General features: G+C 44.4%; 4 protein-coding genes across 8 annotated transcripts; 1 reads left to right on the top strand and 3 right to left on the bottom strand.

Moving 5' to 3' along the window:
* Nucleotides 1–1946: 1946 nt before the first annotated feature.
* RAD21L1 (RAD21 cohesin complex component like 1) lies at nt 1947–28605 on the bottom strand. Of its 2 annotated transcripts, XM_032353742.1 has the most exons (14): nt 28488–28605; nt 26375–26550; nt 25124–25253; nt 23606–23699; nt 21322–21428; nt 17411–17581; nt 16410–16505; nt 15869–15976; nt 14058–14284; nt 13722–13821; nt 12513–12637; nt 10023–10115; nt 7451–7528; nt 1947–2772 (listed from the first exon to the last, which is right to left on the bottom strand). In XM_032353742.1, exons 2-14 carry the CDS (start codon nt 26516–26518, stop codon nt 2584–2586), a joined length of 1662 nt encoding a protein of 553 aa, XP_032209633.1. In that variant the 5' UTR covers nt 26519–26550; nt 28488–28605; the 3' UTR covers nt 1947–2583. The 2 variants fall into 2 exon arrangements, with proteins under 2 accessions (XP_032209633.1, XP_032209635.1); XM_032353744.1 differs by lacking the exons at nt 7451–7528; nt 10023–10115.
* Nucleotides 28606–40740: 12135 nt separating this feature from the next.
* Nucleotides 40741–46333, bottom strand: C7H20orf202 (chromosome 7 C20orf202 homolog). Its single transcript, XM_032353666.1, has 3 exons — nt 46284–46333; nt 45974–46148; nt 40741–42594 (listed from the first exon to the last, which is right to left on the bottom strand). The coding sequence occupies exons 1-3, from the start codon at nt 46331–46333 to the stop codon at nt 42361–42363; spliced, it is 459 nt and encodes a 152-aa protein (XP_032209557.1). The 3' UTR covers nt 40741–42360.
* An 11434-nt stretch (nt 46334–57767) lies between these two features.
* On the top strand, nt 57768–68768 carry TMEM74B (transmembrane protein 74B). Of its 4 annotated transcripts, none has more exons than XM_032351141.1 (2): nt 57768–58279; nt 63176–68768. In XM_032351141.1, exons 1-2 carry the CDS (start codon nt 57768–57770, stop codon nt 63921–63923), a joined length of 1260 nt encoding a protein of 419 aa, XP_032207032.1. In that variant the 3' UTR covers nt 63924–68768. The 4 variants fall into 4 exon arrangements, with proteins under 4 accessions (XP_032207032.1, XP_032207035.1, XP_032207034.1 ...); XM_032351144.1 differs by lacking the exon at nt 57768–58279 and adding an exon at nt 58791–58860; XM_032351143.1 differs by lacking the exon at nt 57768–58279 and adding an exon at nt 58869–59305.
* Nucleotides 58171–60713, bottom strand: LOC116595135 (serine/arginine repetitive matrix protein 3-like). Its single transcript, XM_032351145.1, has 2 exons — nt 59566–60713; nt 58171–58424 (listed from the first exon to the last, which is right to left on the bottom strand). The coding sequence occupies exons 1-2, from the start codon at nt 60639–60641 to the stop codon at nt 58418–58420; spliced, it is 1083 nt and encodes a 360-aa protein (XP_032207036.1). The 5' UTR covers nt 60642–60713; the 3' UTR covers nt 58171–58417.
* Nucleotides 68769–70454: the final 1686 nt, after the last annotated feature.

The following is a 70454-nucleotide window of genomic DNA, read 5'->3' as shown; positions in this document are numbered from 1 at the left end:
ATAAATTAGCAAACTGAATCTGGAGATCAAGTAGAGTTTATCCTGGAAATGCATCTTAGCCAAGTAGAGTTTATCCTGGATATGCTAACCTGATTAAAAAATTCAAAAATCAATTGGTGAAATCCACCATATTCAGTGTAAAGAAAAAACTCATGAAACAATCAATTCAGGAAGTGTTTGGCAAAATTAACATCCATTCACACACACACATACACACACACACACACATACCCAACTCTCAGCAAACTAAAAATAAAAGGAATATCCTCAACCTGACAAAAATTATCCCTCCCCCCAAACCATTATAGCTAATATCATACAGAATGGTGAAGGTGAATGATTTCCTTCTCACACTGGGAACAGACTGACAAGGAAGAAATAAAACTGTCCTTCTTTGTAGACAACATGATTACCTATGTAGAAAATCCCAAGGAATCTACCAAACAAAAACAAAAACAAAAACGAAAAAACACAGAAACCAAAAAAACCCTCCTGGAACTAATTTTTAAGTTTAGCAAGGTCACAGAATACAAATTAATCTGCAAAAGTCAATTGCATGAATGACAAAATTGTAGAGATGGAAAACAGATTAGTGGTTGTCAGGAACTAGGGAGAACGGTACAGAGGGAAGCAGTTCTGGCTTCAAAAAGGTATGACAAAGGATATGACAAATGGAGCTCTTCAGTTTTTTGACTGTGGTGGTGGTCACATGAGCTACATATGTAGTAAAATTGCATAGAACTAAACACATACAAATGAGTGCATATAAAACTGGTGAAATATGAAACTGGTGAATAGACCGTATCAAGGTCAATTTCCCATGATATTGTACTATAATTATGCAAAATGTCACCACTGGGGGAACCGGGTAAAGGGTATACAGAATCTTTCTGTGTTATTTTTTACAATGCCATGGAATCCTATAATTATCTCAAAATAAAAAGTAACAAAAGGTCAGTTGTAACTCTCATACTTCTAATGTGAGTGCAAAAAGGTACTTCTACTCTGGAAAATGAACCGATAATTTCTTTATAGAGTTAAACATGCACTTACCATTTAAGCCAGTAATCCCACTCCTAGATATTTGCCCCAGAGAAAGTGTGCACGAGTGTATTTAGCAGCTCCATTTATAATTGTCTAAAACTGGGTACAGCTTCAGTGTCCTCCAGAGGGTAAATGAATAAATAAACTGTGGTATATCCAGACAACAGAATACTATTCAGCAATTAATAGTATCAAACCACTGGTAAGTGCAGCCAAGTGGACAAATCTCAAAGGCATACTGAGTGAAAGAAGCCAGTCTCAAAAAGGTTACATATTATTTGATTCCACATATATGACATTCTTAAAAAGACAAAACTATAGTCATGTAGAAGAGTAGTTGCCAGGACTTAGGATGGGGAAGGGAATGATTACAAAATGATAACACAAGGGAGTTTCTGGGTGATATTAACTGTTGGTATCCCAAATGTAGTGGTGGTCACAGGAATCTAGACATGTGTTAAAATTCACAGAACTGTGTGCCAAAATGAAAAAGTCAGTTTTCCTGTATGTTAATTTAAAAAATAAAAGACTTTTTTGGGGTGACTGTAAATCATGTATCTTTCAAAAAATAAAAGACATTTTAAAAAAGACAATTTTGACATTTCAATCTTATATAATTAATATGTTCAAAGAGGACATTTAGAATTCCATTTGCAGCATAATTCCAGATTTACAAGGGGATTGAAGAGAGTACTATTGGTTTTACTTTGTAGTATACTATGGGGTTCACAGAGCATTATATGAAAATTTCCTAACTAAAACTTCAACTAAGAAAAAAAGAAAAACAATGGTTTTAAAGTAAAAAATGCTCAGTAAACACCAAGTAAAAGAACATTTATTTTAATGACCTTTACTTGAATTGTAGTTTTAGACAACATGCTGAATTAGTGTCCGCTAATTTTTTAACGTAAGAAGAAGACTTAGTTTTGTTGATACATGAATGGTAGTTATAATAATCATTAAATAATAAATAAAAATGCTAAATGACTTATAAATAGACTAAAATACACTCAGATAATTTAAAACAAAGATGAATTTTAGAACCTTTAAATTAAGACATTAGATTAAAAACCACAGTGTTAGGTCAAATCAAGGATGGTCTGCATTAGAATCAAATAAATTATTGTCTGCAGGGAAGTAAGGGAGTATTAATTATTAATTCCTCCTATACAATTTATGTAAATGATCCAATGTAAAATGGCTTTAAAAAAATATCCTATCCTTAAATGTTTCTTGAAGGCACATAGTATTTTAAAAATGTATTCTAAATGCAACATTCAAGTCAGGGAAATGGTAAATACTATACATTCAAGTTAGCTTAGTTAAAAATATTACTCAGCTACAATTAAATATTTCTGTAAGCACAGAGTTTTCCAATTCTGGCTATGATGATTCTGAATTTACAAAGGGGAAATAGGAGTCAGCCTGTATATGAAATGGATCAGACTTTAAGCTACTTCCAGACAGCTTCTGCATTAAACTGAATGGTCTACACAGAAATTCCAATGATTACATAAATCTGCATGTTCTGGATTTCCTTCACATTTTATGGAACATTGGTCCCACTGTAGCTATAATATCTGCATAGGGAGTACTCTGGCTCAGCTCAATAGCCTGCTGTTTTTTTAGGACAAGAAAGCTATAAAATTTGGCAGCAGCTTGTTTTCGGTCACTATTTCTGCAGAGTTTCATCAGACTAAAGTACTGCATTCCCATCTTGTTGGATTCCTGGGAAAATAATTAGAAAAGAAGAAAGAAAAGACAAGCAACATCATTAAAAGTACAGCAGGCTGTGGATGCATAATGAATAAAATATTAATATTTTTGATAAGTAAGTGTAAAGTCCTAAAATGGAAAAATGCAAAAGACTCACTAGTAAACTTAGAAAACATTATTGGTCATTGAGTATAAGCTTGGTTCATTGAGAAAATGTATGCAAAAGAACTCTTAAAGTGTTATACAAATTTCTGATGTGTTATACAAATGTTAGGTCTTTTAAAAATTTGATGTTAACATAAGTGGCTTTGTGGAAAGTGAAGTTAGTTTAGACTCGCAGGCAGAAAACAAGCCACAGGACTTTGGGAGGCTTCAAATACAATGAAAATTATCAGCCCTATCAGGCTTCTTCTCTTTAAAGGTACTGGGAGGTGGGGGTCACTATAAACAACTATGGTGATAAATGTAAAATTATATTTATATCTTAGTGGCAGAGGAATATAACTATATAAATATCTCCCAGTTTCCTGGCACAGATTAAAAAGATGTTGGATTCACCACAGGGCACCTATGAACCTACTAGAAAAAACTGAGATACAGTAAAGTAATTATGGATAAAGACAACACCTTTTATGAAGACTAGTACCTGGAGTCAGAGTTCTAGAATGGAACAGTATAGTACAGGACTGTCTATAGTACAGTATAGTTTTTTTGGTGAGAAATACTGTGATGAATACTAGCCAGTATGGCTTGAGCTTCATATGCCTTTGATAGCTGTGAAGTATTTTTAGAAATACAATATACAGGTTTTTTTGCTAGTCCACAACACTTAGCAAACTAATAAATTAAATACTTTATCATACTTTATCTAAACAAAAGGACAAGAAAAGGACAGTATCAGCAGCCTTTCAGAGGTGGCATATGCCAAACCTTCACTTATTCCCTCTTGAGGAGACAAGATGTGGATTGACTGGCTTTTTCCCCTGGAAGAGAAGAAGGATACCCTTTTCAATTTCAAGAATCTTTTTGAAAAACACCCCAATATGCAAGACTGAGCACTCATGCTTATTTTTCTGTTCCCTCCAGAAAGCCCTCTAAAATGAAGGTTAAAGAAGACAAGGTGACAAAGGAAGGGGATAAAGACAAAGTGAAAGACTGATTGACTTAGTAGAATAGAGAAAGTTAAAATCTAAGTACCAGCAGGAAGGAAAACCAGCAGAAAGCTAGTTAGTGTGAGCTATAGAACCTTGGAAAAGCTCAGGAATTGCAGGCAACAGTATGTTGGAAGATAGAGATAAGAATTCCTCAGAAGTCTTCTTGGGAGCAGTCAGACCCTCAGGTGCACTCTACCAGTTCACTGAACCAGGAGATCACAACTCCAATACCCTGCCAGGAGGCAGGAAGTTGCCTTTCCAGAGATTCTAACGACTGAGGCTCCAGAGTTGGGACACCAAGCAATGTGGATAGTGGAGAATTGTCATACCACAAGCTGGGAGTTAAGTGAAATTCTACAAGCTAAACAATGAGACAGTCAAGGTTTCCCCTTCCCCATCTTGGGTCCTGAATCACTGGCATCATGCTTTTCATCCCCTATGCAGTAGATTTGAAGATTTAGCTGGGAAAACTGACCATGGGTGCCAGGGGATTAGGGGAACGAAAGATAATGGCACCTGTATGTATGCAAGTGTGTGTGTGGCGGGGGGAGGCACAGCCCAATTATCTCACTGTTAAGACCACAAGTCTACAAGTGTCACCCTTGCTTATATAACTTCCAATCTGATATCTGCTGTCTGCTCTTTTTAAAAAAATATTTATTTATTTATTTTAGAGAGAAAGCACAAGCAGGGAAGGCAGAGAGAGAGAGGGAGAGAGAATCTCAAGCAAACTTCTCACTGAGCACAAAGCAGAGGTAGGGATTGATCTCACAACACTGAGGTCATGACCTCAGCCCAAACTGAAAGTTGGGTGCTCAACCAACTTTGCCACCTAGACACCCCTTTGCTGTCTCACCTTCAAATAAGAACAGATAATCAAAGGTCTACCAGACATTTGAGCTTAATTTCTAACATTCAAGAGCATTACTAACATTTAAGAGAATCACAAAGCAAACAGAGACAATGTAGGGATCAGAAGAAAACTATAACCAATGAAAGAGAAGACTCTGTATCCATAAAACATGATGAGAAGGAGGGAGGGGGACCAGTGGGAGAGACGGGACAAAGGATTATCAAGAAACACAAGGAAATTTTGGGAGGTTGTAGATACATATGTTCGCTCTTTTGATTGTAGTGATGGTTTCACAGGTGTATACATGATATTGAAACTTATCTACTGTATAATTTAAATAGGAGTGGTTTATTGTTTGTTAAGAATACGTCAATAAAGCTATTAAAAATAAATAAATAAATGAGAAGATCAGGATGCTAAAAACTAAAAGAATAATTAATAACTAAGAAAAAACTTTGGAAAACAAAAGAGGTGAAAGTAGAAATATAATTCAATAAAAACTGGAAGATAAAGTTGAAGACATTTTCTAGAGAGTAGAAAAAAAAAGACAAAGGGAATTAATATAAGAAATAAAAAATTTTTTAAAAAATTAAGGGAGAATTCAGGGGATCCAACATCTGACCTGTAGGCAATCCAGAAAGATAGAATAGATGGACAGCAAGGAGGAAATCTAAGAAATACTATAAAATTTCCTAAAATTCAAGGACATGAGCTTCCAGAATAAAGAACCCATTACCTGCTCAGCACAATAAATGAAAAAAGACCCATATCAAAACACATCATCATGAAATTTCACACCAGTAGGTGCAAAGAAAAGACTTAGAAGTTTCCAGACAGAAAATAAACGTCACCTACAAAGGATTGCCAACCAAGCAGCATCTAAATTTTCAGGAACAACACAAGAAACCTAGATATGTTACAAAGCCTTCAACATCTGAAAGATATTATTTTCAAACTCTGTTCAGAGACACCTAATCAAGTTAAAGGTAAAATAAATAAATTTTCAGACTTGTACATAAGGTGTCTCTCTCCTATGTACTCTTTATCTCAGAAAATTATGAAAAGATGTTAACTACCAAAAAATTCAGTAAAGGAAGATCAAAGCATTGAGAAATAGAGAAACTAATATGGGAAAAAGACAAAGGAATTTCCATGTTATGATAAAGGAATGTCCCAAGACAAAAACAATGGAAAAGACCTAGAGAGCAGCTAGTCCAATGAGAATAAGAAGATGATGAATTCTGGGAGGAATATTTTCAATAAAACATGCTGGAACTGGTCAATCAATTGACATATTTGAGCATACTAAAAGAGGTTTCATTATATTGTCAGAGAGTTTGGGAAAAGAATTAAGGATGAGTATATAGACACTAAGCAAATGGGAAAAATGAGGCAATGATTAACTCCAAAAAAACCCACTATGAAGTTCAGAAGAAATGTAATTACACTAATTTTTACACAGTCTTTGTAGCAGTGACTACTGATTGTCCCTTAATATTCATTCTTGTCTTCTTTCATAGCAATAGAAAAATTAGCTGGGCCCAAGATTGCCAGATAAGGATTACATTTCCCAGCTAGATGTGGCAAGGTGACTAAGTTCTGGGCAATTAAATGTGAAAAGTGACACACACAATTTCTGGTTGTACCCTTAAAGGAAATTTTGCTGCTGACCAGAATGCAGATGTGGTGGGTACTTAGCCATTTTTTAATTCTGAGAATAAAGAAAATGAGATAAAGGTAACCTGGGTCTCTGACAACCTTTTGAGAGTAGGGACTATACCAGATTATACTTTACCTTTTGAAACCATTGATACTTTGGCTCTTTGTCAAAGTCAAACCTACATCATAACTATTACAATTGTAACACTGTAGACACTGAATACTGTGCTAAAAACAGACTGGTGAGAAAGCTATAACTAAACTAAATTTTCTTTCTACATTGAAAGAAGTCAACAGATAAAATAGTAAGAACATGAAATTAGAAGTATAGATATAAATACTAAAAGAAACAGCTTAATATAGTTGCCTTTGGTGAGAAGGACTTAGGAATAAGGAAGATAAGACAAAAAATTCCTGTGTTTCCTTCTTAGCCTTATAGCATAGAACTACTGAACTTCAAAAATTATATACATGTATTATATTGATAAAAATATGTAAATTATTTTTGAGAGTGAGAGCAGGGAAGGAGGTGGGAGGGGCAGATGGAGAGAGAGAATTTCAAGCAGGCTCCATGCCCAACACAGAACCTGACTCAGGGCTCCATCTCATGCCCCTAAGATCATGACCTGAGCCAAAATCAAGTCAGATACTTAACTGACTGAGCCACCAAGATGTCCCAAAATATAAGTTAAATTTCAAAATAATCTGCTTTATTCTTAAACTGTTATAAACTTAGTTCCATATAGAGAATTAGTTGATAGCCTACTAAACACAAGAATGGGACATACACTGGATTTCTAGGAGCATGAGTATAGGTAAGAAGTTGATTAGAATATGCAGGCACTGAAAGCAAACTCCCACAGTGAGCCCTGGGTATACTGCTCAAACTAATTTCATTCTGGTGGAATTTGGTCTCAACAAAAAAATAACGGAGACTATTTCATTTTTATTAACATCTAGAAGATTGATGTCAGCATTTTATTTTTAAAAACAAAAGTAGGATTGACAAACCCTACCATCTTACCCTCAAACTATTTAAGATCTGAAGAATTCTTCGACTCCATCTCTCTGTCTCAGTATTATGTTCATTCTCTGATGACTCCTGTTTGAATGATTGATAAAATATTTCATTTAAACAAATCTTACTAAATGCTTACTATTTGCCAAGCATAGTGTTAGCTGCTACAAGAACCCCAACTATAACACTGGGTCCTGCTAAAAAAAGAACTTACAGTCTGATAATAAAGAGACTAGGAAACAAAAAAACATATATCAATCCTTTGCAGGATTATATCAATGTTACCTAGGCAATGAGGGTCTCCAGAAGAGGAGATTCTGCAGTCTTTATTAGAAATGCATCCAAAAGCATTATGTCTTTACTCTCAAAAGTAAAATAAGCAGTGACTTTTGGTTAGGACTATCCCAGCTATAGTCAATTTGAACTGAGTTGACAGGAATAAACATAAATCTATAGAAAAACTGCCTTGTAAAGACCTTTATCTGAACTTAGCTGGTGATACAGAAGCTCTAATTAATACGTGATGTTTAGCCATCTGTGTACAATTGGATTAGAACCTTTTTGATTTCAAGGGTAACTTATCCAAAAAAGATCAACACACTTCCTGTCATATTCTCTGAATAGGTTCATTCTTTTCAGTCTTTAAAATTTAGCCATCTTCAGAGACTCTCAATATTTAAACATCATCAAGCTGAAATCCCTTCACAGGAACTCATTCTAAGTTCTTATCAACTAACACTTTATGAGCTAAGAACAGAACTGGGCATAGGAAAGGTGCTGATGAATCTGACAAAAGAGCAAGTCTACAAAGTGCAGGGGGTGGGAGGTTGTGTGGGGGGGAGGAAGGTGGCACAGAACTGACCTAGTTTATAATTTTTCTGAGGCTAGCTCTGACCCTGCCATCATCCTTATCACAGGTACACTGTCAAGTGTCACTTCACGTGTACCTTTGGAGCCCAGACGCTTCCTGTCTGTTTTCAATTTCACAGACTCCAAAATGATTTCAGAGAGTTCCAGCATATTCTTGAAGCTAAGGGGACTGACTGCGGAGTCCTCATTCCTACCAGTTATACTGGCTTCCTGGTCCTGCCTGTATAGCATTCGTTTTAACATTCCAAAGGAAATGACCGGAAAATATGGTCACTTTTTTCTGAAGAGTTTTCCAAATCCCCTCAGCTACAATTTACTCTTATTTCTTTCTGGTCTGCCCTGGGATAAATGAGTTCACCCAATTACTGGTACTTATTATATTGTTAAGTATACAAATGCTGTTTTTCAAATATAAAAAAGCAATGGCCCAAGTCTTTGTTCAAGATCCATAAGACCACAGCTTCAACTATAACTGCACAACTAAACTAACCAGGAAAATGCTCAGAAAAAATAGTCTATGCGCTTTGTTGAAGCCTGTCTACTTGATCTATTCGGACACCCTACTGCTGAATCCATTGCGTGGAAAGCCCAGTGGATTATTAAAGCAGCTGAACTTGTACTGAGTTGTGGTTTGCTTGGCCATGTAGGAAAACAACCTGTGTCTACTGGAGCAAAGAGAAAGGCGAAAATGAATCACCCCACTTCTGGCTCTAAGGTGTTCAGGTATCTGTTCTGTCTTAGATTATCTACAGAATCCAGTCTATTTTTCACATTTGAAAAAGCAATCTAGTAGTCTTGGAACTCAGTATAAAGATTATTTATTTAAGAACAAACTTACCATCTGGCATTAATAGCTATTTTGATATTATTCGATAAGAAACTTTAGCTAAAATTCATTACAATCCTAAAAATGCCTTCAGCACTGTGGTACAAAGACTGGAGAAATAAGAACATGATATGTATGGAGGCAGGTGAGTCAGATATTACTTCTGGCTTTGCTATTAAATTGTGGCCCTTCAGCAGGACCACTTTCTTTTTAGTGGTCTGATATAGGCCTTGAGCCACATAATGTTTTGGGGGAAAAATGCTGTGTTTTGTTTTTGTTTCTTGGTTTTTTTTTAAATTTATAAATAAAGTAAAATTTCAAACACCCTAGGATGTACCTCTATTATAGCTCTGCTTCTTTAAAGATGTTATACATTAAAACAGTGATTCACAATATTTTTAACCTATGACTACCTTTGATAACATAAAAATTTCACAATTTTCTTTAAAATTATTTGAAATTTCAAAATAAGTTAAAGAAAGAAAAAAGGTCAAAGCAATTCTGAGTATGTCTTATCAAACTACTTATATACCTTTTTGTTGAGATCACTAATTTAATAATTCTAGAAAGTAACATGACAGCTCTAAAACCAATTTTTAGGTAAGTAAGGTGGTAACTATTTAGGAACAAAGTTTTTTGTTTTTGTTTTTTCAGATTTTATTTATTCATTAGACAGAGAGTGTGTGCACAAGCAAAGGGAGCAGCAGGCAGAAGAAGAGGGAGAAGCAGGTTTCCTGCTAAGCAGGGAGCCCACTGCAGGGCTCCATCCAGGACCCTGGGATTATGACCTTAGCCGAAAGCAGACACTTAACTGTCTGAGCCACCCAAGCACCCCAGGAACAAAGTTTGTAAGAACATTCTCAAGACTATGCATATATTTACCAACGCCAGTGTACAAGTCTCATTTTCTTGTGCTAAGATGGCATTCATTAAAGAGGATTCCTCAGCAGCTAAAGATACCATTTCAACAATATCCTGCTAAAGCAAATTAGGGAAAAATAGGTAAGTCATCACAGTAGTAGTAATCGCAGGAACAATTTTATTTTGTTAAATGCTTTAATCACATGAAGGCTCATTTCTAAAACTGATTTAAAATACTACCTGCACTCACAAAATATTATTTCTGAAATATCCCAGATAGGCTGCCCTGTTTTCCGTATGCCTCCACAAATGAAGAATTGGCACATCCTTGCCCTCTTTGCTGCCCATCCTTTCCACTCCTACTTCCTTCACCACTGCTGACCTCATATCAAACACCTTCATAGCTGTGTGGCTGAGACCATTTTCCTTTGAAGCAATTTGTCTAGCTCCAGCTCCTACCTCTATCCTCATGCCAATACCAGGTGGTGGAGGAAGAACTATAAACAGAGGGCTGAAAATGGAGGGAGGGATATTAATATCCCTACCTAGGGCCATGGCAAGATTGTTGTCACCACAGCTGGAGCTGTCACTGGCAAAAGGGAAGAAAAACAGTGTCTTCTGGAAGGGGAGCAAAGGCATAAAGGAAGAAGGAAAAAAAGAAAGCCAGAAATCCTCCATTCCTTATCATATCCTTTTTTCATTGTTATAGAAGTCATGGGCCCCCTTTTCATCTTTAACAGTCTTCAAGTTAGGAACCTACTACAACAAAGGGTACTTGATTTTTCACTTTATCTCTTAAAATTTTTAGTGAATGTAAGGAGTTGCATTTTATTCTTTAATCTACATGTTTGTGGAGACTTATTTTTTCTCTTCTAATTTCTATGAATATTCTATATTTTAGGTACTCTCCATTTTGTAGTTATTTTACATAAAAATGGTTTAGGAAGAATTGAAAGCGATGAATCAGAATCAATATTTTTCTGTCTTGTCAATATTTCCCATTCCTGATTATATTTCATATCTGTTCACCATTTTTGGAAGCACCATAAGAATGGAATTGAAAATTAAAGCATTTAAGTATAGAGTAAAGGAGTTAAGAGGGTCAAGAGAACTCATATATCAATCTCTTTACTTCAAGCACTTGGGAAAATCTATTTTGTTAACGTATTAAAAAATTGTGAACTAAACAAGCTTGCCTGATCATAAGTTTCAGTAGAAGCATTCTAAGAAATGCTTGAGCCCAAAATAAGGAAGACAGTAGTACTGGCAACCCAATATCTCAATATCTAGTATACTATCAAATATTCAGTAAAATACATTGTTTTAATGCATTATGAAATTGTTTTTCCTTCCAAGGCCATTCAGTTCCAGTGTGGATTGACTTTGAATTCCCTGAGTGGCTATCAAAATACAGTGATGAAGGAACAAACCAGAAGAGCACTAGTTTATTTTTATATGGTTTAGTTATAATACTTACATTTGTATAACTACTAAGGTGACAATGGGGAATATATTTTAAAGCACACTGTTTCCAATGATGCCTTTTTTTTTTTTTAAGGATTTATTTATTTATTTATTTGACAGACAGAGATCACAAGTAGGCAGAGAGACAGGCAGAGAGAGAGGGGGAAGCAGGTTCCCTCCTGATCAGAGAACCTGATGCAGGGCTCAATCCCAGGATCCCGGGATCATGACCTGAACCAAAGGCAGAGGCTTTAACCCACTGAGCCACCCAGGCGCCCCATCCAATGATGCTTTTAAAGGACTATGTTTTGGGCACCTGGGTGGCTCAGTGAGTTAAGCCGCTGCCTTCGGCTCAGGTCATGATCTCAGGGTCCTGGGATCGAGTCCCATATCGGGCTCTCTGCTCAGCAGGGGGCCTGCTTCCCTTCCTCTCTATCTGCCTGCCTCTGTCTACTTGTGTTCTCTGTCTGTCAAATAAATAAATAAATAAAAATCTTTAAAAAAAATAAAAAAAATAAAGGACTATGTTTCCTAGGGTTTTCTATTTCTAGAAATTATTTCTTCAAAAAATTTTTTTTAAAAATTTTGTTTGGTCATGGATTTTTAGATAGTCTTTTGGATTCAAGACCAAGATAAATATAGGTCTAAGACTATGTCTTAGACATGAGAAGAGTGAATTTATGATCAGGAAAAAAACACAGGTGTACTTTCCAGAGTCCTAAAAAATTCCATGATATATTGAATGTGGGGCCCAGTAGGATTCTTGGGATATAACTGGATTCAAGTACACTCACTTATTTGATGTATCATGCAAAATGTTTCAGTATGAAACTACTTATCTTGTAATTTACTATCCGAAACTTCTAGAAAATACTGTTCTGTAGATGAAAATCATGCTTTACATAGTACTGCCACTTACTAAACAAATTACAGAATAAGATAATACGGAATATAAACTATAATGCAAGAAGACTTATCAGAGTTTCAAGGTTCCTTCACTCTGTGTCAGAAAAATAATATTTTTATAATTTTCTTTGATTAACTTACCTCTGAACTAGTATTTTTATTGATATCCTCATGAGAGCTACAGTTAGATCCATCAATCACATCCTTCCACATTTTGGATTGATTTAAGTCTTGGTGGGAATTTAGTTCTTTCATCACAGAGGTCTCTGAATTATTAAGGAAGTAAAGAAGATTTCACCAAAATATCTTTCAAACTTAAATTGGAGTATGGTTGTTACAAAAGAAATCTTCTGACAGAAAACTTGGAATCTGAGAATTTAAGCAAAGGATGTACAAACTTTCTTATAGTTTCCCAAGTATCACGTATTTATCTTCTCTTCCCCCTTGTCTGGTTCTCATCACCTCCACTCCCCATCCTCCACCAACTGTCTCCTCCACACTCACTTCAACACATGCATTCACAAGAGTTCATGTCCATCTTGGTGTATGGTTCAGTAGATTTTTTAAAAAAGATTTTATGTATTTATTTGACAGACAGAGATCACAAGTAGGCACAGAGGCAGGCAGAGAAAGAGGGGGAAGCAGGCTCCCTGCTGAGCAGAGAGCCTGATGCGGGGGTTCGATTCCTGGACCCTGAGATCATGACCTGAGCTGAAGGCAGAGGCTTAACCCACTGAGCCACCCAGGTGCCTGGTTCAGTAGATTTTAATGTCTTCAGGACAAGTGATCAGGAAGCAGAGACTCGCTCACTGCCAAAGCTGGTTTTATTATTCCTTTACAATTGTCACAATAACAATCAGTAATTTTTAATACTCCATGGATCCTCTAAGTGGATGGAAGTGTCTATGTCTCAGGTTAATTGTATTCTTTAAATGCTATTCTTATCACTAGGTGACTTATCATGTTCCTTGTCTTAAAGTGAAACATTATCCTCCTAGATAAAATAGTTTTATCTGTTGAAGGTTTAGGAGTAGGGATGGGGGAGATAGGGAGGAGTGAGATTAGGAATAGGGAGATAGGGAGGAGTGAGATTAAGGAGGTAGGGAGGAGGAGAGAGATTACGAAGAATCCGCATAATATATATACCTCATCTTTTTAATGTAGTTTGTTGAATGAAAATTAACCTGTAGGCAATGCTGATGTAACAATTTCTTTAGGCTGAAATACTCTTCTAGAGACAGCATTTATTCTTGGGAATATGGAACTGGATCCCATTTTCACTTGAAATGCAAAAATGACATTTTTGTTTCTACAACATTCCCCTCAACACCAACAGTTAGGATGTCTCACCTATTATGTTTTTGCTTTCCACTTCTTCCCTTACTGATTCCTTCTGTATCAATTTTCTTCCAAGTTTAAAGCCAGAGGACAGAAAGCATTTTGTAAACAACTGTAAAAATATACATTTTTATTTCTTGTTTTTCTACAAGTAAAACGATTCAATAAAATACAAGCACATGTGCCAAAAAGTGAAAACTACAATTCATGCACACACACATCAAGCAAATGAACTCAAAAGGAGGTATTTTTTGTAAGTTTATATTCTGTTGTATACGTGAATGTAAATACGGATTTACTTATTTATAACCAAACACTGTACCTACATAAAAAGATGCAAACTGTTACCATTTTCAGTGCAGCATGAGTCAAATCCTGGGCAGCAGTTGACAGAAGTGTGTCCACTCCTCCCTTCTTCTTCCACATCATCAGTCTTTGGGTAGGAGGTGCAAGTTCCAAAACCATGAGTGTGTCCGTAAAGGAAGTAAGCTGTTTATGCATAATTTTGCTACTGATCTCCTTGATTGGATCTATGAGCAATTTTCTCTTTTTGCCTTTTCTCTTCTCAGCAATGTCTAAATATAAGAAAAAGGCACAAATGTGATTGGTTGTACAGCTTTGTAAAGTGATATTCTAGGCGCTGCATATCTAAGAAACGTCTACCACAATGGAACCTACAGAGTTGCCATGGGAAGAAAATCCCTTTCTCTCTTCTAATAAATTATGCTTCACAAGGTTTTTGCACAGCTAGAATATGTGAGCAGCCAACAGTGGATGCATTTTGTAAAGTGTTTGTTCAAAGTGCTTAGGAGGGACTCTGTTGACCTAGCAGGCAGACAAATGAGGAAATGCAGAGCAGAGGATATAATCAGGGAAGTAGCTCAATCTTGAAGTTCCCTAAAATATCTATATAAGAGGATATTTTGAAACATTAATTTGTATCTGTCCAGTATATTTTTCCCTCCTCCATTGAAATTCATACATAAATTCCAAGTCAGTAGCTAGGTCCATGGGATTGCACTCCTTTTAGAGAATTTTACCAGGTAGAAAGCAGGAGTCAAGCTTTTCCTTAGTAAAGATGCAAAAAGGGAAGATGAGATTTCCCAGAAAGGAAGAAGATCTGAGATCAGATGGAGCCAAATGGAACAGTAACCTGCCTGCTAATGTGCCTTAGTAAAATCCTGGGAATGTGGCGAGATCCCAGAAGGGCTGCTGTGTGATGACCCCAGAGGTTACATAGGCTGGGACAGTGGGTACCACAAACTGTTTTGACTGATGACCAAAGTTTCCTTTCTATCTGTCACACCCCTCTCCCAAATTTTGATACTACATAGCTTAGGCCACATAGGGGAAATGTACAGATTGAAATTTTTACCAACCCAGTGAGATAAAAACTCAGAGTTGTATAAAGTAGAGAAAAAAGCTTGAATCCTTTATCCTTTGCATGCCCGAATTTATAACTGAAATTCATATCAATTATACTACTTGAAACTATGATGTCCTTATAAGGTCAAGTCATATTCAATTCATATTTATCTTTTATTCCTTAAAACATGCATGAGGTTAAATTTTAGAGCTCATAGGCTTCTCTTCTGATCCTTTTATTTTGTCTTATTTTCCATTCATTTGCATGTTTATCTATCTTCTCAATCAGATTGTAAGCTTCTTAAAAGCAGTACTATGTCTTCTTCATTTCTGTGCCCAACAGAAAGTAATGGTTCAGTAACTACTGGCATTGAACTCAGTTTTAGATTTTCCTGTTTTCCACACTGGTTATATGGCTTGACCACAATTGACTATAATGAAAGGATCACCTCAAATTTCCTCCATACCCTTTCCCTATCATATTGCAAATGTTATTACTGGTTTCACTCCTTCCAATAATATTTCACAGATTATCTCACAGTAAATAATATAATAGTGTATCAAAAATAAAAACTAAGCCTGGGTGGCTTAGTCAGTTAAACAGCCAACTCTCTTGATTTTTGCTCAGGTCATGATCTCAGGGTCATGAAATCGAGCCCTGTGTTGGGCTCCACACTCAGTGGGGAGTCTAGTTGTGGATTCTCCTCTCCCTCTCCTTCTGCCCCTCCCCCTCAGATAAATAAATCTTTAAAAAAATTTTAAAAACAAAAATCAAAAACATGATTTAGTCTGACCTGAAGCATCAATTGGGTCAAGGGTAAATCCTTGTTCTTCATTTGATAATGTGTCATCCATTTTTCCATTTTCAGGTAGACATATATACTCTGGATTATCTGGTTCCACTAATAATACCACCATAAAAGGAATTGTTAAAAAAAATAATGGTTATGTTATAACTTAGATGCTTATATGAGAATAAAAGCAAAAGATAATGATAATTGAATACTTATATTGTTAACTGGAACCAAATCTGGTTTTTAGTATCATGTACTTAATGGAGTTGAAGAGACACAGAGATTACGTGGTCTGAGGCAGTGTTTAAATGTGCTCTCATACCAAATAAACCCAATTCTGGCTAAATACTTTCACTGTAACTTTCTCGGAACCTAGTTTCCTATTTCATATTGTCCAGGGTCAGACTCTGAGGAGAGTTTGAGGGATAACATTCTTTACTGTTTCATTATACTATATTGCTACTTAAACTGTGCAGTTATAGGGCTTAATCTGAATATTAGTATCTGTTCACTTTCTACAGAAAGGATAATTTCATCATACCCACTATAGTATCAGAAGGCTCAGGAGGCAGAGAAATTTCTCTGCTCAAATGCATGTCTTCTAACAGGATATTCTGATCATCTTGCAGTAGATTGTCTTGAAAAACAATAAATACTTTTGTCATACAGAGTTGAATCTGTCATTTGTTCACTAAACATTTACTGACACTATTGTATACAAGAATGATAAGGTACAACCCTACTTAAGTAGATTTGAATGGTTACACAGACTCTTGTATTTCAAACAGGATAATGTTAAATTATATATTTATCATTTCCTTTCCTTTATTAAGTAGATGTTTAATTTCAGAAGATATTTACTAAACTAATACCAAGATAGTAACCTTGTTACATAACCATCTTTAGATTTCAAATCAAGAAGTAAAAGCTTTCAAAATTCTTTAGTAGAGATTTAAGGTAAAACCATGTATTTTCATAATTTTAACATTTCAGAAAGTTTGCTATAACCAGCCTTTTAAAGCAAACTAGAGAATTTTAAAAAGATTTGTTACTTAACCATCAATATCTTTAGAACATGTGTATTTAGATTTCCCAGTTTTTGTCTACCCTATTTCTATGATTATTTTATTAAAATATCATGATATAAATATACAATTATAATATAAAATGTCAGACAGATCCTTTAGCTGTTTCACAATTTCTGTTAAGGAAAATAATATTTTCTAATATATGATCTAATATATTTTGTGAGGACTATATTAAATCCACTCCTTCCCCTTTAAAAATTAAGAATTTGTAAAAATAAAAACATATAGTATTTTATAACCTAAATGAAAAATGTGTTTAAATAGATGGCTATTCACTTAGACCTAGCCTAAATGTTTAAATACACCATAGATTTTTAAAAACTTGTGTAAAAAATATATTGATTTATATGACACAGGGACATACCTGAAATTTTAGTATGATCTAATAAACCGATTAATACATTCTAGTATGATTGAAATAAATATTTGATTTCTATATAACCAGACAGCATACCAATCATCTCTCCTGCAGACCCTTCATCTCCAAATCCATCTCCACTGTCATAGAATAGAGACTTTTCTCCAGCAAGGCTTCCAGAACTATGTTCAACTAGAGGACCACTGGAATTCAGCAATATGTTGTCATCAAAGTAGCTATGTCTTCTGAGAATTTCAGATTCTTCCCCTAAGTGAATATATATCATTAATACTGAGTTAGCCATAGAAACATAAAGTTTTAGGGTTAGATGGAAATTCAGATATCTTCTTGTATAGCCCCTCCCATTTTACAGATAAGAACAATAAGAGCTTAAAAACGTATTTGAATTGTTCAACTAATGTCACTCAGTTAATCAGTAGAGACTGGATTTTTAGTCTAGCATTTTTTCCGAAAAAACATTAGGATAGGGTTTTTAGTTGTAATTCAATTTAATATTTCCCAGAGGGTTATTATTGGTAGTGGAATAATGTCTTCTGCATTAGAAAGGTCATGTCTGCTTGATCAAGCATTATATCATATTATTTCAGTTTCTTGTGTTGTTTATCCATAATGGAAGTTTGGAAAATAAGAGGCATGTCTGTCTTCTCAGGAATGGAAAAGTAGATAAAATATTAAAGAATGGGCTTATAACATTCATTCAATAAATACCTATTGAATGACTGGGTATTAAGCAATCTGCTAGGTATTGGACATACAGCACTTAAAAAGAAAAAACACGGTCAGCTAACATTAACTGAGTGCTTATTATGTGCATTATATTATGTAACAGAAAATACTATTATAATCCTTATTGTACAGACAAGGAAACACATCCATAGAAAGGTTTTATAATTTGCACACAGTCATACCCCAATAAATGACAAAGCCAGGATCTGAACCTAGCAGAGACAGTGACAGTATCAGTGTTAGAATTTCACTGGTAAAATATATTGCAAAATGGCAACTTATGAGAGCAACTCCTAAGACACTGACAGCAGCAGGTAAAGTGAACTCCCTGACTTGCTTCCAGATCGACTGTCAGCACTTGTATATTCTTTCCCTTTCTTGGGTTTGAATCTCTAGGTCCAGGAGTCTGAAACCAGTGGTCAGACAGAGCTGGTCTTCTCTTCCCTCTCTCTAACAACCATGTTAGTATTAGTAAAGAAAATAATGAAGAATCATTTATATTAAGATTTCTCTATAGGCCCACATCTCCTGGAAAGGAAAACTTGAAAAAGGGAGCCTTCATTGCACTGGATTAAAGATTTGTTCAATAGAAGACTGACTTAAAAAAACAAACAACCCTCCCCCACCCAAAAAACCTAAAATATGTTCACATCTTCCAGAAGCAGCTTGAAAGTTCCCAAAAGAAAAGCCAGCTTTGATCAATAAGATAATAAAATTTATCAACAGACATTGTATTCTGAGCATTGAGCATCACAATACTAAGATTACTAAAAAATTTTTTTAAAATAATCATTGCTTTCAATCTTATATTGTAGTTCAGAATAGTATGGATTAATATTAAACATTTCTCAGAAAACATTAGGTTTGAGCTAGTTTTTGGAAGAGAGAAAAATCATTTATTGGTGAAAAGAGCTGAAGGAGAGAATAAGGGAAGTAACTCTCTGATGTTGTTACTAGTATCTCAGTTTACAAAAAGGGTAGTCAGGCTCAAAGAAGCTAGATGATTTGCCCAATATCACACAGCAGGGCAAGAGAGAAAGCTGATTCAAACTTGGATCTATTGGTATACTAAGAACATGTTCTTCTCCTTTTTTGAATTGTGGGAGACACCGACTGAAAACAGTTAAATTGTATTTGTTGACTGGTAAGACATTTAGAGCAAAAACTGTAGTGAGAGTAAAACAAAGTTGATAAAACAAAGAAGATGATATACTTGTGGAGGGCCTTGAGGATAGGCAGGGGTGTCTAAAGTAAGTCATAGGAATCCAAGATACTTAAGTAGAGGAATGTGATATTTAAAAAAAAATGAATTTAAGGACAATTGTTTTTGCAGAGATATATAAAATGTGGGAAGAGACTGGGAGATATGTAGGAGGGTATTATAGTACTCCAGGCCTTTAGTACTTATGAAATATATATATATATATATACACACACACACACACACACACACACACACACACACACACACACACGTGTGTGTGTATGTAATGTAATACATTCTAAGTAATATATATATACACACACACACGTATATATATGTGTATATATACATTTTTTTTAAAGTAGACTCCACACCTAGCATGGAACCCAATGTGGGACTTGAACTCACAACCTGAGATCAACCTGAGCTGAGATCAAGAGTTGGATACTTCATCATCTGAGCCATGCAAGTATCCCATTACTGGTAAACTAGGGTGACTAGGGAAATAGAAAGAAGACCTAAGAGGCATTTCCAATTTTTTATTGTTGTAAATCAACACTGGTATGCAGCTTACAGAAAGTGTAGTTAAAAGTGATCCTAGTGGGGTATCTGGGTGGCTCCTTCAGTTAAACATCTGACTTTTGGTTTTGGTCATGATCTCAGGGTTGTCTTCATGTCTGTCTGACATTCTTCTCAGACATGTCTGTCTGAGATTCTTTCCTCCTCCCTCTCCCTCCCACTCTCTCTATCCAGCTCTCTATCCCCCAGCTCTCTATCTCTCTCTCTCAAATAAATAAAATCTTGAAGAAAAAAGGTGATCCTAAAGTTTCAGTCCTAAAGAAGAGTAGTAGCATTTACAGGGAAATGTGTAAAGAGTGTCTTGGGCAGTAGGAAATATGATTAACTTTTTGCCAATGTATTACATTCTAAGTCTTGGGGTTACAGACAGTAAAAGATCCATGCACCTCAAAGTATGGTTTGTGGGTTGGTCCTCATCCATGACAGAGTAAATACACAAATTAAAGGTAAAGTTTAGAACATCTTAGAGCAATTTTACAGAGTAGTTTTATATATGTTGAATTTAATAACAAAAATTGAAGCATATACTTTTATTTTTAAACTTTTAATTTTTCTAGTAATCAATTTTTAAATATTTTATAAAAATATCATTCCATGATAGACCAAAAATTAACAAAAATTATAAAACTTGTCCTGCACCAAATCATTTAAGAACACAGCTATGGATCGCAAGAGTTATGGAGGGAGAGTTAGGATAAGAAGCAGAGGTTAGAGATGTAGCTCAAGCATTACTGCCTTGACCACCCATCCCCACCAAACAGATTTAGGCTATCTATCTATGCTCAGAGTTTCAGGTACTATAAGTGAGTCAAAGATGAATATGACACAGATCTTATCATCTTGGGGTTTTCAGATTAACACAGGATATACATAATATCATGGTATAAGACAGAGGTAAGTGCCATAAAAAGAACAAATACTATATGGCCTCAATTCTAGAATACACTCAGCATCTTCTGTTTCACAATCATGAGTATGTATTTGGCATCTGGTATTTCCTCCTTAGTCCCAAGCCATGTTAAAATCTGTTTGTTTGGTTTTTTTTTTAAGAATTGATATTATCATATACTGGAGGAATTATATTTTGAAGTCATGCTATATGCAGCACACATGTAAAACCTTATGTATATGTTACCACAGCAAATGTTTATTTGCATGTCTCTAACCCACCCGGGAGCTCCTTCAGGAAATGCCTCTGCAAACTTTGCAGTGCCTGTGCCTATAATAGCGCCTACATATATTTAGTATTCAAAAATGATTGTACAGTAAGAAGGGAAGTTTACAGCCTAAGACTGAGTCTTGGCATTGACAAAGGTAAAGGCAAACTTACTGAGAGTTGCATTTACGTAACAAGAGATTCATTCTAAAGATATTCCTAATGGTGTAAGGATAGCTCTTTCTATTGACATTGTTTCAGTACAAAACTGCAAGTATAATTGGTTAAAGCTTATAATTTTAATTTCTCAAATATTCTCACCAAAGCTTCCAGCTTGGAAAAGTAGGTCATTACCATAATCTTCTCTAAGTGTGATTTCCTCTGGTCTGCTTTGGTTCTGAGCAAAGTGTTCTGAAACATCAATAGCACTATGGAGAAACAGAAGATTGACGAAAACATGGGAATAGAACCCAAGGATTTTGCAATATCCTGAAAAAACCCCAAACCCCTAAAACAAAAAACAGGTTTTATCATAAAACCACTTTTATTTTCTCAATAGTATTATTTACAAACACTAGTTTATTATACATGCATATATACAAATGATCTCCAGGTTGCCAAATCCAGGAGTCGATTCTCAGTCCTTATCTTACTTATCCTAACCAACCGCATTTGAAACAGATGTTCACTTCCTCATGGAACAGTCTCTCTCGACCTACTTACTTCTGATTTTTTCTGTATCTCACTGGCTGCTCTTTTTCCATCTCCTTTAATAGTTCTTCCTCATCAGACTATTAGCTACTAGGACTGACCCAACGCTCTGTTCTCAGATCTCTCTCTTTTTAAAAAATTACACACATTCCCTGTGGGTCTTTTATGACTCACGGATGAAGTTCCAACAATATGTTCACAATTTCCAAATTTATATATCCCAATCCAGACCTCTTTCCTGAATTTCAGACCCAGATATTTAACTACCTGCCTACTGTCCTTGGGTGTGCAACAATCATCTCAAAATTTATGTCTAAAGCCTAAGTTAGCCTTTACCCTGCCCCTCTTAAACCTGCCATTCCCTAGTTATCCTCATTTCATTAGGTGGTTAACTCCATTCTCGTGCCCAAATCATATGATCTCTCTTTCCCTTAAAGCCATATCCAATTTTTCAGGAAATCCTGTTGGCTTTGTCTTCAAAATATATTCATAATTTGACTGTCACCACCTTGATAACATGAAGACTGAGAGTGAAGTGATCATGGACACTGTCATTTCTCCCTTGGACTTGGTTTTTTGTTGTTTTTTTTTTTTTTTGGCTGGGGTAGTACCATTGATTAAGGAAGAACAAGACAAAGGCCACAGGAAGTTTTCTTCAAGGACACAGAGCCCAGGCATCCTGATCCCACATCTGTGGGCTGCTGGTGGGGACACATGTCCTCAATTAGGCCCTCAGGCTCCCACAAACAGGGCAGGGCTGTCATGTCCCCTTCCTGTCCATCCTAGTCATGAGTCCTGGGATCCCCCACCCAAGGCACTAACTCTTTTCAACCACCAATGCCCTCCTTCCCCCATGTCCCCTGGGCTTTCACTTTCAGATCAGTGGAGGGTGGGGATATGGTCTGGTGTGGGCAGGGAGACCCTCTCAGCTCTGGGCTCTCCCCCAGCAGTTCCTGGTAAGAGCTGGGGTGGAGTTCCCCTTGCAGCCCCTAAGGGGAGGGGACCCAGGCTAGGTGTTGGGTTGGAGGGATCATCTGGACTTCTTACTGAAATAATCTTCTCATAGGCTTTTTGCTTCCTCCCTTTCCCCCTTACAGTAAGTAGCCTGAGGAAGCATGTTGAAATCAAGTCAGATCCAGTCACTCTCCTATTCAAAACCCTCCTATTTTTCCTATCAGAGTAAAATAAAAGTCTTTAATGCAGCTTACAACACCCTACATCATTTGCACCCTCTGCTACCTCTCTGACCTCATCTCCTACCACTCAGATGCTCATTTATAGCACTCCGGTCTCACTTGTTTCCCTGCTGTTCCCTGAAAATGTCCAATGTGTTCTGCCTTAGGGCCTTCCCGCTTGCTCTACCTGGAACCTTCTTCCCCAAGTTACTGAATGATTTGTTCTTACACCTCCTTCAGGTTTCAGTTCTAACCCTTAAAAAAAAAAAGAAAAGAAAAGAAAAAAAAAAAGCCTTTCCTGACCATCCTCATTTATTTACTTTATTTTCTATTTCTTCTCATATTGCTGATCATTTCCTGGCATATTGTGTACTTACTTGTTTATTGTTTGCCTAAAATGTAAGATTCTTGCAGACAGGAACTATTGTTTACTGCTATCTCCTTTGTGCTTAGATCAGTGCCTGGCATATGGAAGGCACCCAATAAATATTTACTGAATGAGTGGATGAACATACTGTCAATAGTGTGAACTACTTTCAGCAAATATAATGATATATTTTTGGCACTGTGTTTCAAAATTTCACACCGAATTTAAGTTATGTCAACTGCATGTGTTTCAGTTGTTACCTAGATTTCACTTGTGTTCATGAAATATGAAGGTGAAAACAACAAAATATCAAGAAAATCAAATTGAAGGAAAATGAATTTTAAAAATTTACTTCAGATTCTGGGTGTCAAAATCATGAAATTCTTCTGGCAGTGTAATAGCATTGTAAGCAGCTTCAAAATTCTCTTTTGGAAGGTCAACCAGTCCTGAAAAGAATCAAAAACCACATTCAATGAGCAATAATGTTATATAAGTAGAAAATCCCAACTCCTGACCTTCTTTAGTCCATTCTCTACGAACAGCCAGAGTGATATTAAAAATATTTAAAAAGCAATCAGATCAGTTCACTCTTGTGCTTAAAATGATTTAGTGACTTCCCCAGTGCATTTAAATAAAATCCAAATTTCTAATCTAATCCCTACAAATCTACCAGCATCATCTTTTCCTCATTCACTAGACTCCAACCATCCTGGCCTTTTTGTTCCTCCAGACCTTTGCTCTCCCAGTTCCCTCTGCCGAGAATGCTATTCCCTCAGGGACTTTTTAACATGGCTGGGTACTTCTCATTCTTGAAGTTTGACCTTAAATTCAATCTTCTCTGAAAGGCTTTCCCCAATCAGCCTAACTCAAGTAAAGTTTTCTGTTATTTTTGTTGTAATACTCTGCTTACATTCCTGCATAGTGCAATTGCAATCTATAATTATTGTAATAATTTTAAAAAACTTTTTCATTATTTGATTTCCTCACCAAACTGAAAGGCACCTTGTTTGCCTTGTTTGCCCTTGCATCCCAGAACCTAAAATAGTGTTTGGCACAAAATATGGGATCAATAAATACCTGTGGATTATATAAATGAAATAATAAACAAATGAACCATATTTGATTGAGTATAAACTTATGTAGAGATTCTACAAATATTTTAAATAAAGAAAAAAAAAACCCTGTCAGCCCCAATTCAACAAATATTAATTGAGGGAATAGTATGTTCAAGGCACTGAAACAAGTACTATAAGAGATTCAGAAAATTAACATGACAGAGATGTTACCTTCAAGGAGCTTGCAAACTAGTGTAAGAGGCAAGGCCTGTACCTAAATAACCATAATATGAGATAGAAATGATGAATGTCTTTAAGTTTAAAGGCATTATATTTATGATGCATGTAAACCTCTAAGACTTTTGAATGTCTAGAGATTTTCTATAATATTTCATAATAGCATGCTTCTTAGAGTCCTAAGAATTCTGAAAATAATGACAATTATAATATCTGGCTTTTGTCAATTACACTTCATCTCACAGAGGCAGAAACAGATACAGCAAACTAAGCAGCCCGTTAAAACTGATCTCAGAATTTCTTACATAATTGTGGTAGTTTTACATATATTTTTTATGTAAATATGCATGAAAATTACAAGTTTTTGAAAGTATAACCTTTACCTGAAAATACAGGAAAAGAGCAAGGGAAAGAATATAATTTGTCCTTAACCATGGAAACTTAGAATCATTGAAAAGAAAGTTTATATTCATTATACACCCTGGAATTATAGAGCACCACCAATTAAAATAGCCCACCCCAAATAAAAATGCCAAGGGGAACCAAGAAAGTGAGACAAATCAACATTGCAAGTATACCTGGGCGAAATGTCATCTTCATTTTAAGCAATGCTTCACTGCAATCTGCCAAAAGATATTTTGCCTTCCTATTATAGATTCGCACAACTCCCAAAAGAAGGTGTCCTGAAGTTCGAAGTGCAATTTTCACCTTTCAATAATTTTTAAAGTATTAGAATGTTAAGAACTAGACCCATAAACCCTATTTGAAAATTACAAAATCATAGAATTTCTTCTCTTTAAAAAGGAGAAATTTTACTTATTCTTATTTAAAGTGAATTACTTTACTTCATCTTGTAAAATGGTGAACTTTTGTTCTTACTCAATGAAGATAATCTCAGGTACCATTTAAGTGAAATGCGTTATTATTGGTTTCATGGGAATAATATAAACTCTGCAGTCAGGCAGACTCGAGTTCAAGTCTTAGCTCAGTTACTGAGGTTGTCATTCAAACTTCTTGAACTTCAGTTTATTAATAATGGCCACAACTTATTATACATTTATTTTGTGCCAGGCATTTTCTTAAGAGCTCTTCATATATTATTTAATTTTAACAACACCCTCTTTTTACCAAAGAAAAAAAAAACAGACTCAGAAATGTTAAGTAGCATGTCCAAAGCAACACAACTACTAATGGAGTAGGAATTAAACTTAAATTTGACTAACTCAAAAGTTCATCCCCTTAACTACCACACTTCACTGAGGCTAAACGAAGCCCGTTTCATAGAGTTACTGTGAAGATTAAATAATCTAATGAACATAAAGCCTAGCCCAGTGCCTGATACATGGAAGGTTTTCTAATTATCATTCATCCATCTTTGAAGCAGAAAAACTTAACCTAAAAACATACAAAAACAGTACTTTAATGCAAATTGTAATATCTTATTATAGTGTCTTAATAATGAAGTATTTTCATATATATTTTGAGTTATACTCAATTTTTTTTCTATTCTGTGTATTCATCTGTTCACTATTTTTCTAAGTAGTACTTATTTGGTTCCTATGACTTACATGGTATTTTGTTAAGGATATAAGGAAGGATTACAAAACATGTATAAAACATGACCTCTCTACTTCAGGGTCCAATCTGTTCATGATAAACATATGAAATAGTATTTACCAACAGAAACTGACGTATGTTTAAGCTCAGATAATAAATGTTATACAAATTAAAAGAATGAAGACCATTTCAGAAGTAAATTTCCTTGGAAGTTTATAATTTTAATTTTATTTATAAATAAATTTTGTTTATAATTTTAACCAATAACATACCTTAGGTGAAAGAATTTTTTCAATGGTTATCTCTAGATTACATTCAAATACATGAGCTTTTGTGAGTTTCTTCTCCCAGTGAGCAGCAAGCCAGATTTTGGCCAATGGCCCTCGCTTACTCATAAGCACATGTGTGTAGAACATGTTGCCTCTATTCCTTAGCTGTATTTAACAAACTAGAAGGAACATTAAAAGATATTTAAATGTTGATTACAAAAACATCTCAGTGCTACTTTATAGCAAAAACACTTATTAATTCTATAAAATAACAGATTATCTTGCAATTCAAGGCATAATTCAAATTCATATTTTTTTTTTAAGAAGAAACTGTTATTTAAAATGTGAAATTAAAAACTAACAAGAGCTCTGTTGGATTGTGAACCACACCCGGTTTAAATGTATTCTGATCTTTTATGGCTTCTTACATCCTACTTTGTTTTTTACATCCTACTGCGATTTATCCTGCAAAGGATTTGAGTTTTCTTTTTAATATAGTCAAATAAAAAGAGGAGAACGCTTGGGAAAAATCGATGGAAATAGGGAAAAAAGCAACAGGAAAAGGTGGACAAAACTAAGAAAAGTGAACACATATCACCTCTTTTCTAAAACTTAGGAATTTGAGAAATGTTGGATCCTTGACTTATAACCAGGTTTGAATTTCTTTGTTTTCTGCAAGATGCTCTTGATTATTCAACAATGTATTAACCTTTGAAGTTGAAATAATGGAACTCTAGAGGATTATAAACTGGAAAAATGAAGAAAACAAGAAACTACAGGAAGAGAATCACAAAGCAAGAAAGGAAACAAGAATCAAATTTAAATGTTCCCAAACAAGAATGGTGAAAAAAAAAAAAAAACCTTAAGTCAGAACAAAAACAATTTATGCGCATTTCTACCCACTGTACTATCCTCAAGTATATCATAAGGCCCCACTTTAAGCAAAGGGATATTATAATACTTTGACTTCTAGAGAAGAATCAGGTTATTGCTCACAGATAAGCAATTTTAAGCTGCCACCATAAAAGCTTTTTTGCTTCTTTTCTACTTAAAGTTCTGATCAAAAGAGAAAAGCCAAATGAACACAAAAACAAAATCAGTCAGAGAATTCAAAATTTAGGTGAACTTAGATCAATACCCATTTCCACCTCAAAAATCAAATCACTGTGCCTGAAATTAAAACTTGGGCAATCTACCAAACCACATTCCCCAGAGAGCGAGCAGGCGATTTTAATGATTATGGCCTGCGCCTGCCCTGGTTCCACTTTCTTCTTTTCCGTTCTGTGTTTGGTATCTTACAATAAATTCCAATTTATCTCACAAAATTACTCCCAGGTATACGGTTATTGATGTATTTTAAGGAAAAACAACCCTGTGATTTAATTTTCCGGAGACACAGAATGTCCCGAGAATGTCCACCCTCCCCGCCCCCCCCCAACACCCGTCACCCCGCACAGCCCTCGGGATGTTTCTAGATTGGACTGGCTTCGAGCAAAGCGGAGCTGACGAGAATCGGGAACCGGGAGCCAAGGAGGGGCCGCTGCTGGGAGAGGGTCCCGGGCAAGGAGGGGGTTTGGGGGAGGGAGGAGGAGGAAGAGGGAGGCCGCCGGCGAGGGGGAGAGAGGGGCGCACAGCCAAGCGGGCGGGCCGCTCTGGGGCAGAGGCGTGGGGAGAGCCGGAGGGTTCCTTCAGGGGGGCAAAACCGGGTGAGGGGCGACGAAGAGGCAGGCGCAGGAGGCGGGGTGGGAGGGTCCGCGGCTGTGAGGGAAAGACAGCGAGCGCCAAGGGCAAGGACGCCAAGGGCTTCCTCCACAAACGACTCCTCAGACTTCAAGGCCGCCTGTTCAGAGAGGGAAACTGAGGCCAGAGAGGTGCCCACAGGCGCCCGTTCCTCTCTGCAAGGGCAAGGAGCGGCGGGTCGCGCCTCCAGCCTGAGAGGCTGAGCTCTGAGCCTCCAGCTGAGGGCGGCTGCGATCCTCCCTCAGGCGCGGTCCACGGGTCTCGCGCCTCTGAGGAGCTGGCGGGGCGCGTGTGGGGATGTGGGTGGCCGCCGCCCCCATCACTTAGCTCGCCTTCAGTCCCCGGCTCCCGCCCAGTCCCTCAGGCTGCGCCCTACTTTCGGCGCCGGGTGTGAGGAGAGGCGTGCCCGAGCAGGGGCTGGAGGACGAGTCGCCGGGGTCCGGGCGTCGAGTCAGAAGCGCCTCGCTCCCAGTGCTGCCAGGCGTCAGGGCTGCGCGGCTGTGGGATGGGCGGGGCTGCAAGGGACGGGGCGGGGCTGCAAGGGACGGGGCGGGGCTGCAAGGGACGGGGCGGGGCAGTTGACCAGGGATGGGAGGGCGAGGGGCGGGGCGGGGTGGCAGATATGGGGCGGAGAGAGGAGTAGGGCAGGGGCGGGGCGCTCCAGTCCTGGCTGGGAGCCTCCTTCGTGGTGTTTGAGCTGTCAGAGCTCTAACCTGGGATCCTCTTAAGCGGGGCGGCGGGGGCGGGGCGGGGCGCTAAAGAAGGGATGACGCGAGCTCGAGGGGGCGGGCCCTACAGAACAATTGTGAAAGGTGGTGTGACCACGCCTGGGCTCTGGATCCCTAGGATGGACCCTGCTCTCTTCCACTAACTGAGAGGTCCCTGGAGAAATTATTTAATCACTTAAACCTCAGGTTTTCTCATCTGTGAAGTGGAAGTGATGCTAATAAAAGTACCTGCGCTGTAGGTATTGTCAGAGATAAATGAGACGAAGCATGTCAAGAACCCGGCAATAATAAATGCTCAAGAAACATCAGCTATTATTACTGTCATTATTAAAAAGATCAATCACATTGACCCACCCTTTAGGGACAGCATTTATTTTCCTGCCTGGGAACATCACAGCTTTCAATAGCCAAAGACAATTCCTAGAACCTAATAAAAATCATTCCACAGAATAAGGATCCAAGGCTGGTTTCCTCCCTTGAGATTCATAGTAAATACTAATTAAACCCTGGAAAAACAAGGGCATCCAATATATAGGTTATTGATAACGTCCCAGGCTCCTCCTGATAGATTGTCTCATTTACTCATGTTAAATAACACCTATGCAACCAAGTACACTAAAAAAAAAAAGTCTAATTGGCTTTATTAAACGATTCATGAATCAGGCAGCACCCCATCTAGGAAGTAGGAAAAGTACAAAGTAGGTTTTTATGGAAGAGCAGTGCGGCATGAGAGTCAGTAAAAGAAAAGGTTTGTTTCAGGCAAGATTGCTTTCACTTAGGGGCAAGGGCAAGGGATCTTACTGTGCAGATTAACTCATCTTTTGAGGTGGGATGGAGAGGGTTCCTGAGGCGCCTCAAGTGTACCCATCAGAAAATTCCTGACTGACCAGTTAAGACTACATTTCCTGGAGAGGTTGAAACTGCACTTGGCTCATTTAGTCCCAATTTAGGCACTCAGCCTAAGTGATATAATTTGGGGCCTGGGTTTTCCTTTTTATTTTATTTTTTTAAAGATTTTATTTATTTATTTATTTATTTGAGAGAGAGACAGAGCGAGTACAAGCAGAAAGAAAGGCAGAGGGAGACAAGGAAGCAGGATCCCTACTGAGCAGGGAGCCCAATGCAGGGATTGATCCCAGGACCTGTAGATCATAACCTGAGCCACCAAGGTGCCCCTATTTTTTTTTAAATTTGATTTATTTATTTGACAGAGAGAAAGAGAGAGCAGAGACAGGGGGAGTGTCAGAAGGAGAAGCAGACTCTTCATTAGGAACAGGGAGCCTGTTGCAGGGCTCGATCCCAGTGTCCTGGGATCATGACCTGAGCCGAAGGCAGACCCCCCACCCAACTGAACCACCCAGGTGCCCCTGTGGTTTTCAGTACTCTTCAACCTCACAAGGTAGCTGCTAGTTTTCCCCATTCTGCAATAAGGAGATGACCCAAAGACGAGATGTGACCTGTCCTGGATCACGGAGCTGGGAATGGTAGAGACAGGATTCTAACTCAAGTCTAGCTCCCATTTTCCTACCTCGGGGTGGTGTCACAGCAACCATTCAAAAGAATATCTGGGAGACAACCTTGGTGCCCACCTCACCTCTACTTAATGTCAGTCCATCAGCAAGCCCACCCCTCACCTTCACACTACCACTTCTCACCACCTCTACCCAGCCCATCCTCATCTAAGCCACTCCCTCCTGGAGAAGGTCCCCCAGCCTCTTCAGCAGTGTCCCTCATGTTACTTGCCTCCCTTAAGCCCACTGTCCACACTGAAGCCAGAGTAGGCATTGAACAATATAAATCAAATCACGTTACACCCTGTCTTCCTCCCTTAAAGCCCTCTATGTTTTCCTGCTGCTCTTAGAATAAAATCCAAACTCCCTCCTAAAAACTGCAGGGTCCTGCATAGTCTCCCCCTTATTATTCTCTCTCCATTTCATGCAGGTGGTTTTATCTTGACAATAGTCAATTTTCAGGTTTAGGGCCCTTGTGCTTGCATGGGTCCCTCTAGGGCCCTGGATAAAACATAGCAATGTGTTCATCTGGGTGTATGTTTTTGTAAACATTGCAGAAGTAAGATATTTAACTGCAATCCTTTTAAGGTTGATGTCTCCTTCCACCCCCAGCTTTCCACCCATCCCAGCACCTTGGTAGCAGTAGGGTACCTGATGGATGTAGCTGTTAACCTTAAAAATATAAACGGCCAGTTATTTTACCTGCCAAAGAATGAAGAAGCAGCGGAAGAACTGTAGGCGTGTCCTGGGAACAACTGAGGGGCATGCTTTTTTAAGGAGAAAGGGGGTAAGTTGGAAAGGCTGTTATGACCTAAACTGGGAGTTTGAGATATGGTGGCTTTTTATTGGCTGAGCTGTTGCTGGAGGGATAAGGAAAATATCTCTTCCTCCACCTGGAGGAGTAGAGTAGTATCCATGTCCGAGGTCAAGTCTGGCTCTTCCTGCTGAGACTGTAACTGACTTGAGTAGTGGGGTATGAGAGCTCCCCCTGCCAAAACTTCCCCACTCCATTTTAGTGAGGTTCCCTGTTATTAATTTTCACACAGCTAAGGCAGAGTTGAGTTAGGCATACATTTAATTTTGGCTCATAGATGTTTTGGACTGAATGGTTGCGTCCCCCCAAAATTCATATGCTGAATTCCTAACCCCCGATGTGATGGTATTAGGTGGTGGGGCTTTGGGAGGTAATGAAGCCATGAGGGTGGAGTCCTCATGAATGAGATTAGTGTCCTTATAAAAGAGACCCTGCCAAGCTCTCTCACCCCTTCCACTAAGTGGGGACACAAAGAGAAGAGGTGTCTGTGAACCAGGAAGCAGGGTCTCACCAGACGTGGAATGTGTTAGCACCCGAATCTTGGACTTCCCAGCCTCTAGAAGTGTCAGTGGTAGTCTTATAGCAGCAGCCCCAAAAGACCAAGACAAGAGGGATCCATTCATACGGTTCACAGTTGTTTTCCTCTATAGTAAGGTCACTGCCATCCATCTCAGTGTGGGAGATCTTCCAGGAGTACTCCTACTGGCACTGTTGACTCATCCTGTACTGTGACACAAAGGTGCAAGCCATACGTCATATTTGGGGCCCAGCATCAAGAGTAAGTACATTGTGGGTGGAAAATAAGATTTGAAACACACAGAGCCAGAAGCTAGTCTATGAATAATGCTCACAGTCATCAGACATATTCAACTATAAGCAGAGGATTTGGTTCTGAGCAAAGCCTAGTTAAAGCAGACGTCCTTGCCCGTCAGAAATATACTGGGCAGGCAGTATAGGCAATTAAAAATGCACTATATGTTTTTTCCTCCTTTCTAATAGGAATTGCACAAACTAGAAATATAGGACTCCTGGGTTTATAGGCCATGTGGCAAACTTGTGGCAGGATTACAAACAGTTAGTACATCTGTGTGGGAAGTCGGATGTTTCATGACCTCATCGCACTGTGTCATGTCTTTCTTAGCACTTCTGCCCTAGCAATGTCTGGTGCTTACTGATAAAATGGCCTGCAGATCATAGCAAAAGTAATGATTCATTAAGAGGAATGGGTACATTTCAAATCAAAGTAAAACATAGACCTGGATTATTTAATAGTCTAGTTAATTTAAAGGAGTGAATTAGAAAATTCATTGGGAAAAGATTAAAATTTCTCCATCGTGGGGCACCTGGGTGGCTCAGTGGGTTAAGCCTCTGCCTTTGGCTTGGGTCATGATCTCAGGGTCCTGGGAAAGAGTCCCTCATCGGGGCTCTTTGCTCTGTGGGGAGACTACTTCCCCCCTTTCTCTCCGCCTGCTGCTCTGCCTACTTGTGCTTTCTCTCTCTGTGAAATAAATAAAATCTTTAAAAAAATAAAATAAAATTTCTCCCTTATTTGACATGAAATACTGACAGGATAAAAAGTACATCTTTTGGGGGTTGATTCCGACCATCTGGTCAAGGTGGTGTCAACTCAAGAGTACTTACCATTGGTCCCTACTGTGCATAAGACTCACAGCTCAGACATAAAATAAATTTAGAAGTTTTCCCAAATTTGACAATATTCTGAAAATTTTACATGGCATTAAGCTTTACAACTTAAAGAAAATTGCTTAAACTAACCACAAAAAATTTAATCTTGTAAAGGTCAAATTATCTTCCTTTTCTAGAAAGACAACAAAATCATTGTTTTATGACTGGATAATCAAAGAATACACAGCAAAAGATGCAGAGAAAAATTATTATAGAACTATACGATGGAGCTGATTATTAAAAATAATATTCAATGTCTCTAGAATGTATGATGTTTGTGATAGTGGTCAATTTTATAAGCTGTAATTTGTTATTTCTTCTTTTAAATATTCCCTTTCTAGCCTAGTTCTGTATTTAGGACTTGTATTCTGTTTCTTTAAGAAAAGAATACCCTAGATTTTAAAAGCTTCAGGCCTCCACAAAACCTGGTCCTGTCCTTGTTCAACATGCTTCCCCTTGCTTCCTGTCCTTAGCCATATTGGATTCCCTCTGCGCCCACCGCTTAGAAAAGTGCCTGACACATAGTAATATCAGAAAAATATCTGTAGATGAATGAATGACTCAGAAACTGAAATGCTAGAATGTTAAGTACGTGAAAATGTACATTTTGTCTGTTTGATTCATTACTACATTCCCACATCCAGAATATTGCCTGGCTTACAGCAAGTGCACAATTCAAATTTTAAAAACTGAATCCAGTCCTATTCAACTGCAGATAACGCTTATTTCCATTGCCTCCAATTATTCCCAGTTTACAAAGCACTTTCTCAAGATCTTCTCCACAGCTTGGAGAGGTGTCATTTTCATTTTAGAGGTAAGGTTAAATGGGGAATCAGAGGAGAAACGACTTGCCATAGGTCACTCAGTCAGTGGCAAAGCTGAAATTCAAACCCAGAGCTCGAGGACCAGAAAACTTCATCCTCCGTGGTGCTACCAGTAAGATGTCCCACACCAGGAAAGCAAGTAGTGAAGAAACCAGTCCTACGCCCCAGAACAGGCAGGTTCTGGAGGAATTACTCTGTTTGGACACCAGGTGGCGCCCGTGCACAGAGTAGTTACCCCAGTCTGCCAGTCTGGGAAGGAGTGCAAAACGTGTCAAAAATCAAACTTTGAACCGCTGGTTTAATTTGCTCTCGACTGTCCTGCATTTGCTTCCTTGGTTATTGCTCTTTGGTCCTTGGTAGAAAAACCTGATATTTTCCTCCTGAGTGGGGGAAACCTCAGTTCTCCACACCTCCTATATGTTTCTCCTTTATTTATACATAGAACACTTCTGGCATTTATGGTCACAAAAGCTGTGGTTCTCCGCCCACCCCTCTCCCTCCAGCTCCCAGCGATTCTCTGTGATACCAGTTGGATGCCCTAGAATTTAACTCAGTTTTGACACTATCTACCTGGAGATCCCACCAGTGAAGGGCTCAGACCCACAGATTTCTCCTCCCCATTTCAGATATCCTTAGAACTTCCGTCTGGTTTGGCTACAGACTGGAGAATCTCATGATCCCCTCCCTGGTTCAGTTAATTTCAAAGAATGGCTCACAGAAGTCAGGAAATGCTCACTTACCTTTACCAGCTAATTAAAGGATGCAGATGATGAGCCAGAGGAAGAGATACATAGGATGAGGTCTGGGAGGGTCCCCAGCACAGAAGCTTCTGTTCCTGTGGCACCGGAGTATGTCACACTCGGGTGCATGGATGTGTTCACCAATCTCGAAGTTCCCTCAACCCCCTAATATTGGGATTTCATGGAGGCTTCCTTACATAGGCACTATCAATTATAAGCTCCATTTCCAGTCCCCGTCCCCTCTGGAGGATGGGAGTGGGGCACTGAAAATTCCAAGCTTTGTATTCATGGCTTTGTCTTTTTGGTGACCAGCCCCCATCCAGGAGCCAGCCACCCAGGAGCCGACCAGAGTCGCCTCATTAGAGCCAAAGATGCCTCTAGTGCTCTTATCACATTGGAATTTACAAGGGATTTTAGATGCTCTGTGTCAGGGATGGGGTCAAAGACAAATATTGGAATAAGAGATGCTCCTAGAGCTCTTATCCCTTAAGAGATTACAAGGGACTGAGAAGCTCTCTACCAGGAACCAGGGGCACAGATCAATAAATATTTTCCATTATCTCACAGAGCCTCCGTTTTCTCCTCTGTCAAATGGGAATATTAATATGCGGTCCCTAGCCAGGTGATATGTTTTGGTGTCTGTGCATAGTAGATAGTTAGTAAACATGTGTCCTCCTTCTGACAGGGCCCAAGGCACTCCCCAGCCATACAGAGTTTTTCTTAGCCCTACATATTGGCCAGAACATGATTTCCAGAAGGGATAGGAGGGAAATTCACTTTCATTGATCACCTACAGTGGTAGCTGAAAAGTGACCCTCACACCTTCATCCCTGGCATTTGTGAATGTTACTTTACATGGATAAAAGAAGCGGGGGGTGGGGGACATATGTCTTCAGAGATGTGATAGAGTTAAGGATCTTGAGATAAGATTATCCTGGATTATTCTGGTGGGCTCTAGAGGCACTCATATATCCTCCTGTCAGAGGAAGGCAGAGGGAGAGTTCTCACATAGAGGAGAGGACTAGGGGAAGACAGAGCAGAGATGGGAGTGATGTGGCTTCAAGCAGGTCACCAGGAGGGCTGGTGGCCACCAGAAGCTAAGAGAGGCCAGGAACACACTCTCTTCTAGGGTGTCTGGAGGGAATAGAGGTCTGGTTGACACCTTGATTCTGGCCCACTGACACTGAAGGGTTCAGTGACACAGGAGCAGCACTGGGGCCTGCGGGTCTGAGGCAGGACAGGCAGGGGAAGGGCAGGACTCCCCCTAAGAGCTGGGGCTCAAGAGACGCTGGGGACACAGAGCAGGTACCTGGCTGAGGACACCAGATTCTGGATCAGCTTCCTAACCATGGTGATTCCACAGGGGTTGTCCTAGGTGTCTGACTTCCCCTCCCACACACAGTCCCTCTTGTCCAAGGGCAGGAAGATGGAGTACCTGAGCCTGATGTTTCTGCCTCCTCTCTATTAGGGCAGCCCTCCCTCAACTGTTGATCAGAAGAGCCCGTCACCCCATGCATAAAAGCTCTGCTCGGGCAAGAGATACATCCGCCTAGACATGCTGACCTTGACTCATTGTGTTGTCCTGGTCAACTTAGCTCCACTAAACCTCAGTTCCTCATTCCACAAAATGGAGATGTAGTATCACTCTTGCCAAGCGATCGAGTGGGTTGAGTGCAATAAGATCTTTATAGTATTTCAGTATTAGGGGGAGTGAATACCAACGAAAATGAGTAGCTTACGTGGCATGTACACAGCCCTTATTAGATGGCAGGCACCATGGTAAAAGTTCGACTTTATCAACTCATTTGTTCCTCACTACAACCTCAGGAAGTAGGAAATACTATTATTCCCATTCTACAGATGATGAAACTGAGGTACAGAGAGTCTAACAACTTGCCCAAGGGCACATAATTAGTGACTGGGATTTGAACAGAAGCAGTGAGGCTCCAGGATCCAGACTCATTTAAAAATGGTAGCTGTTATTTTTTTTAAGGTTTATTTAATTATGAAAGAGAGTGTGTGTGTACATGGGGCAGGGAGAGGGGCCTAGGGAGAGAGAGAAATCTCAAGCAGGCTTCATGCCCAGCACAGAGCTCGAGGTGGGGCTTAATCTCACGACCCAGAGATCATGACCTGAGCTGAAATGAAGAGTTGGACGCTTAACTGATGGAGCCACCCGGCTGCTCCAAATGGTAGCTGTTATTAATTATAATAGCTGAAATTTATGTACCAAGGTCATGTTAATGCATTTCATTTGCTCAGTAGCCCATCAGGTAACTGTTATTATCCCCACTTGATCGAGGAGTAAACTGAGGCAAGAAAAGTGATTTGCTTAAAGTCACAGACCTAGTAAGTAGCAGACCTGGGATTCAAAGCCAGGCAGCCTGGTATCAAAGCCCTCGCTCTTAATCCCTACATCATATCACTGTGTACAGATGATGAATGAGAAAGGTGGGTAGGGAAGAATAAACCTACCCTACACTAACAAGCTACAATATGTCCAGGTGTCAAAATTTGAGCAGATCTATCAGATTCCCTCTGTAAGGACTTTGATGTAGAGATGTAGCAGGAGGGCAAATCTTTCGCCGTCACAGTGGAGACTGAAAAGATGCAGAGGGAAGACCAGAAAGTAAATCCCAGGAGGCATAGTCACGGGAAGCGGAAGGCACAGGGTAGAACCAGGATATAGCCTTGGTTCTCAGACTTGCGCTGGGTGGTGGAGCAGCAGGTAGAGGCATGCAGACTCCGTCCCCAGGCCCCCACTCAGCAGCTCAGACTCAGCAGGCCAGGACGGCACCCAGGTGTCAGCATTTCGAACCCGTGCCCAAGGAGCTTCTGATGAGAGACCAATGAGGACTGGCTCTGACAGGGTGGACAGCTGATCTGTGGAGAGAGAATGGACGTGCGTCTGGGGTGGAGGGGCGAGGGGGCGATCCTCATCCACTCCCTACCAGTCCCAGCCTTTTGCTGGGACAGACCACATGACCAATTCTAGCCACTGGGCTGTGGGCAGAAGGGACATCTATCCCCTCTTGGCTGATGCGTCAAAAAGCCAGTGACTGACTCTCCAGGTGTATCTCACCTGCTGTGACATCCCATGACATCCTGGATGGTGGCTGGGTCCCTGAGCCAGAGCACATTCCCCAACCCACCTGCACACGTGGTGTGATCAAGAAGTGGACACTGAGATGCCAGGGTCTATCATAGCAGCAGAGCTGAGCCCACCTGTCAATACCACGTTGTGGCACTGGAAAGCTGGGGACAACAGAGTGAACTCTTGTAGACCCAGGTATATCCTCCACTGCCAAGAGTTTTTGCTCCTGGACGGTAAGGACGATCTCCCTCTCTTATCATGCTGCCTGTCTTTACCGCAAGCCCCGCCTCAGTTAGTGCCTGGTCCTTGCAGTCCATGCTCCTCTAGAAAGATCTCTGGTCCTTCTGGTGTGCTGGTTTTAAATCATGACTGCCAACTCTTTATGCCCTCCGCTCAAGAGGCGGAGTTGAATTCTCTTCCTCTTGAATATGAGCTGGTCTTAGTGTCTGACTTCTGCAAGGAATGCAGAGTGGTGACACACGGTGTGACTTCTGAAGCTGTGTCATAAGGCCATAAAGCTACCTCCTGACTGCTTGGATGCTTGCTCCCGGCACCAGCCACTACTCTGTGAGGCCACGTGGAGGCGGCCCGTGTAGATGTTCCAGCTGACAGCCGCACGTGAGGTCCCTGGCAACAGCCAGTAGCCGCTGCCAGGCACACGAATAAGGGACAGCCACCATCTGACTGAACCCACCTGGGGGACCTGCAGCAAGGGCCACCAGCCAAGCCCCGCCAATCCCCAGAAATGTGGGCAATATGATCTACTATAATAAGGACGGGTTATTGCAATAGCAAAATGATTGTCATTGTTTTAAGCTTGGGGACAGTCTGTGGCCCACGAGAACACAAGGCCCTGCATGGTGTCACACCAAACCCAGGACTGGAAGCTGGCACTACACAAAAGTGAGCCTCTGATCATTTCTCATCAGTCATGGTGTAAGTCCTGAGCCGTCTGTCCTAACCTGCCCTGGCTAACACATCCTGAATGGTTCTTCCTTTTGCTCCTCATTTTTTAGCTTCCAACCTCGTCTTTTTTTTTTTTTTTTTCACATCTCTGTTCCATCCTCTCCTCACTCTTGGATGTGAGGCTTGGGTGTATAGTCTTGTTCTGCTGCTTTAGCAGAGAAAATACTGGATTTCCCTTTCTGAGACCATGGCCCCAAGCTCCCTCTGGTGCTTACCATCTGTTCTGAACATACGTGATTTCCAGCCCAGCCCTCTAAGAACCCATGCTGAAGGTGCCACTTCCACTCCAAGCCTCCATGCCCCACTAAGCTTGGGCTGAGTTTGCTCTGACTGAACATCAGGAGCTGAACCTTGGTTCCAGATGTAGGTTCTTGGAGAACAACAAATACCCTAGCAGAGGAGACAGGCTCAGGGGTCCCAGGTCTATCTTCCTAGATTGGTAGAGGGACACTTGGCAGGGGCTTTTGGTCTGGGGGCCCAGCTGTGGGAAGCTGGGAGGGGTGGTGGGTGCTGGTAGCTGACATTGGGCTTGGGCATGGCAGACCAGTATCCTTTGCTTTACATGGCCGGGCAGATATCTCACTCCACGATGGTTGCTAACAATCTTGTCTGTTTGTAATAGTCACAGTTTCGCAAATCAGTACATAATCACACAACAGTAACGACAAGTTACCATTTATTAGCCTTTCCAATGCCAAGTGCTGGGTCAAGTGATTTCTATGCATTTTTCATTTAATCTGTACAATCATCTCAGGAGGCAGATATTAGCTTTTTTTTTTTTTTTTTTTTTTTTTTTTTCCAAATGAGATAACTGAGGCTCAGAGAGTTTGAGGGACTAATTGAAAAAAATAAGTCGGGATGCCTTGGTGGCTCAATCAGTGAAGCGTCTGCCTTTTGCTCAGGTCATGATCTTGGGGTTCTGGGATCAAGTCCTTAATGGAACTCCTTGCTCAATGGGGAGCCTCTTCCTCTGCCTGCCACTCCCCCTGCTTGTGCTCACTCTCTGTTGCTCTCTCTCAAAAATAAATCAATAAAATCTTAACAAAAATAAGGTAAGTAAATGGTGGAGCTGGAATGAGAATTCAGGGTGACAACCACGTTTATAATCAGAAGCATGCACGTTAAGATCACACTGTGATACCATTTTACACCCACCCTCTTGGCAACAATGAAGATTGATAACGCCAAGTGTTGGTGAGAATGTGGAGCAACAGGGACTCTGAGACACTGCTTTTGAGAGTGGGAGTGTCCCACTCTGGACAACAGGTTTCTTGTAAACTTGAGCGTTCAACTACCTCCAGTTCAACCCACCGTTACACGCCCTAGAGAAACTCGTGTTCCTGTGCACCAAGGGACATAGACATTAGTGATTCCAACAACACTGGTAGGACTAGCCAGAGCTGTGTCAGTCAGAAACAGGCAGGAGACAGAAGCCACTTCAGTTATTTAAGGGAGAAAATTTAACGTAAAGAATTGTTGGGACGCCTAGGTGGCTCAGTCGGTTAAGCATCCAACTCTTGGTTTTGGCTCAAGTCACGATCTCAAGGTGATGAGATTGAGCCCTGTGTCGAGCTCCACACTCAGAGGGGTCTGCTTGATATTGTTTGCATTCCCCCCAACCCCACCACACACAGCTCCGCTCTTGCTCATATGTGCGCTCACTCTCTAAAATAAAATAAAATAAAATAAAATAAAATAAAATAAAATAAAATAAAAATTTAAAAAAATTGCTAACTAGGTATAAAGTTGTTAACTAGGTGACTGAAGGGTTATAAAAAGAACTCAAAGATAGAATGAAGGTAGCGCCAGGGCTGAGGATAAAAAGAAAAGCAACTGAAATTATTAACACTTAGAAACAGTGGAGGAGCCCTGGGAAGTAAACTTCAGATATCTGAGAAGGGCACTCTCCTCAGCTGGGGCTCATGTCTTGCCCACCCGAGAAGGTCCAGATGTGGCAAAAACCAGGCTTTAAGGATGGAGGCTCAGGCCATCTGGAGCTGGTGTCTCTGGCTTGGGAGAAGGGCCCTTCCGGGCTGGGACCTAGAACCCTGAGAAGGGAAGAGCTGCTGTGAGAAGAAGCCCTCCTGGCTGGTGCTCCCAGGACCTGGGGCCCACGGCAGCAGCCAAGAACTGAGATGAAAAAGAAAGTTCTTTCTCTCTGCTCTAGCCCTGTAGTGTCCCTCTAGCCTCACCCTGCTTGTTGGCAAAGACTCACAAAGTCTAACCCAGAGCATCTGGTTAACACAGAAATGTGGTTTTTGGGGTCCCAGTCCCAGAATCACAGAACAGGTATTTTTTTTTAAGTATTTATTTTTAGCTGTGATAAAACGTAGCATAAGGTCAATGTTACCTTTAGACACCAACTCCCCATTGTCCCCTCCCTGAGCTCCTGGCCACCATGCTTCTACTCTCTGTTTCTATGGATTTGACTACTCCAGGTACCTCATATAAATGGAATCGTACAATGTCCTTCCGTGACTGGCTCCTGGCACTTAGCATCATGTCTTCAAGGGTCACCCATGTTGTAGCACATGCCAGAATTTCCTTCCTTTTCAACAACCGACATTCCATTTCATGTATATACCATATTCTGTCTATCCACTCAGCTATTGATGGACAAATATTTTTTATATTATCAAATATTGTATTAAAATCCCAGGTTAATCTGACTATAAACATTGTACATATAACACTCCTCCCCCCTCTTTGCCTCTGTATACAATGGGTTTACTTTTTCAAAGCCATAAAAATGATATTCTAACAACGTGCAAGTGGATTTTCCAAAAACAAAAGTCCTACCAATAACTGGACCATCTCAACATGAGGCTTTTTAAATTTTCGGCTGTCTTACTTAAAGTCTCTCTTAGGCAGATAGAGTCTGTCAAAGTGATGAGGCCAGCACCCCACACAACTGAGAACAGACTGGGTCTGCGGTCGCAGAGCTGTTGCTGTCAATCCTGAGTGAGCAAAATGCCCTTTTCTTCAGCATTTCTCTTTGCATCTTTGAACATCCGGATTGTGTTCCTCCCGATCCTTTTGGCTGCACAGGAGGGAAACCCCTCTCAAGTCGGCTTAAGCAAAACCTAATGTGTGTGTGGCGGAGGACGGCGGTCGTGGGACTTACTGGTTTCTGTCACTGGAAAGAATACAGAAGTAACTCACAGAACTAGGGCCTGAAACCAGCACCTTCCTCTCTGCCCAGCTCTCCACGGCCCTCTCTCCACCTCTATTTCCTTGCTAGTGCGCTCAGGTCTTCTTCACCCGGCAAGTGCGTGTGGCCCTTGCAACTCCAGGGGCAAGAACATACAGAGCGGGATCCCAGAGAAGGATCCCAGAGAAGGGCTGTGATTGGCTCTGTTGAGTCGCATGGTCCCCGGTTGGGCCAATCATGTTGTTAGGGTGATCGCGAGTTATTATTGGCCAGGCCTGGTCACATGCCCATCTGTAGGGCCAGATTGGTAATGGGGTCTGTGGCTTTCAGACAGAGGAAAGGGGAGGCCTCCTGGGAAGACAGAAAACAATTGCGGAGTCACTCTAATGGGGCGGGGGTCTGTTTTTCACCATAGTAACAGGAAACATCCTGGGCACACACTGAGTTCTTTCTTTGTTCTAATGATCACCTTGAGGGGATCGCTGTCCCGGTGCTGGCCAGAGGCCAGTGTTTGGGAAGCAAGTCAACATCTGATACCTTATTTGTGCCTCACCAAAAACCCGGAGGAGCAACAGAAGAGTTGAGTGACAGGTTTAGGGATACACCGCGGATGACCGCAGAGAAGAACCCAGAGCCCTGGCTCCCTGACTCCCACTGCAGTGCTCTCCCCCAGCAACATCACGAAGTTTGGACAAGTGGTGGGAAGGTTCAAGCCGGGGGGTCAGGCCCGGCCAGTTAAGGGAGGGAGCTTCGTCTGCTCTCCACCCCTTGGAGGAGCTGGGCGAGCCTCTTGGTGGAGATGGGAGGATGACCCCTGGCTTCAGAGCCTGCTCGAGCTCTGACGGGGGACGTCCCTCCACTGGACCTGGAGTCCTCCCAGTGGGCACTCTCAGTGCGCAGCTCCTCCAGGACACTGTGAAGATGCCTCAGTGTGAGCAGGAGTCTCTGGTCTTGAACTTGCATATCGGCCTAGGAGAGAGAATCAGCGTGAGGGGGCTGGGCGTTTCCCAGAAAGCTTATTCCCATCACTGTCTCATTGGAGACAGACCCACAGCCTCACAGAAGGCGTGTCCACCCAAGCCTCAGTTTCTTTATCTGCAAAGTGGAAAGCAAACTACTTACCTTTCAAGGCTCTTAGGAGGACTGAATGAGCCAGTCTATGTTTTAAAATATGAGATGCTCCAGGCGCCTGGGTGGCTCAGTACGCTGGGACTCAGACTCTTGATTTGGGTTCAGGTCATGATCTCAGGGTCATGGGATTGAGCCCTGTATCCTGCTCTGTGCTCAGCATGCAGTCTGCTTGAGATTCTCTCTCTCCTTCCCTCTCCCTCTGCCCCCATACTCACACACTCTCTCTCAAATAAATAAATCTTTAAAATATGAGATGCTCAACTACAAGCCCTGTGATCATTTTCAGCATCATCATAATCATCAAATGTTATTCTTATTTACACCCTCACTGTACGCTTTAATTCTCACTGCAACAAACAAATCGCTTTATAGGAATAAGGTGAAAGTGACTTCATATTAAAATAAAGTGGAGTGCACCCTACTGGCAGACAGGAGCCCTTTGTAAATTATTAACGTATGTTAATATATTATGTGAGCCTCAACATAAGGCCCAGGGAACCCTTGGATCCCAGAAAGATTTAGGGGTTCAGGGAGGTCAAAACGACTTTCATTACAATACCAAGATATTCTCTGCCCTTTTATACTTTTACGAGCCCTCAGTGGAATTTTCCAGAAGCTACATAATGTGTAATGTGGTATCTGATGGCATGCAGAGCAGATAGGAGAATCCAGCAGTTTTCTATCATAAAGAGTTTACCATTGTTCTTTTTAAGTGCATTAAGTAAACACTAAAAATGTGTCCTTCTGTCCACACTGGTCGATATAACTCACATCATATGATGTTAAATCTTTTTTTTTTCCAACTAAGTAATTCTCACACATGATCCAACATTGAGAAGCCACAAAAGGGCCTGTGAGGAAGTTTCCCCCACCTCATCCCACCCCCTCCAGCAACTCAGTCTGCTTCTCAGGGACTCCTCTGGGAACAGTGTCCCTTCTGTCTGCCTGTCTTTCCAGAGGTAATTATTAACATTATTTTCCCACTAGAATAGCGTTTTATTTTCATGACAAACTAATTACTTCACAGGTGTGAAGATAAAGGCCATTTCCTACATGCCAGCAGAAGCATGTAGATGGAAGGAGGGAGAACCACCTCCCGAGAATGCTGGGGGCTCCCCAGGCTGCAATCAGTGTGGTAGCAGGGTCACCCCTTCCCAAATTCTTGGGAAAACATCAAGTCTGTGTTTTCTCACTTCTAGGGTTTTCCTCCCACACATTTTTATCTTTCAACCTTTAATGCCAGCTCTGGGTCCAGGCTCGCGAGAATGCACCCAGCGGGGAAGCAGTGGTAAGGGACGTGGGAGACTCCATGCCCTTGGAGTTGAGGGCCGTGAACCCTGAGCAAACTGGCTTTCCCAGGAGGCACGGTGTCCCATCTCACGGGGCGAGAGAGCTCTGGGCTCAGTTTGCTCAAGTTCTGTACTGAAAGTTCTTTCCTGCCTCTGAATGAGTGCCTCTGAGTCCATCAGACTGGTTTGTCTTGTCACAAGATGGTAGCAGTTCTCTCCCCTTTTTTAGATCCCACTAGGTCTCTGGGGCTTCCATGATCCTGATCTTATAAGGGAGGGGAGAACATCGGACTTTGGTCCATGGTAGTTCAGTGTTACCAATTTGTCCCTTCTCCTGCATAAAGTCACTGCCCAATATTGATCCTTCCCTGTTAGTCAAATGGAGCCTCTTGGCTGGGCTTAGGTGCCCTTATGGAGTCAAGTAAATCCCATGTGAACGAGGATAAAACGGGCTCTTCTGGGCAGTGTACAAGCTGGCATCCATAAGCGGGAACTCAAGACTCCCATCTCTTGGCATCATGTGGAGGGAGGTGCTTGAGCCTGGGAGCCTATGCCCTATGTGGGCTTCCCCCAGCCCTGCCTTGTTTTCCCTCTTCATGTGGTGAGAGAGAGAGAGACCTTATCAGGTGGATATTGGCCCTTTGGGTTCAGGCACCAAGCAGACTCAGCGTGGGAGCCCATTGTTTAGGGGAGCATGAGGACACCCCTGTCCAGCCTCTGGATCCCTGTGGACTGTGAGAAGCTGTCCCTCCTGCTGCGGGAGTCCCCTGGTCCCATGAGAAGCCCTACTGGGTCAGCCCTACCCACTAGGGTGAGGATAGGAGTGGGTCCCAGCTGGGTCACCTGGCAACCGAGAAAGGTTGTCTTTGGATAATCCCATGGGTTTCTCCCCTGACTGAGAGGCTGGCCTATTGGGATCCAAACCCTGGGTGTTTTTTGAGGTTCCCTGAACCACTTCTTTCTCTCTTTTGGCTGCTATCCCCATGCACTTTGGGGGGAATCCCTCTATTTTTGGACTTGGAGAAAATGGCACAAAGAGGGGCATAAGGCTAGGCTTCTTGAGCAGTCCCCAAGGGACCAAGTAACATAACCCAGAAATTCAGGAAAGTTAAGGCCTATGGGGTGGGTCTCTACCACAGGGAACAGAAGACAGGAGTGATCTGGGCAGGCAGAGTTCCTCTTCTTCCCTCTCCCCAGGGTGCAGCTCCCCTTCCATCCCTGCAGAGAAGCCTGTGGCCAGGAAAACCAGCTGCTGAAAGAGCGCCGGGTCTCTCGAGGCCCCTTGCAAAGTGGTGGCCTGCTTAGTGGCATGGTACGTGGCCTCACATGGCACCACCTTTTGCTGCCACTCCCTGTTTCCTCCCCTCTCACCATCTGGGCTGCCCCTCCAATAAATCATTAGTACCCCAATCCTTGTGTGGGCGTCTGCTTTCTAGAGGGTCTGGGCTAGGACAGTGGGTGTGCTCCATGTCGTCCTGGGCAATGGTGGTGATACCCAAGCAGACACGAAGTGAATTACACCTGCCTCCTTCCCATACTAGTAAAATAATGTCTGCAGTGTTGGTCCTGTTGTCATCCCCATTGTATGGTAAGGAAACTGAGGCTCACAGAGGTAAGGTCACTGGCAGAGGCCACACAGCAGCAGAGCTGGACGCACTCCCAGGACGTGGTGTGATTCCAAGGCCAGTCTGGCTGCCACTGCACCCAGAGCCGCCTCCTATGTAGGCCACGACCTACTTATCCCAGCCCCCGAGACGGCCATTGTGCGCCTTATGGCTGGTATCCCCGGGTGGCAGGGTGGGTGCCGCAGGACCTACACCCTCGCTGCAGCCTCTGCCCCAGCCGGGGGGTCCGAAAAGGGAGGGTCCCAAGGAACCTGGGAAGATACGGGGTGGAGTGATCAGGTAAAAAGAAATGCAAAGCCTTACCAGCTCCTTTCTCAGCCACTCCAGGGTCTGCCCAAGACTTGCGGTTGGCTCTTCTGTTTTCATCTCAGTGTCCTTGGAGGAACTGTTGACGTTGACCTGCTGATGGGCCCGAGGGACCTTTGATTTATACGGTCTCCTACCTGCTTCCGGGAGGGAGTGGGGTCTGGCTAAGTCACTGAGGATGGAGTTAATGAGAGCAGGATGTGGCTTACGGTGGAAAAATGTGTTTTTTGTTTTTTTTTTTTTAAAGGGCTTCAGTGCTTTGAACAGAATAAGGAGAGAGGGAGGGAGACCATTGGGGTATGGGCACCTCAGTGCCCAGCGGCTCCAGAGTCCAAAGTCTGCTGCCAACAGGATCATAGTGATTGCAAAGCTTTCAGTGTTAATATTAATAATAAAATTAGTATATTAATAATAAAATTAATATAGTAATAATATAAATATTAATGGTGAATTAACAATTATAAGAATAGGTGTCCCTTTCTGAAGGCTTAGTTTTCTTCCAGTGCTTTACCTATACGGGACCCCATTTGGGGCAGATACCGCATCTGTGTCCCTAATCCCCTCCCTCCTTCCTCTCCTCACCATAGAGTCACTTTCCAGGTCCCCTAGTTTCTGGGGTGTCCTTGCGACCCATTTCTAGACAAGGAGATCAAAGCAGAAATTTGCTGTTAGACTTTTAGGGAAACCCACCTTCCTGAGAAAAGGAAAAACGTCAATGAAGCTCTTCCTAAACTCTAACTTCCTTCTCCTTCCCTCAGCCTGGAATGTGAACATGATGCCTGGAGCTACAGTAATCATCTTGCAACCCTAAGACAAGGGCCAAAAAAATCTGCAGAGACATTAGAACAACTGAGTCACAGAATCAAGAGCATCTGCCTGTTTTGTGAGACAATAAAACCTCATTTTTAATTGGGCAAACACAGGCAGACGGACACACCATTTATTCTTCACAACATACTATGAAGTGGGTATTTTTTTAGTTGTCTCTTTCAATAAACCGTTATAGAGTATCTATTAGGTGCCAAGTTCTGCTCTAGGCACAGATATGGCCCCAAATCAGAGAGACACAGGTCCCGCTTTCCTGGAGGACATTGGAGTGGATGGAAACAAACAAATAATAATCAAATTAATATTATGATGGAAATAAATAGGATCTATTCCCACATAGGGTTTACGATAATTTATTCTATCTACATGAGCTAGGAACCCCAAACTAAGAATTAACACAGTAATCCCAGACAGAGAGCCGAGGGGACCAGTAAAACCAACTCAACCCATTTTGGAGGGACCTGCCCTCAACCTAGGCTGCACAAGTGGTCCAGAGACAAAGCTCATCTACAGAGGCATTCAGAATTCAGAATTACAAGGGAATCATGTACCATAAGTGAGAGTCAGCAGACACCATCAACAGCAGGGTTAGGCCCCTCTTTTCCCAACAACTTCAGATGAAGATAACAACAAAGTGTTTTGGAAAGAATTTAGTTCATAAAAGAAAGAATTAAAAAACAGAAGAGGAAAGTTTACTAAAAAAGGCAGATTCAAAAAAGAACTAAACAGAATTCACAGAAGTAAAAATGAAAACAAATGTTTATAAATTAAAGAAAAAAAGAGCGTACCTCTAGAGTAGTCCCAGAGCTAGGGCAGTGGGTACAGGACCTAGGGAGGCAGACTAGTACTCAGTGGGAGGAAAGTGCTGTACAGAATTCTCCCCAGCAAGCACTCAGTGGAATGAGGAGGCACAGCCACCAGCTTGGAGACGGGAGCTGGGGCTCTTGGCAAGTCTGTGATCCATCAAGCAGGAAAAGGGGTCCCTACAGGAAGCCAGGACACCTGGGATCTAACTCCAGCTCTACCAACCTTTCTATGTGAACTTGGGCCTCATCCTTTCTGTCTTAGGTAGGATGAGACTCAAAATAGTTACCAAACTGAGTTGTAAGTTCTTGAGCCCCTGGGAGGTTTACAGCCAGGGACGGATTCTGCCACATGCAGAGAAAATTTTGTGTGCAATTTCTCCTGGTTCCGAGGTCACTCTTTAGAACCAGAGAGGGTCCGAGAAACTCTCATCTGCCACCTGCATATGCCTCCTAACCAGAGGGGCCAGAAACCATTCCTTGCAGTCAAGTCACCAGGCTGTGTGTCACATGACCCTGTAATTATAGGACAATTGTCTGGGTCAGAGGCGGGTGTCCCAGCCTGAGGCAACCATCTGACAGGACAGTTGGTGGGTATGAAACAGTGTGAAAGGACCTGTGTCCTGGGTGGTGACCAAATGACTCAATCAGATCTCCTCTCAGAGAAGGGGAATTTGCCAACAGATGAGGAGGTCAGACTGTCACAGAACACTGTGTGACAAAGCTCTCCAAAACTCCATACCTTCAAACAGCAATTACTTCTTTTCGCGCTTGACTGAGATGGTCTGCAGATCAGCAGCTCTGAGCCTTCTCTGTGGGCCTCTGCTCCCCCTGGAATCACTGAGCATGCTTTTCTCTTGGCAGTGACAAAGGATAAGAGAGCAGGTGGAATCATGCAACACTTACGGCCTAGACTCAAGATGCCACACTGTCGCTTTGGTGTGCACCACCGGACAGAGAATCACATGGCGCAGCCCAAAGTGAAAGGGCAGGGACCCACACTCCACCTGCAAAGAGATCCTGCCAAGCATGTGGAGTCACGGAGGAGTGGAGAAGTGGGAGCTCCACTTCCAGACCAGGAAGGAAAGTAGGTGAGGAGGGGCCCTGGGCATGGAGGGGCCCAGGGAGAAGGTGGAAGCAGAAATGAGGAGATGGCAGGAGCCCGAGGCAGAAAAAAATTGCTATGGCATTGCTGGGAGACAGAGAAAGAACAAGAGAGACGGTCATTTCAGAATGACAGTTGAAGGATGATTTAGGACCACCAGCATTCTTTGATCTACTCTAGACCAGGCATCAGGCTAAGCCCCTGACATGCATAACTCTGTTTCGTCCTCAAAACCGTATGGCTGCAGTTCCCAAACCATGTGCCCCAGCACCCTGAGACACTGCAGAAAACTCACAGAGACACCGCAAGATATTTTACAGTTCTGAAGGAGATATAATGACATCTGCCAGTTACTGGCCGAACTACTATTAATTAAGTTGTTTGAACCTCGCTGCTTAATAAACAAGCCTCTGGTATTTCTTTGAGCTTGGCACGCTGTGAAAAAATTATGGAGATGCTAAGGGTGCTGTGAGGTAGGTACCCTTGTTTTCCATGCTTGATAGTTGATAATAGGTAGATCCTACTATTAACCTCTTTAACAGGTGAGGGGACTGAGGCTCAAAACATTGTGGATTTTCCTAGGATCCACCCAGCAGGTGAGCAGCAGGGCTGGAACTCGAACCTGTTCTCCCTGACCTGTCCCTGACGGGGACAGTCTTGCTCCATGTCTCCCAGGAGTGGAGGGTCATGGAAGGTCTCAAGCCGGGCCCAGTGGGTTCTCTGCCTGACACAGTAGTGGTGTTGATAAGACCATTTGGCAGTTAGAGTCTGACACTCTGTCCTTCGCCTCTAGCACTGATGCCCAATTACCCTGGAAAGCCATTTCTTGTGGTTAACTTGTTTTGATGCACTTTCATTTATTTTTAATCCCACTTTCAAGATCCTGGCTCACAGCACAGTTTACTTCACAGGCTCAGCAAGGGTTGACACACAGGGACAAAGGGTGCTGGATCCAGGAGGCCTATAAAGGGAAAAACTTAAACCCTTGAGTGAGGAAAAATGTCCTCACCAAATACAAAAGCCAGAATGGCCACCCATTCATCATCCATGGGCTGCTAATAATATGGCTTCCGTGTCCTAGACTTTGCCCTGGATGCTGCAGGTACCTAGTGGTGAGCAAGACAGACCTCACACCAGACCTCTGGGGTCAGTGGTCCAGCTAGTGAGAGGATCCATTAGCGATCAAGTGGTTCAAAAATCATTCTTCACATTACAAGCATGGCAGATATATGCAATATAATATATAATTGATATGTATTATGTAATTGATTATATATTATATAATATACAATAGATATTTGATACATAATGCACATGATATATAATATACATTATAGATCATATTATATAATATATATGCCAAAATATATTATATGATACATATAAAATAATACACAAAACAATATTATATTGTATTATGTTATGAATGAATTTGCAAACAAGGAAACTATGGCTCCACTGGACATGTAAATTGCCCCCACAAGTCAGCAACTATAGTAAAAATTGCAGGTGTCCCTCAATATCCCTTCTCCCTGGCAAAAGACTACATTTGCAGGCTCCCTCGCAAGTAGGTGTGGCCATGCAATTCCTGGCCAATGGGATATGAATGGAAGTGAGGTGTGCAATTTCTGGGTTGTGCCTTTAAAAGGAAGGAGGAGGGTTCCTGCCCCCTCCTCTTGTCCTCCTTCTGTTGATTGGAACGTAGACTGAAGGGCTGGAGGTGGGGCAGCCATCTTGGACCATAAGTGGTAAGAAGGCAGAGCAACAAGATAGAAGGAACCTGGGTCTCCTGAGATTGGTGAAGCCACATGCCAAGTATACATTAACATGAAGGAGAAATAAGTTGTTTTTTGAAAACACTATTGTTATGGGTCTTTACTACAGGGTTCCAGCTCCTAAAAAAATAGCAGCAGAGCCAGCTGCAGAAGCCGGGCTCCTTGATTTCCCCTGCTCAGGCCCTTTCCATAATCCACCCCCTTCCCCATATATTTTATTTTCTTTCACATGTTTTCTTGTTCATGACCTGATCTGTTCCTCACAGCAGTTCTGTAAAGTCCATAGCAGGGACAGGATGTCTTTGATGCTCACCCAAGAGGCAAGAATGGTAGGTGACCTGCCCTGAGGCACATGGATGGGGCATGTGGGGTCAGAGATGTTATCTCATTTTGCCTCCATGTCTGACTCCTAGTCTAGGGTCCTACTCAGCCTTTGGTGCTATCCCTCCTTGTACCCTGGGCACCTTTTGCCCTCACCCCCACTTCTCAAAATATGAACAAGATGGAAGGTTAGCAGAGAGATGTCTCTGCATTCTGAGAGCCTTGAGCCCTCCCAGTCTCCCACCAAGAAAGCACATGCTAACACACCAACAGGGGGTGGGGGGTGGGGGCTAAGGATGGAGTCCAGCCAGTGTGGGGAGCCCAACACCACCTCTCTTCCTGTGGCTACTTATCCCTTCCAGCAGCCCCCACTTCAGCCCAGACCTACAAGGCCAGTAATCCAATCACTTGTCTGCTCCCCTGCCCTGTATCTCTGTACCTGTAGGTCCTGAGCCAATGTCCCTCCCCTATCCATAGCCCCTCAACACCCACCTTCGCCATATACATTCAGGCCTCCTCCTGCAAAGCACATCTGACTCTCTACTTAGGAAACATGCTCAACCCATGCAAAGGACAGACTGGGGGCACAGGAGCATCCCTCATCAATGACAAACAGGGGTCTATGGGTGAATACCTCCTTTCCCTCGGCTCTCAGGAATCCTTCAAGATGGGGCCCAGGTGCCCATAGCAGTCACATGCCCACTGAAGCACCGGCAGTGTATGGGAGGCCTTCCCTTCTCAGTTTCATTTTCCCACTTCTCTACTGTGCTTTCCGGGTCCACCTTCCAGAAAAGTCACTTGCCCTCACATTCTTGTCTCATGTCTACTTCTCGGTGGGAACCGAACCTACAACACGTCCTTCTCCTCATGTGCTCCATACACAGGAGTCCCAGGCACCTCTTTCTGAGCCCATCTGTGCTGTGTGCGAGTGTCCTTTATACGGCGCACTAGCCCCATGGTATGCAGGTGTCCTACGCACACTGTCCCACGGCCGGTATCCAGTACACAGTCCTACCTCCTAGGACATGATGAGCATAGCCCCTGCCCCCAGTGAGGCAGTGGAGACTCTAGTGAAGCAGAAAGGGGCAGTGGGAAGAATATCCTGGACCCAGCTGACCTTGGGTGTGACTCTGAGGTGAGATGCCTGCCTGATCCGAGCTCCTGTTTCCTCCCCTAGTGGATGAGCTCCAAGTGACAAAGCTGTCATTGATGCAGGGGAGACAAGCCCTGTGAAGTACAACACGGGGACAGGGGGCACACAGGAGATGCTCCAGCAAGCCTCCTCCTTTCTTCCTGCACCCACCATCTCCCAGGGGGTGCTTTAAATCCAGGGAACCCCATGCCTCCAGAGCACTGACCCTGGGCTGGCCTGGGAAGAAGGCACAGGGATAAGAGGAGACAAGGACCCTGTCCTCATGGAGCTGCCAGGGAGAGGTGCTTGCTTTTGCAAAGCCTGGGGACGTAAGTCTTGATTCCCCTTCTTTCTCTCTCCAGGTTAGGGAGAAATCACAGCATCCAGGTTTTTCATTCTCCAAAGCTGGGAGCTTCTGACAGACTGTGTGGAGAGGAAGGAAATGGAGGCTGAGCTGGCTGAAGATGTGTGTGCTTGGGGGCGGGGGTGTGGACACTCCCTCCAGGGCCTGAAGAATGCATGGCCACCAATTCATTTCCTCTAATCCCCGAACCATGCCCCGTTATTGGGATATCAGAGGCACTCCATAAGAGCATCAGAGCACCAGGAAAACCAGATGAGCTGGGCAGGATGGGACCATAGATAGATAGATAGATAGATAGATACCACTAGCACTCAGCAGGATGCCCAGAGACAGATGAAAGTGAATAGGGTAGGGGACACTAGGCATATGGCCAATCAGTGCTGGAACTTTAGGTCTGACATCCCTGAATCAACCTGGAAGTCAGAGCCCTTGGTTCTGCCTACACTTCTACTGACCTTCAGTGTAGCCAGAGATCAATCTCTTTTCTCTTTGGCACTCAAATTTTCCAAATGCAAAAAAAAATGGGAATAATGTCAACAACTTGGAAGTTTTACATGTGCTTTGAAAATTATGATGGGACCTAGCATAGTGGTTATGGGCACCAAGTTGAGGTTTGGATTTTTTTTTTTAAAGAAAGAAAGAATGAATGAATGAATGAATTTATGTATGTATGTATGTATGTATGTATGAGAGGAGAGTGCACGCTCGTTCCAGAGTGGGAGTGGAGGGGCAAGAAGGGTAGGCAGGGAGAGAGAAGAGAATCTCAAGCAGATTCTGTGCTGAGCCTTGAGCCTGACACAGAACTTAATCTCAAGACCTTAAGATCATGACCCTGAGATCATGACCTGAGCCAAAACCAAGAGTTGGACACTTAACCAACTGAGCCACCCAGGCATTCCTGAGGTTTGGATTTGAGTCTGAGGTCTGTGGTATATTGGTTGTGAGCAAGTAATTAACTTCTCTGTGCCCAGTTGCCTCAGCTTAAAATGAGGAGAATAGCACCTGTATGATAAGGTTGTTAAGGTGATTAAGTGGGCTAATATTTGTAAAGCACTTAGGATAGTGTTTGGTGGGATGCCTGGGTGGTTTAGTTGGTTGAGCAACTTCCTTCGGCTCAGGTTATGATCCCAGGGTCCTGGGATCGGGTCCTGCATTGGGCTCCTTGCTTGGCGGGGAGCCTGCTTCTCTCTCTGCCTGCTGCTCCCCCTGCATGTGCACTCACTTGCTCTTGCTCTCTCATAAATAAATAGATAAATATACATAAATAGAATCTTTTTAAAAAAGAAGAGTGTCTGGCATATGGGGAGGTTTATATAAATGTTTGTCAAATAAACACACAAGTAATTCGCTACTATCACTTCACCTCTGTTTAAGGGTTATTACCTCTCCCAGGAACACTCTTCTTTTCTCCTTCATGCAGCAAAACCTCAATCTTACCTGGGTTATTCTTTCCTATCACCCTCCTGGACACACTGTTTCCTGATTTTTCTCACTTGCAACACAGGGGGGCTGACTGGATCTGTATTTTTCAAACTTCAGCCACTCTTGTACTACTTTCTCAGTTTTTGCCTACCCACTTCTACTTTGATTTACTTATATTTGTCTTTAAACTGACTGTGTTAGATTGGAATAGATCCTCTGAGTAACAGAAAACCCCAAGTAATAGTAGTTTATAGAACATTGGAGTTTATTTCTCTCACAAATAAAAGTCTGGGAAATTATCCTAAGCTGGTAGTCGCATTGGTCATCTGGGATCCAGATTCCTTCAATTTTGTTGCTCTTCCATCCTTACATGCTTCCATCTCATGGACCAAGATGGCTACACAAGTTCCAGCCATCAGGTCTGCATCCTGGCAGCTGGAACAACAAAAGAAAAAGGAAATCATGTCTCCTTCCTTTAAGAACACTCAATATATTCTGCCTACACACCACCTCCTCTGACAGTCTAAGGGCTTACCATTACACTTAGTCACATCTAACTGCAAGGGAGGCTGGGAAATGGGATCCTTATTTAAAGGGCAGTGTGCCAGGTACTGATCAAGGGTTCCACCCCAGTAGGAGAAAGGGAGAGTAAATATTAGAGGAAACCAGCAGATTATGTTGCCCCGATTTTATAGACATTCGTATTTTTTTCTCTCTCACTCTTAGCAATAGTATCCATAATATCTCTGGTTTCACGGGCTAGTTATATATTTTTCTAAAACACATTAAAATACATACCTAGCCATTAAAATGAATAGATATATACATATAGGGGTACGTGTATGGGTACAGATATAGACATACTCTAGAGGGTGGGACACTGTTACCTTCCCCAGTGACCCAGGCCTCTCAGTACCTATGTAACACCTAAAATCACGTTATGCATCATTACTCTTTGAAAAACTCTAGATTAAGTGATGCTCTAATATTCTAGAAAAGTGTGCGCTCGCTCTCTCTCTCTCTCTCTCTCTCACACACACACACACACACACACAGACTCAGACATCACCAGATAGATACACAAGCAGGAAACTGATTGAAGACTTGTGGCACGCCAACATAACCACAATAACCTCCCCAAGGGTCTCTGTTTTTGCTCTTTTCCCCTTTGCACCTGGGAGCAGCCAAAGAGAGAATGTTTGCAAAATGGAAATCTGATCATATCATCCCCCTGTGTATCACCTACTGCAGTGTGCATGAGGCGGTCTCCTCGGGTTCAACCATATACACTCAACAGATGACCATAAGCCACACTTGGTGCTTACCTACCCTGAAGGTTATAGGACAGGAACCTTAGCTTGCTAGCAGAGCACTCAATGAATGCTAGCAACAGGAGTTTCTCTCATTGGGGGTCCTTCCTGCCTGCCAGCACAGTAAAGCACGGGTACAAGGAAATGAGATCCCATCAGCGGGTGCTGGTGGACCTGCCTAGTTACATGAGTCACCATGTCTGATCAGGAAGCCCAAAGTAGGATTTTCCACCAGGTATTTACTGTTCGTTCCAGTCGAAATGTAGTTACCAATCTCTTGATCCTTGTTTTTAAAAAAATTATATAGAACAATTTTAGATTTAAAGAAAAAATTGGGAAGGTAGTACAGGGTTCCCCTAGACCCAGTTTCCCCTATTATTAACATCTTAGGTTGGTACAGGACATTTGTTACAATTAATGAACCAAAATGGATACATTATTATTAGCTAAAGTCCACACTTACTCAGAGTTCCTTAGTATTTACCTAATGTCCTTTTTCTGTCCAGGATCCCACTGGGGATACCACGCTACATTTAGTTGTCACGTCCCTTCAGGCTCCTCTTGGCTGTGACAGTTTTTCAGACTTGCCCTCTTTTTGATGACCTTGACCATCCTGAGAACTGGTCAGGCATTTTGCATAATGTCCCTCAATTGGGATTTGTCTCATGTTTATCTCATAATTAGGCTGGAGGTTGTGTGTTTTGGGAGGAAGACCTCAGAGGTAAAGTGCCATTCTCAGGATAGCACATCAAGGGTACATACTATCAACATAAACTGACTGTTGATGTTGACCTTGATCACGTGGCTGAGGTAGGCAGGTTTGTCATGTATCTCTCTTATAAAGTTACCGCCTCCTCACAGTGTCCTCCCTGAAGGGCACTATGCTCAGCCCACCCTTAAGAACTGGGGAGTTATGTTCCCCCTCCTTGGGAATGGAGTATCTACATATTTGGAATTCTGTGTGGAAGATTTATCTTTTCTCCCCCTTCTTTTTCATTTGTCATACTTTAGGCTACAATCCATTATTATTTATTTGATCAAAATTGTCCAGCTTTGGAATGCTCTCAATGCCCTCCCAATGCCCTCTGAAACACCCCCATCATTGTGTGTGTATGTGTGTGTGTTGTGTGTGTACTGAAGGACCGCCTCACTTCCCGCACTCTAACTTGTTCCACACTCATCTCCTATATGTCCTGCTCCAGTCCCAAATCAGCCCGTTTCTTCCTGGTTCCTTGTGTTGGTGGATGGTATTAGAAACCAAGTTTGGGCACCACGTGTGCTCTCTGCAATGCAGTATCATTGTCTAGGCTCTCTGAGCTGACAGAGGAAGGAAATGTACATGTGTATACTAACTAACCTGTGTGCACACACATAAGCCATGAATATTTCTGTATGTAATCTTCTGCAGCTAAATTAAGCTAAAGATGAGTTCATACTGATAGCTTCAGTTGTTGTTGGTTTTTTTTTGAAGATTTCATTTATTTATTTCTGAGAGAGAAAGAGAGAGCGCAAGCAGGGGGAGGAGCCGAAGGGGAGGGAGAGGGACAAGCAGACTCCTTGCTGAGCAGGGAGCCCAGCGGAGGGCTAGATCCCTGGACCCTGAGATCTAGACCTGAGCTGAAGTCAGACACTTACCCACTTAACCATCTGAACCATCCAAGCACCCCTGACGTCTCCAGTTCGAATCAATTACCACATGGCTCATTCCAGCCTCTTCCTCAGGGGTCATTTTTATCATAGCAATGTTGCCTAGTAACATAGTGGACATATGTTTATCTGTTTCCAAGGAAACAGAGCTAGATAGTTAACCAAAGGTCAAATTCTCCTGCAAAAGCAGAAGAGGTTTTGTTAACCCTTTACTCACCGGCATCAGTGGTTCCCACTGCTCTGTGGGTAAGAACAAACTCCGTGGCCTAGGAGTTCTGCAACCACCTGGCTTGCTGACCACAGTCCAGCCTCATCTCCTTCCATGTTTCTCCTTGGCAACCACCTCTGCCAAGCCTCACACCATCCTACTTCTCTCTCAGGGCCTTTGCGCATGCCAGACCCTCTGCTAGGCAGGCCTCTTTTCCCTGCCCTCTTTATCTGGCTGGCCCTCTTCATCCTTTGGACCTCAGCCCAATCCTTGCTTCTGCAGGGGATCCATCCCCATCTCTGGGACTAGGTCTGCACCCTGCCCCAGGCTTGGCACAGCACTGCCTGCTTTTGCTTTATGACATTTACGATGGAAGAGGTGTTACATTTTCTCGCCCTTTTCTCCCAGTAGAATATGAGCTTCTTGAGGGTACGGCTGAAGTTTCCTTAGTTAACCAGTATATAACAGGCACTCTAAGTAAATATGGGCTCACTTGCTTCATTCCTCATTTAATAAGTATTTATCAGGGGCCTTCTATGAGTTGGCCTCTTTTCGAGTCTGCAGGATACAGGAGAGCGGGAAACAGGCAAAGCTTCTGCCTCCGGTACTTACTTTTTAGCGGAGGTGACAAAAAACAAACAAATAAGCTCTTGGCAGGCGTTGATCAATGCTACGGAGAAAAATTCAGACTTAAGGAGTAAGGGATGCTGGGGCAGTGCTGGTTTTAAAAGGATGGTCTGAGAGGGAGTCTCTGAGATGGGGGCATCCGACCAAGGACTTGAAGGGAGTCGGGGAGCAAGCTCTGGGGCTATCAGGCCGTAGAATGTTCTGGGAACAGGCAACAGCAAAGACAAAAGCTCTGAGGCAGGACTGCGCATGACTGTGGGAGGGGCCTGGGAGCGCTTTACGCTGAGGTCTCAACCAATCAGCAGAGTCCTTACTCAGTCCATTTCACAGATGAGACCACCCAGGGTTGTGGCAGTGCTGGGAGACACGCGGGAGTCTGGCCCCACACCTAGCTTCCCCGCAGAGTCCAGAACAGGAGGCCAGACCTCCGAAGGCAGGGAGAGACTGAAGCCTCCCCATTCCCGAGGTCCCTCCCAGGTCTCCACCACCCCGGCCTCAAAGGCGCAGGCCCTCAGTCTCCAGGAAGGCCTCTGGCATCCTGCTTGGCAGGGACCGCATAGGCCTTCGGAGCAGGACGTGTCAGGCTCTCCCATGAGGTGGCTAAGGAGTCAGGACAGGACATCCTTTTCTGCCTTTCCTTCCAGGTGTCCGAACCCATCTGATCTTCTGAAAGCCCCCCAAGCCCGCATTTTCATGATCCCACTGACAGAGGTGAGCCCCGAGGCTCACAGAGGTGAGATGACCTCGCTGAGGACATGCAGGTGAGCTGGCCTCCAAGTGTTCGTGGAAACTCCATGATCTCCGGACCGAACTTCCCTCGGGGCTTGTCCTGGGCCTTCAGAGGCGGAGTGTCACATTCACTTTCGTGCTCTGGGCCCCTCTCTTCATGCCGCCTTAATCTAGGCCCTGTAGAGGAAAGAAACAGCTAGCGCCTACCCACCTTTCATCCACACATACAGGTTCTAGGGGATCAGACAGGGGCCCTGTGCTCCAGGAGTGGCCAGTCCGATGAGAGAAGCTGACCCGCAGAGAAAATAACTTTCAGAGATCAGAGCGATAGTGCAGGCAAAGGACCGGCGCAGCGGAAGGGGCCTGAAGTCGGCTTCCCAGGGGAGAAGGCACTGCAGCTAGGCCCTGGAGGGCTACGGTGTGTGTAGCCATGGGCAGTTCCCCAAGAGAACGCCCACCTTGGACTGTGCACCTCACTGTCCCACAAAGAGCAAGGAAAGGGAGGGGGGTTCGTCAGAAGCTTCCTTTCAGCCTTCAGGTGGCGCCGTTGAGCCACGGAGCCGCACGCGCCTGGGAAGACTGTCCCGACCTCAGGACCTGGGAGAGGACCCAGGTCTCACCTGGGGGCTGTGCGCGTAGGAGCGGGTCGGGGCGGAGGGAGCGTCGAGACTTTGCACCGCGGGGGCGGCTTAACGGGGTTGCTGGGGAGGTGGGGAGGCAGGCGGCGGGGGAGGGGTCTCCCTCAGCACCCACCCCCGCGCCCCGCCCCTGCACCCGGCCCCGCGGGCTCAGAGCTTCAATTCCCAGAGCCTGGGCGCGGGCGAAACAGATAAGCCCTCGGGGGACAGGGAGGGGCTGGAGCCCGATCCCCCGCGGGCCCGACACCCAGCCTGCTACCCGCCTCCCGGTCCCTCCCCGCGCTAACTCTCCCGGCGCCCTCGCCGGCCGCGGGCGGAGCTCGATCGGCGGCGCTCGGAGCTCCCGGGCCCCCGCCCCTGCCCCTCCTTCCCCGGAGCCCCCAGCGGCAGCCGCCGTGAAGCCCCGCGCGGCGCAAGCAGGTACGTGCGCCTTGGTGGCGGCTCCGGGCCGGGTCGGGCCGGGTCGGGGAGGGGGCGGGAGCCGGGGAGGATGAGGCAGTGGCGGCCGGGCCCGCGCGCGCCCGGGCTGCGACGCAGCGGAGACACCGGCGGGCCGGCTCCAGTGCTGGGAGGCGGGCGGGCGCCCGGGGAGGACTCGCCCCTGCCCTGGCCCGCGGGCCGCCGGTGTCCGCGTCTCCCGCGCGCGGAGACGGAGAGGGAGGCCCGGCACAGGTACGCACGCGGACCGGGAACGGCGGGGGCCAGCAGGAGGCCGAGGGCCCCAGGCGTGGATGGCCGGCAGGGGAGAGCTAGCCTGACCTCGCGGCCCGGCCGAAGGACACGCGGCGAGGGGACCCGGGCGCACGCCGGTCCCCGAGGAGCCGGGCCTCCTCGGGCCGCCTGGCCGCTCTGCTACTGGCGCCGCCCGGCCCGGCCCGGCCTGGCCCAACCCCGCCGCGTTTGTGGTCAAGGGCAGGAGCAGGGGGTGTGAGCTGCGGGCAGGCGGGCGCGTGGTGCGGCTGGCAGCCGGGGTGCGGGGGTTTTCAGCGTGGAACTTTGGGTATAACAGCGTGGACCTGCGTGTGCGTATGTGAGCGCCCCGAGGCTTTGTGTACAACTCGTGCGTGTGTGTATCGATTGGGTTTTGTGAAGCTTCACCCACGGCCGCTGTGCGTCTGTCTCCCCGCGTGTTAGTGCGTGTGCGGTGAGGGGGTGGGGTGCTGGGCTCCCGGAGGGGCTCGGTGGGTGCCCTCTGGGGGGCGGGGTAGTTAACTGTGTGTGCGTAACAAGCTCTACCCCTTCCCTGGGTGTGAGTCCCAGTGTGGTCTGCGGATCTGTGGGTCGCACTGCGTGGCTTCCCAAGTCTCTGGGTGTTGCCTGTAGAAAAGGTCCTTGGGGGTGTGAATGTGGATCCGGGGTGTGTCTTTCGGTTCTGTTGGGCTGCAGATGAAATTGGAGTGACTGGAGTGGTACTGGTACTGTTGGCGGAAGGAGGGGTGTGCCGTGAGCAGTGGACACCAGCATCTTTGTCAGTTTCTGCTTGTGTGTGTATGGGGGGGTGGTAATTGGGCATTCCCATGTATGACTGGTGGGGACTGGTTGGGATCTCTGAATCTTTGTGGGACACATCACAACTCCGGGTGACAGGGAGCCTTTTTTTTTTTCTCTGCCCTTTTCCTAACTCTGGCATCCTGAGAAAAAGTTTCGGATTCCTGCTAGCTGAAAGCCCTGCTCCCAGAATGTGGGTGCCCTTAGTTTCCTTGGGATACGGAGGTATCAGCATGGGTGCTGAATATCTGGGTGGAGGGGGGCACATCTGGACACCTAGTGGACAGGAATGGTCACAGCCCCTCCCTGTTTGTTGTGGCACTCAGGAAAAAATGATTTTGGTGCTAAGACTGGGAAAAAAAAAAAAAAGGCCAGCCAGCACACCACACCACACCACACCATACCGCTCCTCTCCGTTTACTGGAAAGTGGGGACAGCCTGGGCAGAGCCTGGCTCTGAGTAGATACCCTGCTTCCCTGGGGTGGGGGAGGGATTGTCTTCCCTGGGGCCACTTGCCAAGCCATTCCTGAGGGCTGGTTGTGTTCCAAGCCAGGGGGCTGGGACCTGGACAGGATTCAGACACATCCCTGCCCTCAAGCTGCTCTCTGTGGCCTTAAACAGTGGGACCAAGTAGAGTCTACGGGTGGGGGCTGGAAGAGCCAGTGAGGGAGGAATGATGCCACGGGTGCAGAGAATGCAGGTCTGCAGGTTTGTAAGAACAGTTCTTAGGGAAACCATGTTCATCTTCTGACCCCCGGGGGCATGCCAGGGGAGCTTGCTCCGGTTTGTAAAGTGGAGGTAGTAATTCCTGCTCGTGGGGCTGGTAAAGGTTACAGGAGAGACTCTGAGCTGAAGTGCCTACTGTCAGGCGGGCGCTCAGTAAACGTTTATTAAATTGGAACTCAGGCAAGAGGGCCGTGGTGCTAGGAATGGGTTGTAAGTGGAAACAGGCTTTGTACTCACATGAAAGGCCCGGTGTGTGCTAAGAGGAGGTGTCTGCTGCAAAGTCCACGTTGGAAGCAAGATCAGAAGGATTGAAAAACGTGCCTTCTTGCACTGAGGTTCCATGAGTTTCACTCATTCATTCGTTCCGTTCATTTGCACTTCATTTGCTCATATTCTCTCTCACTCACACACACACGCATGCACGCACACACACAGAACCACAGGGCACAGGATAGAAGTTAGGTTTGGGAATGCAGAGAAATTTCTTGACTTGTGTGTATGTGTGTATAGACATACCATGGCATGTGAGCCACTCTGTACCTGGGGGTCTTTGTATGTAGGGCACTGGGACTTGGGTCTGTGTGCCTGGGGCCCTGGGCGTGTCCTGCCCCCAGGATGTCGGTGTGTGCAGGGAAGGCTAAGGTGGGGAAGGGGCCTGTGGTGGGAGCTGGGGCAGCACTGGCTGTCCCTGAGGGAGGATGCCGTCCACTCCAGTGGAGGGCGGCTGTGAGGGAATGAGAGCCTACGTGGGCCAGAGTCTTCCATTTTACGAGAGAAGCCAGGAATCCAAAGTTTAAAATGTAAAATCTTTTGCTTTTTATATATTGGCAGCCACTTCAAAAACAAGTGAACAGACCAGAAACAACAAAAAAGCAAAACTTCTGCCAGCCAAATATGGTCCGTTGGCTGAAGCTGGCATTCTCTGACAGGAATGGACATGTGCTGTCTGTGTGTGTGGGTGTGTGTTCGGATCCTTGGGTGGGGTGTCTCCTCTTTAAGCGGACACTGCCCCCTCCTACCCTCCCCCTCAGCGCCCTTCTTTGGTCCCCATCCAGGCCCCTGCCAGCTTCTACATCCATAAAGGCATTGGGCTTTGACCTCAGTTATGGCTCTCAAATGGGCTCCTTCCTCTTCACCTTCTCAGCCACCATCTCTGCCGCCCCCAACCACAGCAGATTCCTTCCAGGACTCCTGATCCTGTTTCCCTTCTCCTGTCCTGTCTTCCACGTAGGAAGGAGCCAGAGAGAGCTTCCTGAAAACTAGGCAGATATCAGCACTCTCTGCCCACACCTCAACTCCCTGGCTCCTTGGTGTGGCCTCCAGAGTCCTTTGAGGGCTGGTGCCAGCTGCCCTCTGAGGCACCCCTCTTTAGAATGCCTTCACCACGCCCCCGAGCTGGGGGATTTCCACTCATCCTCTGAGGTCCAGTTCAAATGCGATCAACTTCTAGAAACTTCCCTGGCTTTCTTCTCTTTGTCCCCACACCATCGTCCTCATCTCTGCCCCTCTCCTCACCCGAAGTCACACTTGTTTCATTAATTGAACTGGCTGGGGCCTTACATTATTTTATGAACTTCCCACATCAACCCTAGGAGGGAGGCATTTCACTTATTCCCATTTAACAGATGAGAACATTGAGTCTGGAGGGGTCACATCACTTGTCCAAGTTGGAGTGGTGAAGCTGGGCTTTGAACCTGAGACTCACTGTGTGAATGATAGCTTACTGAGCACCTACTGTTCTGAGTCCTTTGAATGGATGATGTCAATTGCTACACCGGTCCCATTAAGTAGGAAGGAGTAGTGTTACTATCACTTAATAGTCCGGGAAACTGAGGCCACAGAGGGTAAGTACATTGTCCAAAGCCATGTGCCAGCCAGTGATGAAGCAGGGTCCTGGCCTGGATTGGATGACTCTGTCATTGTCTGAGTCCCCATCTCCACGTCTGTCTGGCAGGCTTTCGCAGGTGGGAACTGTGCCCGGCCATCCTCACATCGCTCCCAGCCGAGCCTGAGGCCCGGCGCCAGCAGGCTCCTGGTAGAGGTTTGTTAAATTTGCCTTTCTCTCTTCTCTTCTAGCTGCCAAGGGCCAAGGGATGAGTGGGGGCCCACCTTCCCAATGGCATCTCCCCCCGGTCTGGAACTGAAGACACTGAGTAATGGCCCCCAGATCCCAAGGAGACCAGCTCCTCTGGGCCCGGCAGCTGCGTCCAGGGAGGGTGTGGAGAACATCTGCTTTTCCTCAGAGGAGCACGAGACCCATTTCCAGAACCCAAGGGACACCAGACTGGGTAGATCCCCCAGTCCCCCAGCGGGGGGCTCCTCACGGCCCCGATCCCAGCGATCCCAGCGGGACGATCTATCCCTGCGTTCTGAAGAGGGGCCGGGCCTGGAGCCTGTGAGCCGCCCAGTGGATTACGGCTTTGTTTCTGCTCTGGTTTTTCTGGTGAGTGGGATCCTCCTGGTGGTGACAGCGTACGCCATCCCCCGTGAGGCCCGCGTCAACCCTGACACAGTGACGGCGCGGGAGATGGAACGACTAGAGATGTACTATGCCCGCTTGGGCTCCCACCTAGACAAGTGCATCATCGCGGGCCTGGGGCTGCTCACTGTGGGCGGCATGCTTTTGTCAGTGCTGCTGATGGTCTCCCTGTGCAAGGGGGAGCTGTACCGCCGGCCCACCTTCGTCCCTGGCAGGGGCTCCCGGAAGACCTATGGCTCCATTAACCTGCGCATGAGACAGCTCAATGGGGAAGGGGGCCAGGCGCTGGTGGAGAATGAGGTTGTCCAGGTCTCAGAAACCAGCCACACCCTCCAGGGCTCTTAAGTAAGAGCCCACCCTATCTGGCTGCTTTGCCTTCAGGGCTGCAAGGCCCCCTGAGAGCCTGGGGTTGCAGACTTAGCTCCACAGAGAGCCCTGCAGGAGGGGCCTTGGGTGCTGGAGGGGGAGTCCTGGGGCCAGATCCAGGTGGCAGGTGGGAGAGCGCCCCCCCATCTGTTGGCAGCTTGAGGTTTTGCATTATTTGGAGGATGGCTTCTGCTGCTAAAAATACAAAAGTTTGGAAACCACTGCCCATGGAGGATGAGGTTTCTTGGCGTTTCCAAGGATTGAGAGCCATCTGAAAGGCTGCCCCTCCTGTTCCCCATGCCTTGGGGAATTTCGGAATCTCTGTGGTCCTCATCAGCCAAGTGTGGGTTGTTGGGTGACCTTGGAGGGACCCCCTTTTAGCCCTGTCTCTTGGGAGGTGGCTTACCGAAGAGAGGAGAAATCAGTACTGAGGTGACCGTCCTCTCTCCAGGTCTCAATCCCCCACCTGTGAAGTGAGAGGGCTGGGCTTAATGATCCCCAGGGCCCCTCCAGTTCTGCCCAAGGAATGGGAGCCCAGTAGATCTCTGCCTCTGGCCACCTCTACAGGAAAGAGGGTGTTCAGCAGCCACTCACCATTCTTTGTGCCATTTTCTGGTCTGGCTCCAGTGACCACCACTGTCACACATGCAGCAGCTCACATGATCCTGCCGGGGAGCCTCTTAAGTCCCCTGGTTAGGCAGGGTTCAAGTCCAAAATTGGCTACAGCCTGATTTGGATCTTGGGATTGAATTACCTACAGTGACCAGATCTTAGCACACATCTAGCAAGGTCAAGTGCATAGTTTTCACCAACCCCCCGGATAGGAGGGCTTTGTTGTATTTCCGTGGACATGATGTGGGCTTCCAGGATCTCCCCCTTCTTAATATTACGTCTCCATGCCTCGCCTTCTCAATATTATGTCTCCATGCCTCACCTTATTCTGGTAGCAGAAAAAAAAATTTTTTTTTTAATGCCAAATTTGTAACCTCCCGATACTCCCCTTTAGCAGTAAAGTGAGTCCCAGTGTATGTAGGAGAAATCAGGTATGTTCTGGTGGCTTAGAAGCTCCCAATGACCACTGTGTGTCCCGTTTTTCCTGTGGCATGTTTGCAGGCTCTGTCCAGACTCTTTAAACTACTGACCAGGAAAGAAGTGGGCCATGGGGGGGGAGGGAGCTCAAGGTGCTTGAGGACTGGAGGAGGCATTGCCCCATATGAACGACCCTAGGGGGCTTCGAGAGTACATGCCTTCTAGGCCCCCCTGGTGCGAAGACTCTGAAGCGGTCATTTCTGTGAGTCCCCTGACCCCACACAGGTCATACTCCGTCTCTATTGGCCGTGTGAGTCCTGGATCCTGACTGTCTCTTGGGAGTGGGAGAGTGGGGGTGGGAATGGGGTCTGTGGGCTAGAGTAGCCCCGATTAGCTGTAACCTGAGCCTTCACTCTGGTGAGCTGAACATCTGGGCAATGTAACATCACAGCTTCTAGGACAGATCAGATATCTGCTCCTGCTGGCGGGTTTTGCCAGGAGTAGAGGGTCGGGGGAGGACTGGAGGGGACAAGGGCTCTTCAGTGTGGCCTGCCGGGTTCCCTTCCTGGCGCTGAAGGGCTGTGGTTTGAAAAGAACAAAGCCTCAAGTGGGTAGAAGATGCCCAAGTCAGGGCTTCCCTGTTGTGTCGCTTCCCCCACCCGCACTACAGGGGAGGAGTGCAAGCAACAAAGCGGCGGGAGCCATTCTAGGTAAACTACAGTTTGGGCTGAACATTCCAAATGATGGGCTGAGGCCTTTCCAGTCCCTACAGTGATGATAATACAAATACTGGTCCAAGCCATGTGGATTACCATGGCGGCAGCAGGGGGCGCGGGGGTGGGGGAGGGCTTGTTTCACTCAAACCTGTTGAGTGGATGCATCTGGGACCATTAGTGCCTATCAGTTTAAAGGCAGTGAATTGTATTTAGAGGCTAAGTGTGTTGGAAGATGGAATCCCGGGAATCTCAGGTTCTCTCCAAGTCAGAGAAGCCTGCTTTGCATCCTAATGCAGAACCTCCTTTAGAAAATGTGTATAATGGATCGAGGCAGTCATTACCTTGTCAGTAAATTAAGAAAACTTGAGAGATGCCAAAAACATTTCCTCAAGACTGCAGCTGAGCTCTCCCAGTCAGTGGGGCAGAAGTAGGTTTAGGAAAGAATCAGGGAAGAGCACAGCACAGGGTGCCGAGAACTTTCTTTTTAGGTTTTCTGGGGGGTAGGTGTGACGTCTCAGGGGACCCTGTGGTCACTGGAACGTGCTTTGCTTGCAGGAACTGCCTCTCCTACCTGACATGCTACTGGAGTTCCCCCCCCCCCCCCCCCCCCCCCGCCAAACTTGTTTCCCGTGTTAGATATCTGCTTGAGTTGGTAAACCTGGCTTTAATCCAGGCTCTGCCATTTCCTGGCTGTGTGACCTTGGGCAAGCTACTCCACCTCTCTGAGTGTTGTGTTCCTTATCCCACTTTATGAAGTGGGAGATTTATGAGGTCCAGTCACTAAGGTCACTCCTTTCCCTCTTCAGTTTGGGATAACTGTATTAGGCCTAAAATCTGCCTTTTCTCCTACATCTCCTTCCTACCCATGAGCACATCTGCTTGGTTCTACATTAGGAATCTGCCCCTTGACCACCCATCAGCCACAATTACCGGCTCCACGCTGCACATCACTATTCTGATTTCGCTCCTGTCCATGCTCTGGGCCCAGTTCATCTTTGCTCTGCAGCCAGACAGATTTATTTGGGTCAGGTCCCTCCTCTGCTCAAAACCCTCCTATAGCTCCCTATCACTCTGGGCAAAGGCCAAAATTCTCCCGCTGACCAGAGGTGGATGTACTGTTCAGGCCCCTCACTTGCCCCAGGCACCCTGAGTCCAAATTTTATTTGTAATTTTGATCTTTTAAAAGGATGGTCCCTTAAATTGCATATATTCAGGTCCCCCTAGATGTGGGTCCATCCCCCACGGCGGCCCATGAAACCCTACACGATCCGGTCCCTGTGGCTCTCTGACCTTATTTCTCACCCCTTGCCTTCTTGCTCACCCCAGCCACACTTGTTTCCTTGCTGTTCCTCAGCCCTGCCAGGCAGACTCCCACCTCAGGGCCTTTACACGTGCTACCAGGGAGGCATTTCCCCTTGATAGGTGCAAGGCCCACTTGCTCACCTCCTCAGGGGCTTTATTCAAATATTACCTTTTTCAATGAGTCCTCTTGCTGACTGCCTAATTAAAATAGCACCCTTCCCCCCAACTCAACCTCATTCTCTCTTTTCATTCCCTGCTTTATTTTTCTCCAGAGCACTAATCGCCACTCTGCCAGCTGTGTTTTATGCTTCTTGTTTCTCTAACCCACCAGCTCCCCCACTGGATTGCAAGCAGCATGAGGGCCCAGGGCTAGAACAGTGCCAGACACCTGGTGGATGCTCAGTGTTGAATGAGTGAATGAATGAATGAATGAATGAATGAAACCCATGTTTCCTCCACCTGCTGTGTGGCAGCCAGGCCCTGGGCAGGGCCCCAGAGACCCGCAGCCCCTACTTCACTCCCTGGAACTCCCTTTAGGGCAGAATATCCTGTGGCTGGAAGGAGGGACAGTTTGTCCCTGGGACCTGAAGTTGGAGCTTCAGAACCCATTTGCCTTCCTCTCTCAGGCCCTTGGTACTGCTTTATGTGGGAGAGGTAGAGGGCTTTCTCCTCTGATGGAACAAGACTGTTCTTCCCCAGCCTTATTGGAGATGGGTTCCAACTAGTCTTGGGGGACATTTACTGGCTACCTAGGAGCCTGTGAGATTCACCAGCCTGATTATCTCTTACTCAAGAAACTTGAATGCCCAGGCCTGGGCCTTTGAAACAGTAATCCGTCTTCACCTCTGCTCACTGACACCAGGCATCCTGAGTCTTCAGGCTGAAAACATCTGCTGTCTGAGATCCCACCATTATTGCTCCCTTCCTTGAGAATAAGCTTTACCTTCTCTGGGATGCTCTTCAAAATGCCTCCCTAGGTACATGCACACACCCACACGTGTGCAGGACACATACTTGTGCATGCACCTGTGTGTGTGTGCACGCACAGGTACCCCCGACTTTCTCTTATTTCACCTAGCTCAGAAGCCAGGACACATACTCTTCTGAAACAGCTCCAAGCCAAAGCAACCTCTGGATTACTGAGAACGTATTCTTTCTCCAGAAGCCACAGGCCTTGCGGTTCCCAGGCTGCTAACCTCATAGCAACAGTCAAGTTTCCCCTGTCCGGGTAATGCTGGTGTCTCTATCCTTCCTGCTTCCCTTGGGGCACAGGGGAAGAGATGTCCACAGAATGTTTCCACCAGGCATTTGGGGAGGGGACTGTATTGTCCTGGCTGGGAACCAGAGGAGCCGGGTCCTGCAAGTCACCCCTTCCCTGGGGACCTCTGGGCCAATCACCTCCTCTTTGGTCCTCCAGAATGAAATTGAAAACCTTTCCACTCTGCCTTGTCTGGGGACTGAGGAGATAGGGAAACACAAGCAGAAGGCATTGCAAAGTTAAAAGCATGTGACCCCATGTCTGGAGAGCTTTGTAGGGGCAGGAGGAGGGAGGGGGAAGGGAGGCATTATGAAGCCATACGAGCTGGAGCTCTGTCTGCGAGGGAAATAGGGTGTTGGTGGCACTGATGAAGTCGGGCCTGTTGGTTTCCCTGGGAGAGAGTAGACTCCCCTTGATGTCCCCAGGGAGGTAGATATTGGCTAAGGGAGGGAAAAGCTTGCTGAGACCTTGCCCTGGTTGGAGTGGCCGGGAGCTCCTTGTTAGTGCAGTTATGTTACATTACTGCTTCCAACCCCTATTCTTTAAGAGGAGCCAATGTCCCAATGGCCCTCTGTATATTCTCTTTGGCCCAAATACCCTCTTCCCCAGATCATTCCTCTTCCTGGGTTAGGTCATCCAGGAGCCAATGAGAAGTAGGCCTAGGATATCTGAATTGTGCTGCAGGTGGCGGGATTATTGCCATCTTTCTCCCAGGAGGCTTTGCAACTTCTGAGCTTTGTCCCTACTCAAATTTCAGAGGTTTGGGGGCATGGCCCCTCATGGAGCAGGTCCACTGAGATGGCCCAACTCCGGATATGGGAACTGGCTCTGGATTCTGATCACCTGGATGCTTGGTGGATGTCTAATGTCCTCAAGCCTTTGTTTTCTCATCCTATAATGGGCTGCTAATAACAGCACCTTTCCTAGAAGGCATGGGGAGCAGTAAATGAGTAAAGTCAATACAATTAGCTATTCACAATCATTCATTCGCATCTAACCAGCATTCTTCCCTGGGCAAGGCACTGTGGGGACACACTGCCCCTGCCCCTAAGTTAATCACAGTCTGCCTGGGGAAACCGGACAGTGCACACCAGGCTGTGTGTGTGCATGCGTGCACACACAGAGGAAGTATCTGATTAAGTTGGGGTCAGAAAAGGCTTTCCTGGAAGGGATAATGAATAATAGGAATCTTAAATAGGGAGGCAGTGTCTGATATGAAGAGAGTGTCTGATAGTGGGGAACAGGAAGGGTGTACTGGGCAGGGAAACAGCATGAGCAGAGGCTCGGCAGCACACAAAGCCTGGGGTTTACCGGGGAGGGAGGTCTATAGGTTCTGTGCTGGAATGCAGTGAGGCATGCTGAAGGGCAGGCATGTCATCATGGGGTGACCATAGCCCTCTGCTCACAGAGGTGTTATGAGGACTGTGTTTGCACAGGTGCAGGGCAGGGCATGGGGCCTGGTACATGGTGAGAGCTCACTGCTGACCATCATGACTGCCTGCAGATGCGTGTGGCAGGAAGACACTTATGATGGCAGATGTACTGTGGGGTGACACTGGCACTGGGGAGGCCAGTAGGTGGGACTGTGGTCTCCAGCTGCAGCCAGAGGACATGACCTCAGTCTCCAGGCTCCGTCTTGGGAACCCATTCCTTCTGTGCCTTCAGACTGCCCAGGTTGAGGTGCTGGCTCACCTGGGCCTAGGGGGAAGTTAGTGAGTGGAAGCATCTTCTGACAGGGAAGCTGGCCCCAGGGGAGTAGGGAGGGCAGGAGAAGAAGGTGCTGCCAGCAGACCTCTTCCCAGGGGGTGGGGCACCTGGGCCAATACTGACTTAGCATCAAGGGCATTCAGCAAAGGCCACGTCCCTCCCTCTCCCAACTCTACTTCTCCAGTCTCCCTAATCTCCTCCTCTTTGGCTCCTTTCTTTGTGTCCACATCTTTCACTGAAGCCATTGCTGGGGGCTAAGGGCTCATAGGTGAGTTGTCACTATCTGCTGACTCCCTTTTATCCCCCTGACGCCCCTCCTAAGAGTCCCCACCCTCTCCCATCACAGAGGAAAGCAGAGCCCACATGCCCTTGCCTGCAGGGCTCAGCAGGTGACATTCATGAATGTTGCAGGTGGCCCTGGACAGTGGGGGCAGGATTAAAGGGGTGCTCCCTTCAGTTCCGGCTGGCTGGTGCCCTGTGGTGGATGGGCTTGGGCTT

This window comes from Mustela erminea, chromosome 7, assembly GCF_009829155.1.
Source record: "Mustela erminea isolate mMusErm1 chromosome 7, mMusErm1.Pri, whole genome shotgun sequence".
In the NCBI taxonomy this organism is placed as follows: domain Eukaryota; kingdom Metazoa; phylum Chordata; class Mammalia; order Carnivora; family Mustelidae; genus Mustela; species Mustela erminea.
The sequence above is the reverse complement of the archived record's forward strand: the minus strand, read 5'-3'. Positions and strand labels throughout refer to the sequence as shown.

Coding starts and splice junctions, on each gene's coding strand:
- RAD21L1 (XM_032353742.1), bottom strand. CDS start 26,518: ATGTTCTACACACATGTGCTTATGAGTAAGCGAGGGCCATTGGCCAAA. Junction 13,822..14,057: donor CTCATGCTGCACTGAAAATG/GTAACAGTTTGC, acceptor ATATTTTTACAG/TTGTTTACAAAATGCTTTCT. Junction 2,773..7,450: donor AGATCTTAAATAGTTTGAGG/GTAAGATGGTAG, acceptor TTATTTTCCCAG/GAATCCAACAAGATGGGAAT.
- C7H20orf202 (XM_032353666.1), bottom strand. CDS start 46,333: ATGATCCTGTTGGCAGCAGACTTTGGACTCTGGAGCCGCTGGGCACTG. Junction 46,149..46,283: donor TGGAGCCGCTGGGCACTGAG/GTGCCCATACCC, acceptor CTCCATCCTCAG/TGACTTAGCCAGACCCCACT. Junction 42,595..45,973: donor AGTGGCTGAGAAAGGAGCTG/GTAAGGCTTTGC, acceptor TCTCTCTCCTAG/GCCGATATGCAAGTTCAAGA.
- TMEM74B (XM_032351141.1), top strand. CDS start 57,768: ATGACTGTGGGAGGGGCCTGGGAGCGCTTTACGCTGAGGTCTCAACCA. Junction 58,280..63,175: donor ACCTCGCTGAGGACATGCAG/GTGAGCTGGCCT, acceptor CTTCTCTTCTAG/CTGCCAAGGGCCAAGGGATG.
- LOC116595135 (XM_032351145.1), bottom strand. CDS start 60,641: ATGTGCCCCCCTCCACCCAGATATTCAGCACCCATGCTGATACCTCCG.